The sequence below is a fragment of the Apium graveolens genome, unplaced genomic scaffold, assembly GCF_009905375.1.
Source record: "Apium graveolens cultivar Ventura unplaced genomic scaffold, ASM990537v1 ctg1927, whole genome shotgun sequence".
Classification (NCBI taxonomy): Eukaryota; Viridiplantae; Streptophyta; class Magnoliopsida; order Apiales; family Apiaceae; genus Apium; species Apium graveolens.
The window spans coordinates 83,485-155,573 of record NW_027417449.1 but is presented as its reverse complement, the minus strand read 5'-3'; the positions used below and the strand labels follow the sequence as shown (position 1 = coordinate 155,573).

Here is a 72,089-nt window from a genome sequence, read left to right as displayed (position 1 = left end):
TATGTGAGCAATAATTACTGCTTATTTATCGTGCCCACTAACTACTGCTTTGACTATTTACTGGATGACAAGTGTAAAGTGTCTGTTTTACTTCCAAAGAGCCTTTGACTGGAAAGAGTATATATATTAGAGATAAAGGATTACCCAAATATTTTACTTTCTCTCTTATTTTATCTCTTAATTCTTTTACTCTCTCTCTCTCTCTTTTACTCTCTATTTTCTGACGGACTTTCTTACAGGCATTTTCACAAACACCTTGTGAACACACACTTTTTCACTTATTTCTTTACAAAAATGGCACCCAAAGATCTAATCTATGATGAAGCCAAGTTTATTCCTAATAAGTACATGGCTATTCTTTCTAAGGATGAGGCTCCTTCAGAACTTCATTTTGTTCAAGACTTTCTTGCTCAAAGTGAAGTAGGCTATGCACTGACCCAACCCCAGGTTCTCTCAGGCAAGCAAATACTGGAATTTTAGAGGACTAGTATTTATGATGATGGTGGAAATGATGGGTCCCCAAGTATTTTCTTTACAATATAGGAGGATGAGCATGTGGTGACCTTGTCAACTGTTCGCCAAGCACTACATTTTCCAGAAGATTGCACCGTCAATTCATCAGTTGAGGAGCCAGCTCTTCAACAAATGATGGCAAATCTAGGCTATGAAAAGTATTTGGCGAAGCTGGGACAATTGAAGAGACCCCACATCAGGAGGGAGTGGAGTTTTTTCTTTGACTGTATTAGAAAAGCTTTGGCCAACAAGTGTTCAAACTTTGATGCTATACCAATCCTGAGCTAGCAAATTGGGTATGCTCTTATTAATCACACTCATTTTGATTATTCTAGTGTTGTGCTAGGTTTTATAGGTGATAGGATGAAAGAAGATAGCAACACAGTTTATTTTGCTAGATTCCGTCAACTTATATACCGTTTTTGTTGTTCTAATGCACCTCAGAACTTTAGTGAGACAATTGAACCATTTAAACTTCATAAAAGGGCTTTCACAGACTTATTATCTACTGATAATAAGAAGGCTTTACTAAGACCCCTCCAAATTCCTCTATATGTTAAACAATTCTTAGTAAATGTTGATTCTCACACATACAGTACCATATATCCTGATGTTTCCCCTACACAACCTACCACCTCTCAACCTCCATCAACACAATCTTCACAACCACAACCATCACAGCCTACCATCAGAACCTATTTCCAACCAGCACAATCCTCACAACCATCACAGCCTACCATCAAAACTTATTTCCAACTTCTCAACAACAACCATCAACACCTACAATCAGAACCTCATCCTCTAGGCCTAAAAGGAATATCTCTGTGCCTAGATCTCCACCAAGAAGAAAAAGAAGGATTATTCGAAGGGATGAATCTGATGAAGATGAACAGGTACACGTTCCCACATCAGAACCTGTAGAGTTAGAAGCTAAAAATGTAATTTTTCAGAAGGAAGTAGCAGGTGAAAAGATAACTCCTCAGAAGGAAATTGAAACTGAGGGTTCTGGTATTTCAAAGAGGAAAAGAACTTCAAGTTTGGATGCTGCATAAGCAACTCCTGCACTATCTAGAATATCAAAGAAGATGAGAGCAGGAAGGCATATGGCACAACCTGAATTTGAGGATGCTACAGATTCTGAGGAAGGGGATCAGGAATCTCTTATCTCAAAAGAACCTATAACCACTGAAGCCCTTCCAGCACCTGGAAACACTGTTCATGACACAGTGATTACACCTCCTGACTCTCCTATCAAAGAAAATGTTCCAGTTCAAGATTCAGGATTAAGTCCTGAAATTGATATTCACAGGCTGAACATTCCATCTGTCTTGTATATGGAAGCATCACAAGCAAAGGTGCAACTCCACCTGTTTCTCCAATAAATGCTGATATTCTAACTACTCAAATTCTGGATGTGGATGTTAGTGTAGGTGCCCTAGAGGCAATACATTATTCTTTTATAATCTTTATGTCAGTTGATCATTCAATAAATGTATTTATTAAGACCTTAATTACTGCGATATTTTGTTAGCATAATAAATGTCCTTAGAATCATGATACAAATTGTATAGTTTAAGTACATGACTTGAACTTGAGATTATATAAGATATCATATTCTTAAAGGTCCCTAGTCGAGTATTATTATATAGGACAATAATAATACATAGATAGACTAGTATGTTGTTTGACAAGATAACCACATCTCATTGGTTATAAGTATGGGGATACTAAAGTCAATACATAGGTACATGTGAGAGTACATGGTACTGGACAGACCCACAGTGAGATTCTTCATGTTTAATAAAGTCATAAGAAAGACTCACAGTGATAATGGTGTAACGATCCTTTGACTTGAAATCATTATATTTTTATACGAGGATTAATATACTTTGACTACATTAAAAGTTACTTTTGATCGGGTGATGATAAAAGTGGAATCAGGTATATCATGAGTCGTATGAGAAATATGAATGATAGATAAAGGATTTAACCCTCCTATAATTATGAGAGATATTATTGGCCTCTTGATTGAGTGAGATTATAAAAGCATGGCCATGCTCAAATAATGATTTGTCTCGATAATCTACTCATGGATCAAGTAAACCCGGATTAAATGTTGAAGAGGATGACAAAATACATGCCTCGAGTTTAATCTATAATATGTATGGTTAAAGGGATTATATTACATGAAAAACATTAATCATGAAAGGTTTTATCTAATCACGATTTATTTATTGTTTAATTGGGTAACAATAATGTATTACTAGATACCGCTCATTGTTTATAATTTTATTAAAGAATAAAATTATTGCCAATTAAATAATATCCTATAGGGTCGCACAAATAGAGCACTTAATGGAATAGTTAATTTAAATTATGGATTTAAATTAATTGATGATTATTTGAATTTTATTATAATTAAGTAAGACTTAATTGAGATAATATAAATTCAAATTAAAAGGAATGTTTTTGCCCATAATAATTAAGTATGACTTAGTTATTAATTAAATAATAGAAATTCATTTTTATTATTTAATCCAATACCTACTAGGGTTGGGCTTTGCTGTTATGGGCCTTTTTAATCAGCCATTATAAATACATAATGATAGGTTAAAGAGGCTTGTACGTTTTTGAGAAAACCCTAGCAGCAAAGAGAGGCAGAGGCAATTCAGATCGTCAAGAAGGAGGCTAGTACATCCATTCCGTAGTCAAGTTCGTGAGACATTCTTGAAGGTGCTCGTGTGGATACCATAGAGGTGTTTCTCCGAGAGGTAGACACAAAGCATGATAGCTAGGATCTCCGTTGAGTTTGTGAAAGTTAAGCTCTTGAAAGGTATGATTCGTTATCTCCATAATCTGCCCTTAATTATACATGGATCCTGTTTTTGGGTTTTTAAATTTTTTTTTTGTTTTATTTACGTTTATCCGCTGTGTTTTATGCCTTCGAAACCCAACAATGGCATCAGAGCTACGTGTATAAGGGGCTGATTTGGTTACGTGTTTACTGTATTTTTACAAGTATGCATGTGTGATGAGTCTGCCATGATAGCAATTATGTTATATGAGTCTGCCATGATAACATTTATGTTATATGAATGATATAATGAATCTGTTAATGATCTATATGATGATACTAGTATGTTTAAGATCTGCCATAACTCATATGTATGCGATCTCTTAAAATATGTATACTGATACATGTTTTTGGTAACTGGGATATGGATCGTGTGTATACCGATACATGCTTCTGGAATAGTATTCTGATACATGTTTTGCTAGTATTCTGATACTTGATTTTGGAAAAATTTCCGCCATCGGGGGGCTCGCTGCTTAGGTCGATCCGCGTGCTTAGGGTTTCATTTTTAATTTGTGCTTATAACATATGCTTTGCTTATTTATTATTCTTCAATGGATCATGATAAGTGATAAATAGTATGTCATCTTTATATGATCTATCATGTTCTTTAATGATTACTTGAGCATGGTGCATAGTTATGGCCTTAAGACCTTAGTTGTAATGGTTTATTCTTTTGGTTTGTAATAAATACGACTTGCATGTTGTTTTCTATTTGTAGTTGTTTTATCTCGAATGTAACTCGAGTTCTTTTGTAAGTTCATTAGTATAATTCTTAATGTAACATCCAAGAAGGACAAGGGAAAGAGGAGGCATCATATGGAGGCCAAGGAGACAATGGAAACAATAGAGAAGACATATGTAATAGTTATTTTTACACCATAGACTGACCTTGATCTTTTTATTAGCCTGAAAATATCACATAGGATTGGGCCATAACTATTGCACGTTTACTTTATGCACTTTTCATATGATGTATAAATAGTATGTGTAGAGTAGAAAATGCATATTTTAATTAGATTAATGATGCATGTATGTATTAGATACATCACCCATGCCATGCCTTTAAACAAGATAAAATCTGTAACAACTCAAGATTTAAAATTAACAAATGATCATGAGATTCTCGTGTTTATGAAACACGGAATAAAATATGAATTTTCTTTATTTCTGACATGGGGCGATTTTGTCAACAACGGGTTCATAGAACTTGTAAGGCTGTGGGTTTTAAGCGAGACCGATGTGACTCCTCCACTACCTGGAAATCAAACCATTGACGAGTATTGATTTGAAGTATTTTATTCAAGGAAAAATTGGGAATCTCTTTATGATGGGATCATGATCGTTCTAAATTAAAAATCCCTAAGTAAAAATATTAAGTTTTAATCAGATGCTTTCCAATGAATGAACACTCATTAAATCCTAGATCGATAAGGGGAAGGGCTGTCAGTGGCAGGGGACTCCTATCTATCATGGTGAAATGCGACGAATATAAACGGTTATATTCGGACGTTGTATCATTGGGTCTAACTTAACTGAGTCATCATAATAAGGTGAATATAAACGGTTATATTCAACTATTATGAACTTAGAAGCATAGAGTTTGGTTAAAAATCTATTAGATAGATAAGATCAATTGTTGTTCACCAAATTATCCAAGAATTATATATGATATAATTGACAACTATTGTCTATCTAAATAATTATGTTTTAAGGATACTAGTGGTTGACTTAGAACATGACGAAATATGGATCTTGGCTCACTAGAAAGATTTATGGGATATACTTTCCGAATTAATAGTTAGGGCTATTAATTTGAGAAAAAAATAGTGGGAGATATATTATGAATATATCATAATCATATGCACATAAAATTTTAACTCAGACAATCTAATGTTTATTTTGCACTTTTATTATTGTAGATACTGAGTAATGGCAAACAACACAAACACACTATCCGTACGTTCAGTCCTTGAGAAGGACAAGCTGACAGGAGGAAACAACTTCCTAGAATGGCAGAGGAATTTGAGGATTGTCCTCAGGCAGGAGCGCAAGCTTCATGTCATTGATATTCCTCCTCCAGGCCCCCTTTCTGAGGGTGCTACTGCTGATGAACGAGCAGCACGCACAAGGGATGAGAATGATGCAAATGATGTTGCATGTCTTATGTTGTCAACTATGAGTGCTGAGCTTCAAAGACAGCATGTGCATATGGATGCATATACTATCAATGAGCACTTGCAAAGCATGTTTGCAAGCCAAACTCGTCAAGAAAGGTTCAACACGAGTAAGTCACTTTTTAATTGCAAATAAGGGGCGAGTGAACAAGTTGGCCCACATGTTCTGAAGATGATTGGTTACATTGAGTACCTTGAAACTTTGGGTTTCCCGATTGGTCCGGAAACTGGTATTGACCTAATCATGAATTCTTTGAACAACAAATTCACTCAGTTTGTTGTGAACTACAATATGAATGAATTTGACAAAACACCTACTGAATTGGTGCATATGTTGAGAACATATGAGACCAACATGAAAACAACTGAACTTGCTCCCATACTGATGGTGGGAAATAAAGGTAAGGCCAAAGGGAAGGGCAAATGGAAGGGTAAGAAGAAGATTGGATCTAATTCTACACCCAAGCCAAAGTTAGGTCCCAAACAGGCTTTAAAGCCTAAAGGTGGTGTGGCCAAGGGTGTATGTCACTACTGTAAGAAAGATGGTCACTGGAAGAGAAACTATCCAATTTACTTGGAGGATCTTAAGAAAAAGAAAGCAGTTCAGATTTCTGGATCAGGTATTTATGTTATAGAAGTCAATTTGTCTATTTCTACATCTTGGGTATTTGATACTGGATGTGCTTCTCACATTTATATAAATGTGCAGGGCCTGCAGAGAAGTAGAACTTTGGCTAAGGGAGAAGTGGACCTAAGAGTAGGCAATTGAGCAAAAGTTGTTGCTTTAGCTGTAGGGACTTATTATTTATCTATGCCCTCTGGGCTTGTTTTAGAACTAGAAGACTGTTTTTACGTGCCTGCGATTCACAGAAACATTATTTATGTTTCTTGTTTGGACAAGAAAGGTTTTTCGTTTACAATAAAGAACAACAGTTGCTCTTTTGCTTTGAATGATTTAACCTATGATGTTGCACGTTTATTTAATGGTTTATATGTTCTTGATTTAGATAACCCTGTCTGTAATATAGAAAACAAATGACTTAAAATGAATGACTCAAATCAAACATACCTCTGGCATTATCGTCTAGGCCACATAAATGAGAAACGCATATCCAAATTACATAAGGATGGATACTTGGATAAGTTTAATTTTGAATCATACCAAGAATGCGAATCTTGTTTGCTTGGTAAGATGACTAAAGCCCCTTTCACTGGTAAGGGTCAAAGGGCCACTAAACGTCTGGAGCTAATACATAGTGATGTATGTGGCCCAATGCCTGTAATGGCAAGAGGAGGCTACTACTACTCAATAACATTTACTGATGATTTCAGTAGATATGGATATGTATATCTTATGAAGAAGAAATACGATTCTTTTGAAAAATTTAAAGAATACAAGGTTGAAGTAGAGAAGCAAATTGGCGGAGATGCAAGTATTAAAATCTTACGATCCGATCGTGGGGGTGAATACTTAAGCACCGAATTTAGAGAGTATTTGAAAGAGTGTGGTATTGTATCACAACTCACTCCGCCAGGAACACCTCAATAGAATGGAGTTTCAGAGAGGAGAAATCGCACCTTGTTGGACATGGTACGATCGATGATGAGTCATGCAGATCTTCCAATTAGTTTCTGGGGTTACGCTCTAGAAACAGCGGCTTTCACACTTAATCGTGTTCCTACTAAGAAGGTTCAAAAAACTCCATATGAGATATGGAAGGAGAAACGGTTAGGCATGAACTTTATGAAAGTTTGGGGATGTAAGGCGTTTGTGAAACATCAAGAATCTGACAAGCTTGGACCTAAATCCGAAGAGTGCATTTTTGTAGGATTCCCTAATGAAACAAAGGCGTATTTTTTTATAGTCCTTCTGAGAAGAAAGTGTTTATTACTCGAGATGCTTTCTTCATGGAAAGAGATTTTGTTTCCTAAAGAAACAGCGGGAGAACTATGGATCTCGATGAAGATCGAGAACCGCAAAATAGCATTGAACCTGAAGTGGAACAAGAGCAGAATAATAATAATGCTCAACAAACACAGGTTGTTCGTAGATCTGGTAGATTTCGCCATGAGCCAGAGAGATATGGATTTCTCATGACTCAGTGTGGTGATTTGATGCTCATAGATGAAGATGAGCCTCTCACATACCAAGATGCTATGAACAGTCCAGACTCTAAGAGATGGCTTGAAGCCATGAAATCTGAGATATATTCCATGTACGAAAACCAAGTATGGACTTTGGTTGATCCACCTGAAGGGGTAAAACCCATAGGGTGCAAATGGATTTTTAAGAAGAAAAAGGGCATGGATGGAAATGTTCAGACCTATAAAGCTAGGCTGGTTGCAAAAGGTTTCAAACAAATTCATGGTATTGACTATGATGAAACTTTCTCACCAGTGGCTATGGTCAAGTATATAAGGATTTTACTTGCCATTGCAGCATTCCATGATTATGAAATCTGGCAAATGGATGTCAAAACAGCCTTCCTTAATGGAAGCCTTGAAGAGGATGTGTACATGACACAACCTGAGGTTTTTGTCGATCCAAGGAATGCTGGCAAGGTATGTAAATTGCGTCGATCCATTTATGGATTGAAGAAATCCTCTAGGAGATGGAATATCCATTTTGATGAAATAGTCACACAGTATGGCTTTGTTCAAAATGAAGATGAACCGTGTATTTATAAGAAGGTTAGTGGGAGCTATGTGGCATTCATAGTACTATATGTTGATGATATACTACTAATGGGGAATGACATACCTTCTCTAAAGGCTGTTAAGACTTGGTTAGGGAGCAATTTCTCCATTAAAGACTTAGGAGAGGCATCCTACATTCTAGGAATAAGGATCTATAGAGAAAGATCTAGAAGGATGATCGGTCTAAGTCAGAGCACATACATTGATAAGGTTTTGCATCGTTTTGGAATGCGAAATGCAAAAAGGGGATATGTCCCCGTGTCTCAAGGGATAACGATCTCTAAGGACCAGTGTCCGAAATCATTGGATGAGAAGGACCACATGAATAAAGTTCCATATGCTTCAGCAATTGGATCAATCATGTATTCAATGGTATGCACTCGCTCAGATGTCTCGTATGCTTTGAGCATGACGAGCAGATACCAGTCTAATCCGGGTGAAGGTCACTGGACGGCAATTAAGAATATTCTTAAGTACCTGAAAAGAACTAAAGATTCATTCTTGGTGTATGGAGGAGAAGAGAAACTCGTTATGAAAGGTTACAGCGATGCAAGTTTCCAAACAGACAGAGATGATACTGTATCACAGTCTGGTTTTGTGTTTTGTCTAAACGGAGGTGCTGTAAGCTGGAAGAGTTCAAAGCAAGAAATAGTAGCTGATTCTACAATGGAGGCTGAGTACATTGCAGCTTGTGAAGCAGCTAAGGAGGCCGTTTGGATTCGAAAGTTCATTTCTGATTTGGGAGTGGTTCCATCGATCGCAGATCCCATTGATCTATACTGTGATAATAATGGAGCCATTGCACAGGCTAAAGAACCTAGATCACACTCCCGGGTTAAACATATACTCAGGAGATTTCACCTTATTCGAGAGATTAATGAAAGGGGTGATATACACATATATAAAGTGCACACAAATGATAACATTGCAGACCCACTGACCAAAGGCTTGTCGCAGCAGAAGCACGATGGTCACACTAGTTCCATGGGTATTAGATATATGGGTGATTGGCTCTAGTGCAAGTGGGAGATTGTTAGTGTAGGTGCCCTAGAGGCAATACATTATTCTTTTATAATCTTTATGTCAGTTGATCATTCAATAAATGTATTTATTATGACCTTAATTACTGCGATATTTTGTTAGCATAATAAATGTCCTTAGAATCATGATACAAATTGTATAGTTTAAGTACATGACTTGAACTTGAGATTATATAATATATCATATTCTTAAAGGTCCCTAGTCGAGTATTATTATATAGGACAATAATAATACATAGATAGACTAGTATATTGTTTGACAAGATAACCAGATCTCATTGGTTATAAGTATGGGGATACTAAAGTCAATACATAGGTACATGTGAGAGTACATAGTACTGGACAGACCCACAGTGAGATTCTTCATGTTTAATAAAGTCATAAGAAAGTCTCACAGTGATAATGGTGTAACGATCCTTTGACTTGAAATCATTATATTTCTATACGAGGATTAATATACTTTGACTACATTAAAAGTTACTTTTGATCGGGTGATGATAAAAGTGGACATCAGGTATATCATGAGTCGTATGAGAAATATGAATGATAGATAAAGGATTTAACCCTCCTATAATTAGGAGAGATATTATTGGCCTCTTGATTGAGTGAGATTATAAAAGCATGGCCATGCTCAAATAATGATTTGTCTCGATAATCTACTCATGGATCAAGTAAACGCGAATTAAATGTTGAAGAGGATGACAAAATACATGCCTCGAGTTTAATCTATAATATGTATGGTTAAAGGGATTATATTACACGAAAAACATTAATCACGAAAGGTTTTATCTAATCACGATTTATTTATTGTTTAATTGGGTAACAATGATGTATTACTGGATACCGCTCAATGTTTATAATTTTATTAAAGAATAAAATTATTGCCAATTAAATAATAGCCTATAGGGTCGCACAAATAGAGCACTTAATGGAATAGTTAATTTAAATTATGGATTTAAATTAATTGATGATTATTTGAATTTTATTATAATTAAGTAAGACTTAATTGAGATAATATAAATTCGAATTAAAAAGAATGTTTTTGCCCATAATAATTAAGTATGACTTAGTTATTAATTAAATAATTGAAATTCGTTTTTATTATTTAATCCAATACCTACTAGGGTTGGGCTTTGCTGTTATGGGCCATTTTAATCAGCCATTATAAATACATAATGATAGGTTAAAGTGGCTTGTACGTTTTTGAGAAAACCCTAGCAGCAAAGAGAGGCAGAGGCAATTCAGATCATCAAGAAGGAGGCTAGTACATCCATTCCGTAGTCAAGTTCGTGAGACGTTCTTGAAGGTGCTCGTGTGGATACCATAGAGGTGTTTCTCCGAGAGGTAGACACAAAGCGTGATAGCTAGGATCTCCGTTGAGTTCGTGAAAGTTAAGCTCTTGAAAGATATGATTCGTTATCTCCATAATCTGCCCATAATTATACATGGATCCTGTTTTTGAGTTTCGAATTTTTTTTTTATTTACGTTTATCCGCTGCGTTTTATGCCTTCGAAACCCAACAGTGGAAACAGATGAAGGTGTACCAGAATCTCCCATTGCCACCCATAAACTTGTGTTGTCAGCTCCAGTAAACACACCAGCTTAAACCCTTCGAAAGGAGGCACTGATTAAAAAGTTTGTTGAACAAGATGCTCCTGTTCCTTGGGAAGACACTCATAGAGGAGTTGAGTGGACCAAAAAGTGGAATGAATCTGATTTCTTTCCAAGCTCCAAAGTTCAGTCAGATCATATTGCTAAAGTTGATGAGTTGATGACAAATTCTAATTTTAAAGCTCAACTTAAAGTCACAGTTCTCAGTACTAAAAGTCTTCAAGGTCCACACTCCACAACTCATGCTAAGGTTGATAGACTACATGAAAATGCTCATAAGCTGGACCTGATGCTCAAGCTAGATAAAAACAGGTTTATTAGACCTATTCATGAGAAAGTAGAGGCTATTGAGAATGTTCAAGAAAAGCAACAGGCCCAACTAACTGAGGTCTTGTAAAATCAAGCTTCTCAACAAGCTCAACCTAATGAAATTCAATCTTCAGTAGAACTTCTTCTAACTTTACTCCTACCAGATGATGCCAAAAAGGGGGAGAAGGTAGTTAAATAAAAATGCCCAACTAGTCAAGTACTGAAGAAGAAGGATGATGAAGCAGATGACGAGGGAAATCCTAGCAAGGGTAGAGGTCAAGTTAAGGGTCATGGGTAAAGCAGCAAAGTTTCATCACAGAAACTGATTTCTGATTCAAGCAAATCTTCTACAAAGAAGATTTCAAAGTCTGATATCATGTTCTGATCTTCTTATTCAAGCTGAAAGTCAAGACTCTCAGAAGTTTTTGTAAACTCTGAAGCTCAAAGAAAGGGAGAATACAGTCTATTATAAAGATCCCAAGATTCAGACACTTGATGAAGAAATTGCTAGAAGATTATTTCTCAAGCATAATCATGGAATGGATTTAGAGACTATAAAGGTGGAAGAAGCTAGATTTGTAGCTGAGAAGACAAATCTTAAATCTAAAGCTTCTGATGCAAAGAAACCTCCAAGGCCTAAGGCAAAAGGCATTGTGATCAAGGAGAAGTCAATTTTCGAGGCTTCAAATCCCAAGGCAAGATCACAAATTGAGATTGATTTAAAGGATAAAGGGAAAGTAAAGATTGATGAACCAATAAAGACACAAGAGATGAAGATTCCTCAAATCCTGATGAAACCAGTGTGCAAAATGGTTCAAGTTTTTGATGATACAGCTGCTAAAGATAAAATTGTTGAAACTCTGAAAAAAGGAAGATAACAGAAGAATCTAAAACAACCTCTGACATAGCTCAAGTTGTTCAGAGTGAAGAACAACAAACTATAGAAGAAACAGGAAATTCTGATCAAATCATCAAGACATCAACCTCTGATAGTGCTCAAGTTGATTTGTACAAAATGACAGTTACTGATAAGAGAAAACTCCTATGGAAGAATGTTAATCCATCATATCCTAAGAAAAGTCAATTGTTATCTGATTTCATGACTGTTGGATTAAAAGCCAGAGAAGCAAGAGAAAGAGCTGGATTAGGTTCTGAAGAAGCCAAGATCAAGACAGGAGTTGAAGTACTTACAAGAGATCCATTTTTGTTAACTGACAAACCTCTTGAAGAAGTTACACAAAAACACCTTGATAAGGTTATATCTGTTCAAGTGGTTCTGGATGCTCATGATAAAAGTAATGTCAAAGAAAATCTGATTTTGTTTCTTGATGATGGAAGAACATACAGAATCTCAGAATCAGAAGTGTTGAACAAATCTCTGAAAGAACTTCAATTCTTTCATTATCCTTTAGAGATAAAGTTTGAGATTACCAGGAGATGGTCGAATTTCATCATGAAGACCATAAGGGATAAAGCAAGAATTTCTGGATTAAGAGTTACATAATTCAATCCAAATATAGTTGAAGATGATAGAAATGAAATTCCAATGAAGAAGAATTCTGCTAAACTTGAAGTTATTCTGAAAGAGAAATGCATGTGCTATAATGAAGACTCATCTCATCCAAGAGTAATCAGACTTGGTGTTGGATTAGAAAGAACTCATATTACAACACTTAGTACTGCAATCTATCAGATTGGAAGTTAAGTTGAAGAGATGAAGCAAGTCAAAGCTATAATAGCTCAAGTCCTGAGGAATGCAGAAGAGAAGCTGATATCAAACTTTGTCAAGAATCATTTTGGATTCAGATTGACTCAGTAAATTTGGTAAAAGCTACAAGGACTGTAAGTTGTAGTTAGTTGTCTAATTAAACTCTCATTGCATTTGTACTTAAATGTTTTTGAGATTATCAAATCTATTAACTTGTATATTTTTCAAAATTTACAAGTTGGGGGAGATTGTTAGATATATTTGAGATGTCATGTCTAATCTATTGTGTTTAGTTTCAGAACATAATATCAGGACTTACTGGAAATCAGAATTTACTGAAGTTATAATTTATATCATTACTTAAGGTCGTCAGGATTTATATCAGGACTTAAGTGCGGATACTTCAGATAAGGAAATCAGCTTGTTTACAGGAAATGATTGTGACTAAAACAATAAAAGATATGCATGAAGAGTTAGAGGACTAAAAGACTTGTAGAAGATAATATCTGATTGATATATTTTAGGAGACAAAATTATATTTCATATCAATTAGAGGATATCTTGTAACTGTGTACTATATAAACACAGCTTAGGGTTTACACTATATGTGTTATCATTCACGAGAGAATATTATTCATTGTAACCCTAGCAGCTCTTAGTGATATTGTTCATCACTGAGAGAGAACAACTGTTATATTGTAACAAAGTTTCTTATATTGAATATACTTGATTATTGTTACATACTTGTGTTGATAAATCGATTTGATTGTATAAACACTATATTCAACCCCCTTCTATAGTGTTGTGCGACCTAACAAGTGGTATCAGATCTACTCTGTTGATATACAAACAGTAAGATCCAATTTAGAATCATGTCTGAAGAAACACAAACTCCAACCAAGCCCACCAAAACTCAAGACACTCAAAACAATCAAACCTACAGTTGATATGAAACTATTAGGGTTCCCAGACTGAGAGCATCTGAGTATCCTATATAGAAGGTAAAGATGGTTATGTATCTGGAAGCCATAGATCCAGAATATCTTGATAGAATTAATGATGGACCACATATGCCTACCAAGCTCTCATTTGTATTTGATGATCAACCAACAAAGGTTATACCAAAGGAGAAATGTGATTACACAGCTGAAGACATCTCATCTATTGCCAAGGATGTCAGGGTAAGGCATTTGCTGCATAGTGCAATTGACAATGTCATGTCAAACAGGGTAACTGGATGCAAGACTGCAAAGGAGATATGGGATGCTTTGGAGACAAGATGCTAGGGAACTGAAGCCATCAAAAAGAACACGAAGATAATACTCACACATGAGTATGAGCACTTTGACTCAAAATTAATGTTTGTTCATATATTTAGGGTTTTGTGATGATATTGAATGGTTTTTAATCTTTAATTAATCTTTTCAGATTAATTTTGAGTTTGAGAAATTATAGCAGCAAGTTGTTTCATGGAATATGTAAGGTTTTTTTTGTTTTATACTCTATCTTAAGGTGCTATACTATAATCTAATTTTACATTTGAATCTTTCTATAGACTATAGTGCTGCTCATAGCTCCTCTAGTAAATTTTTTAAAAATATTGATATAATTTCGCATGCATATAATTTTTTTTCTTTTCCTGTATGTAGAGATATTAATTTTATAGTAAAATAAAAATATTTTTGCATTTTGTTAATAGAATCAAAAACATCTAGAATGGAAGCAACACAATCTTATTAAACTGGTATTTTTTGTATATTTTGATTTTATATAGAAGGTTGTTTCAGTGAGGTGATTCCCATCCTAACAGACAAGAAAAATTTTTAATTTGATAGAAACTATAAAATCTCAAAATTTACCCTACAACGTTGCTTAGACTATTACAATCTCCAAATTTGATAAAATTTAAGTTATGACCCATTATTACGCAAAATATCATAGGACAGTGATCGGAGTGGAATGTTTTTTATGAAAATTAAGTTTAGGCATATTAATGCGATATTCGTTTAATCATGAATATATTAATAGTCAATGTGTAACTTTTTATTATGAATGAACGTAACTAAAATTTACTTATGGTGATGGTAAAAAAGTTGTTGTCTAGAGTGGTTCTAGAGTTTTAATATTTTTACCATGACCTCGTCTACTTGAAATATAATCTTACTAATTTAAAAATCGTACATTACGGTGGTGGTGATGTTAATAGTGGTCAAGCCGAGTCAAGTACATACTTACCATAAATGACATAATTGCTCAAATCTGAATAATAAGTTTTTGCTTAGAAGTAAGTTTTTAGTGTTAAGTTGTTTGTGACGAACAACCTGTAAATTAATTTGGACTTGTAATTTATAATTAATGTACAAGTAAGTGAGAAGAGAAGATCCTAAATTAGCATATCTTCACTATTATATCTCAAAACTCTTACTAAAGTGCATATATATGCAAGAGCAGCTAGTAGTTATGTTATGGACCTGATTGAGCTACGCCGAGTTCATTGTTTCTCAGGTCAGAATAAAAGAGCGGATATAATTATATTAAATTCTAGTTCTAGTGATTCTACAAGCTTCAGAGCAGTAGAAGATTTACTTTCTAAGAGAAAGGTATATTCAACATTCTATATAATTTATAAATTTGTTGAGCCATTTATAATTGATCTAAGTGTGTGATTTTTTTTTATTTAGGACATACTAATGTGAATATCAATTTTGACTATTCTTTATTTAGTTTAGGATGCATATTAATGTGAAGTGTAGGTGCAATTTGTCTCAGATTTTTGTTCATTCGTCTTTCCTATGGTCAAATATCCTTTTGTTGAGATTTTCTAGTTGCATTGCTCCTGAAAAGAAAACAGAAAAATAAAGGACAACCGACAGGTAAAACATATTCCAATCATATTATGAATTTGCAAAGCAAAAGATATCTTAATTTCTTAGAGTTGAATAATTGACTATAACATTAACTAAGAATTATTTCAGATGTTCATATGAGTTGTTGGGGAGATATTTTCTAGGGAATTATTAAATTCTTGATTTTGGACTTAGAAAATATTGATTGGTTTTGGAAGCATTAGGAATCCTAAATTTGAGAATGTTATTGGAAATAAATTATAAATAGGCATTCTCTTTTTGAGCAGCAGTATATAGGTGGTACCAGTACAATTAAGGAAAATATTGTTGATGAAATAATCATGGAATCATTTAGAAATATGTTTCATACCCCAACTTGTTGGACTCATCCGTATTGTTTAGCTATTGTATAAGCAAAATTTTATTTGACAGTATTGGAGAAATAGAGAAGGGGACAGGATAAGGTCCATGGGTTTTGACCTGTAAAATAAAGAAAGTTAGATCATTCTGGAGAATGCGTAAAGAAAGTTAGAAAAATTAGTAATACCACAAATTTACTAGTCCAGCTTCCCCTTGGTATCTTGTGAAATACAACACTTCAAGTAATATTTTCAAGGGGTTTTGAAATAGAAAAAAGTTTTTGTTGCATATCATCAAATACATTTGATCCATTCTCTGTGGACGTGTGGGATTCATTCAAGAGCTTTCTGTGACAAGTACTACTTTTTGCAGTTCGTTAATGAATTACGTTTGGCGAGGCTTCTTTGCAAATATTTACTATTTGAAACTAGTTTTATATTTCCACCTTACATGATTTTGGTAGGGCATGCGATTGTAATTTCATATTGATAGTGTTTAATTGATGACTTTTTCTCCACTATTTAAGGTTTAGTTGTATTTAGTTTAAAATTTAATATACCTAGGGATGATTTAGTTTGAGACGAATCTATGGGTAAGATAATTTAGGTTATTCATAAGTTTGAAGACATTTTTCTTTGTGTATATCATAATGTATGTATAATCTACTAATGTGTAGATTGTAAAAATATAATATGTGTATTGCTTTATGAGATTATTTGGAGTACTTTTTAGCATAATTTGGACTATAGAATTTTTGCGCATGCATGATTGTATTTGCTGAAATGTTTGAAGAATTTTTTAATAGTTTTTGGTCTGCAAAATCTGCAGGCTTTTGCTTCAGTTCTGTATAAAATTTTAGTAATTTTTTGATTGCTCAATCTGCAGATTATTGCATCAGTTTTTCTGCCGAATTTAACAGTTTTTAATTTACAGAATCTGGAAATTATTTCAGGTTGATCAGTAGATTTTTTCTGGTTATGAAATATGGGCGATGAGAGTTTACATTTTGAATATCTGTTGTGGAAGACATGCTTGTACATAACAAGACTAAGTCATCTTGACAACCATAAGAATAAGTTGTATGATAACTCAATTGTATTATGTAATTGTAATTTTTAAGTCTGTAAAAATGCTAAATAGTTTAGACTGGAGGTTTTTCACTAAACAGCCTTCAAGCTAAAGAATAAATTATGGAAGAAGATAAATCCTGATCATGTCTCAGAGAGAGGTATAGATGCTTGAAGATGAATAATATTGTTCTAGAAAAAATATTCTAGGTTAGATATCAACGAGTCACAGATCAAGGAATGTAGAGAAGTATGTCGAGATGTATGAAATGACTTGTAGAGAAGTCCCAAGAAATATCGACAAGTCAATTTGCATCTAGAGAACTGAAGATATCGAAAAGTCAATCTGCATGTAGAGAAATGAAGATATTGACAAGTCAAAAAGTCCATGTAGAGAAGTAGAGATATCGACAAGTCGATTCATCATGTAGAGAACTGAAGATATCGACAAGTCAAAAAGCTCATGTAGAGAACTAGAGATATCGACAAGTCAAAAAGCTTATATAGAAAATTGTAGATATCGCCCAATCATTCTACTTGTAGTGAGATGGGGACCTCGACAAGTTAAAAGGCTATTGTTAAGTGGCATTTATGTCCACTTAGAATGCTATAAGTATTAGTAGAGGAAGAAGTTCTTGCTAAGGAGGAGAAAGAGAACGCTGGATAAAGAGGAGGAAAAAGTTTTAGTAGAGGAAGAAGTTCTTGCTAAGGAGGAGAAATTTGAAGAATAAGCTCTTGTTGCAATGGGTGAACCAGAAGCAAATACAAAGGCTTAGATGGACTACTCTCAGCCGAAAATCATTGATATTCAGTTTAGCATTGTTAGACCATCCATCATGGCTAACACTTTTGAAATCAAGGCTAGCATGATTCGGATGGTGCAGAACTCAGTTCAGTTTGGGGGTTCTCCAACGGAAGATCGCAACATGCATATCAGAGATTTCATCGAGATCTCCGACACTTTTAAAATCAATGTCTCTGAAGATACTATTAAGTTAAGGCTATTCCCATTCTCTATGAGAGATAAAGCTAAGTGTTGGATATATTCTCTACCACCAGGCTCAATCACCAAGTGGGAAGATCTTGCTCAGAAGTTTCTCACTAAATTCTTCCCTATGGCGAAGACAACTGCAATCAGGAATGCTTTTACTCAATTTGCGCAGCAATCGGGAGAATCTTTGTGTGAAGCTTGGGATCATTATAAGGAGATGCTTAGGAAGTGTCCTCATCATGGGATGCCTGACTGGATAATTATTCACTGCATTTATAATGGATTGGGTGCAACTTATGGACCCATGCTTGATGTAGCATCAGGTAGAGCCTTGTGCGCTAAGAGCTAAGATGAAGATTATGATTTGATTAAACTGATGGCTACTAATGAATATCAGAATCCTTCTCAGAGACTAACTCAAGGCAAAATAGCGGGAATTCTCGAGGTAGATGCTGCTACTTCTATAGCTGCTCAGCTTATAGCTTTGACGATGAAGGTGGATTCTTTGGCTAATTATGGAGTTAATCAGATCACTAGTGTCTTTGAGCTTTATACTGGTGCGCATGAGACAGTGCAGTGTGCTATTTCTAGCGAATCAGCTCACTTCGCGAGCAACTTTTAGAGGTCACAACAACCAGTCCTAGCCACCTATCATCCCAACAACTGCAATCATCATAACTTCAGCTGGAACAACACTAAGAATGCGGTGCAACATCCTTATCAGCTGTATGCCGCAAAGCAATACTACCCTCTTGGTTATCAACAACCGCAATACGCACCAAGACAACAACTCCAACTGCAATAATCTAATGAAAAATCTGAATTAGAGGAGTTTAGGCTCATGTGCAAGAGCCAAGCGGTTTCTATCAAGACTTTTGAAAATCAAATTGGGCAGATTGCCAATGCCTTGCTGAATCGATAACCTGGTGCACTCCCTAGTGACACGAAAGTGATAGGAAAGAAAGAAGCAAAAGAGCAGGTTAAGGCAATTATATTGAAGTCTGGGAAGGTTGTAAGCCAAGAAAAAGCTCAAGTTCAAGAATCTGAAGATGTGGCTGAAGAAGAAGTGCAGAAGGAAGCAGAAGTTGAACCAAGGAAGCAAAATATGGAACACACTCCTCCCGAGGGTAATACATGGGAGAAACAGATCTATCCTCCACCACCTTTTCCTAAGAATCTGCAGAAGCAAAAGTTGGATAAGCAGTTTACAAAGTTTCTTGAGGTGTTCAAGAAACTTTATATCAATATACCTTTCCCTGAAGCTCTTGAATAGATGCCTAGCTATGTCAAGTTTATGAAAGATATTCTCTTTCGAAAAGTGAAGCTCAATGAAATAGAGACCGTTGCTCTCACGGAGGAATGCATTGCTGTGATGGAACAAAAGTTACCTCCGAAGCTTAAAGATCCTAGAAGCCTCACTATTTCTTGCACCATTGGAAAAGGGTCATTCGACAACTGCTTATGTGACTTGGGAGCTAGCATCAATTTGATGCCTTTGTCTATCTTCAAGAAGTTGGACTTACCTGATCCAAAGCCTACGTATATGACCTTACAGTTGGTCGAACGTTCTACGAGGCATTGTGGAGGATGTCTTGGTCAAGATGGACGAACTCATCTTTCCTGTATATTTTGTAATTCTTGATTTCGAGGAGGATAAGAAGATTCCCATAATCTTGGGAAGACCATTCTTGGCTACGGGCCGAACCTTGATTGATGTGCAGAAGGGTGAGCTCACTATGTGAGTACTGGATCATGATGTGACTTTTAATGTGTTTAATGTCATGAAATTCCCCACTGATAATAAGGAGTGCATAAAAGTGGAGTTGGTCGATTATGTGGTTACTTCAGAACTTGATCAAATGTTAAGGTCTAATGCCTTAGAGAAAGCCTTGTTGGGAAATTCAGATAATGAAGATGACAAAGGTGATGAGCAGATGCAATATTTGAATGCTTCTCATTGGAAGCGAATGATGGATATGCCATTTGAATCTCTTAGATTGGAAGAGCTGAAAAATTCTCCAAAGTGCCTCAAGTCATCTATTGATTAATCTCCTACACTCGGGTTTAAACCATTGCCTGAACACTTGAGGTATGCATTTTTAGGTGATGCATCTACTTTACATGTTATTATTGCATCTGACCTTTCAGGTAGTGATGAGGATAAGTTCTTGAGGATTCTGAGAGAGTTCAAATCGGTAATTTGATGTACTATATCAGATATCAAGGGAATCATCCCTTCTTATTGCATGCATAAAGTTCTGCTAGAGGAAGGTAGCAAGCCAACTGTTGAGCAACAAAGAAAGCTTAATCCGATCATGAAAGAAGTTATGAAGAAGGAAATTCTCAAGTGGCTAGATGTAGGGATCATCTATCATATTTCTGACAATTCTTGGGTGAGTCCAGTTAAATGTGTGTCGAAGAAAGGAGGCGTCAAAGTTGTTGTTAATGAGAAGAATGAGCTCATTCCTACTCGAACAGTCATAGGGTGGAGAGTTTACATGGATTACAGGAAGCTGAATAAAGCTACGAGGAAGGATCACTTCCCTATTTCGTTTATTCATCAGATGTTTGACAAGTTGGCTAGGCATAAGTACTATTGTCTTCTGGATGGCTATTCGGGTTATAATCAAATTTGTATCGCTCAAGAGGATCAAGAAAAGACTACCTTTACTTGTCCATGTGGTACTTTTGCTTTAAGAAGAGTTTCTTTGGGTTGTGTGGTGCACCTGCCACATTTCAGAGATGCATAATGGCTATCTTCTATGACATGATTGGTGAGAATGTGGAGGTATTTAAGAACGATTCCTCTAGGTTCTGTGATTCTTTTGACGAGTGCTTGCAAAATCTTGGCACCATTCTTAAAAGGTGTGTTGAGACCAATCTGGTTCTCAACCGGGAGAAATGTCACTTTATGGTGTAACAGGGCATCATTCTTAGGCACAAGGTCTCTAGTATAGGTCTTGTGGTGGATAAAGTCAAGGTGAGGGTCATTGAAAACCTTCCTCTACCAATTTCAGTTAAGGGAGTCCGCAACTTTCTTGGCCGTGCGAGTTTTTATCGGCGTTTCATCAAGGACTTCTCTAAAATCTCTAAACCCTTGTACAATCTTTTAGAGAAAGATGTCCCTTTTAAGTTTGATGACGAGTGCCTAGCTGCTTTTGAGAGCTTAAAAAAAGTTTGATCACGACACTTGTCATTGTACCTCTAAAACAAGATTTGTGTTGATGCATAATTGATCACGAGCGTGCTCTTTAATACTCGAGTTATTAAGTTCATAGGGGACTTTTTGCCTAGTGACCTAAGGCTTTTATAGTCTTGGATCCACTAACCTAACGCTCGCTACATGGGTATTATTGCATAAGTCTTTTGTGGACCTCATTCATTATACAATCAAATAAGCATATTTGTGATTGTTTAGGTGTTGTGAATAAAAGCATGAATCCATGTAATAACTCTGATATAAGAATTGAAGTATTGTGAGTCATTTTGAATTTAGCGTTTATTCTATTTATAACCATGTGATTGCCTTGATGAGTAGTGAGTCATGATTATTGATCTAGTTACGATAGTATATCTTTTAAGCATCTGCAAACACGCACGTTTCTGGCTTGTAAGTTGATTTGTGGGATTTGAATTGATCTTTGTGTGAATAACTGCATTTGTTGAGATGTTGCTCATTGGTTGGTTTAGTTAATCTGAGGGGATCATTGCATTCATGTAGTTGCATTCATGCATTTTTATTTCTTGTTATTTGAGTCTGTTTATGCTTGAGGATAAGCATCGGTTCAAGTTTGGGGGTGTGTTAAGTGGCATTTATGTCCACTTAGAATGCTCTATAAAGGCTTGAATTGGTGTTTTGTACTCAAGTTGTTTATGTTTTTGATGCGTTTTTGTAGTGTTTTGTATTTAAGGCATAAATAAGGGATCATGGAGATTTAACATTTCTTTGGTGCTAAATTGGTGTTAGGAAGGTGTCCTGGGAGTTTGCTCCTATAATGTCATCAAGGATCAGCAAATAAAAGAAAGCAAATTAGTTTTTCTAGAATGCCAACGTGCTCTCGCTGTGCTAGCGTACGACCGTGCCAGAGAAGCAGAAGGACAGCGCGCCCGTGCTGATGAAGCGCGCGCCCGCGCCGAGTCGAAAGCTCATAATCCTGTTTAAGTACAAGAGTGATTTTCTGGACTTCTCTTCTGATTGGGCTGCTATATATAGACAACTTAAAGACGTTTTTCGTAACAAAGCTTAAGGAGAAGAAAACTAGAAGACCTCGGAGCATAAATACCACCAAGGCGAAGAGGATCTAGTTTATTCTTGTGATTTTTTATTTTAAGTTCTAATCTTGGATGCTAGTTTTCTTATTTTGTTGAACCTATACTCTTGTTTAACGTACTTGATTATTATTCAGTTTATTAAAGACTTAGTTTATTATACCATTCTTTTATTGGAACCCACGGTGATGATGAGTTCAGGTTATGGGCTAATCGTTATTATGGGGTTCTCGCGGATTTACTATAGATTTCAATAGTTAATATATTTTGATACCTTAGTGTACGAAAAATATATGATATCCTAGTATTGGTTGTGCTTATTCGTCTTATGAGCGTCACGATAGATAGCGTGTTAATCTCTATTTAAGTGAAAGTGAATATAGGGGTTTAGAATATACCATGCTAGCATAGGTTCATGTATTTGATAAGCATGATTCATAGGTAATTTTAACAATCTTACTTGCCTATGTAATCACGATTGATAACTTGTTCATTAAACCGTTATGTTGTCAAATTCTATAAACATGTTAATTGGTGTCTATTCAGCTTCTATCTCTTTTATGAATGTCTGGTAGTAGGGTATTTGTACAAGGAAAGTTGGTGCTTACTAGTTTTGTGTTTTCTGATTAGAATCATCACCATTGCATGCTAAGGATAAGAACAAAAAGGCTACTGAATGAAGTAGTAATGAAGTTAGAATCCCATATTTGTGTTATATAAGTAAATCACCCTTTTAATCTCTTAGTTAATTGCATGTTAGTTAATAATCTTAGTTATAAACAATCTCAACTTGTTATCACCTTAGTATTGAATAATAACCATGCTATCGTTGCATAAGTACATTAATTGAAATTAACCTAAACCAGTCTCTATGAGAACGAACTAGAATTAATTCAATATTACTTGCGATCGTGTATACTTGCGTGAATATTAGCGCCTATTTTCATCCTTACAGCTGTGTAGAGAATTTGAGATATGAATAAGTCATTTTACTGAATATTAAATTATTTTATGTTCAATTATACTGAATACTTATTGTTGATTTATTGATTATAAATTTAAGTCAGAAATAGAGATTAACCGGCTAATGAAAGTAGATTGTGAATGGCATGTGCTTCTGGACAAAGGCAAGTTTACTCTATCCCCTTATTCATGCTTATTAAATTTTAAAAATCATTTGATTTTATGTTTATTTATCTTGAGAATATATTTTCCTTCTAAATCCTGAAAAATATGGACGTGCTATCCCCTTTGTACATAGAATATTCATTTGGGTAATTTATCTCTTTGAATAATGATGACTTTAAATCTAGGTGTGTTTATTTTTTTGAACCACCAAATTTTATTGTCATTAGTTGGATCCGTGTTTGAGATTAACCTTATGAATCATTTGATACCATTGACCTAATTGCGCATATGAAATTTCCAAAATCTTAGTATTATTTAACGTTGGAGCCATCTTTAAATATTTTATTTTATTATAATTTAGCAAGCAAAGGTTGTTTATCATTCAAGTAACCCAAACCTTATTTAATATCGATTATTCTCAATATTTTGAGAAGATCAATATTTTAAATCGTAGTTCATTATCTTATTCGTAACGAACTGTATTCTTAAAAGTACAATTGGTTTATCGTTCTAGCCAGTACTATATTTCATTATTTTATTGATTTTGATGCTTGAATTTTATTATTCAAATTTTGAAAATGTTCATTCAACGGTGAATATCTTACTCAGAGAATAGTCAACATGGGAGGTGCCCATGGTTTGAAATTGTTTATCCGAAGTGCGGATATTATAAATTTTATTGTTTGGCTCAAGTGAAGCCATGGGTTCAGGTGGGACCCATTATATATGCTAGTATTGAAATGTTTGATGAATCTACAATGAGCCATGAACAGGCGAGCGCAGTATTCACGCGGAGAATGGTACTCTTCCGTGTTAATTGATCGCATCACAAAGGTACCTAGGATGGAAACGAACAGATTCACATCTTGTGATTATTTTGATCATGTGCCCTTGATGAGTTTGCTTCCTTTATTCGAAAAGCAACTCGAATTTGAAATTTTTTCATGGAAATGTTATATTTCATAATATTCATTGTCATATTTTTGCACTTTTATCCTTATTTTGTGATGTACAACTTTCACTATTTATTATTCTATTATTATTGGATATCTTGCTGAGCATGTAGATTGTCATTCTTGTTATTTTTTAAAATCATATACAGTAGAATATGAAATGAAAGATTATGACGAGTAACAGAGGTAGAGGAAAGGGAAAAGTCAGACAAGATTATCCTTAGTTGAACGGTTCGACACAGAAGATGCAGTTTCGAGCTTATCTAGTATTTTAATAATTTCAAATATGCACACTTATGAGTTTGTATTAAGACATTTATGGATATGTAACAAGTGATAATTAGACTCCATCTCGAGACAATGGAGTGGTGTTCCCCTACTGAGATATTTTATCTCATTATATATTGCAATAATGCAGGTTTCACCATATGGTACTCTCATGACACACATTCTCAAGGTGGAGGATTTTGGGTCGTCATAAATTAAAAATTTAATATTCTAATAAAATAATATATGTGTGAGTTATTTATTTTTATATTTATAATACATGAGAGTAATGTTTGTTAATTTTATTTTTTTCATTTTTTAAAAAATTTTATTATATCTATAATCGTAATAATTTTCCTTAATTTTATATTATTTACTTTAAATATATACGTAAATATAAAAATATAAAATCTTTATCATGAAAATATATTTTTAATAAAATACATGTTTATTTTTAATTGTGTTAAATAAAACTAACTTAAATTTATTTTAATTGTATATTTGAAATTAATAATAAAATAATATTTTGAATATTACTAATGAATATAGCTAACATCACTAAAAGAATTTCTTTGCCCATTCAATAAAATTATAGATAATGTTGTTTTATCTAACAAGTTTACATAATAGCCTTCAAGATTCTCTTATGTAGGTTAATTACAAAATTTTTGATAACCCCTTTTAATTGATTCCTTGCATTTTTACAGGAATAGGTGATTTTAAATCTTGTTATCTCATATCCACTTGAATATATGAGGACTATATTTTTTAATATGTTAAAAAGACTTTATAACTATTGTAGTGTATTTGAAATTTTTATTTAATAATAAAGAATTGTACCATACAGTAGAACAAGAATTACATAAGCAAATATTTATGTAAATTTTAGTGTCAAGGATATGTTCTAGTAATATAGCTAAATTATAAAATGTTTCCAAATTTTTTTTGTATTATTTTAGATTTGTTTTTTATTGTGTTAAAAAATTTACATCTTTACATGAAATAAATAATTAAAATATTGGGTATCTCCCATTTTAAAAATTTTTATTTTTCTTAACATATATATAGAACAAGTAAAAACATAAAATTTTATGTTTTAGTATCACATTAAAAATTGATATCATAGTCAATATGTACTCCTTACAAAAGTAAACAAAAAAATTATTATCTAATCAAAAAGTTAGAGACTTTTAAATGTATATGCATTAAGTTAAAAAAATAATTTTTACTTCAAAAATTATAATATTTTGTTTATTTTTAAGTTGTGCACTCAAGTATTATTTTAAGTAAGGTGTAAAATATTACTTTTATTTCCTAGAAAATCAATTGTGTTTATTATTTGATCAAAATAAAAAATCACAAGCACATATTCCGCCATTTAGATATGAAATTAACCTTATAAAAAATGCTATATTTTTTTAATCAAATTTTTACATTTTTAAATTGAAAGTATCTCAATGTTATTAATGTAATAGCAAGATTATTTTTAATTCATGGGCGCTTATTTTTCCCTAGCTATAGGGAAAAATGGTACATGAAAGAATTAAAGTTGTTAATTTATATGAGCAGTTTGATTTTAACCATCCAATTCATTCACATTGCAATAGAATACATATCATACTTCATCACAATCGTTGATTTGTGTTAGGGTTTTATCTTGACCGTCCAATTATTTGTTAGGACTCTATATAAGACTAACATTGAGCCTCATCTTTGCATCACAAAAACCTTCTGCCTCCTCTCTGCATTATGCATCTTCCTCTCTTCCCCTCTTCGTGAAATCATAACCACAAATTCATATCAAATTCAATGCCCCTTCTTCTTTTTTTATGCGATTAAGCATATATCTTCTCATATATGTTTATTAGAAAAGTCTTCTTAACCATTTTTGATATTCATTACTCTAATTTCAATTTTTACAATCCCCTGATTTGTAAATGTTGAGGGGGTAATTTTATGTGTGAAGTCTTGTTAACTCGGATCCACTCCAACAGTGTAAGAATTTAGTTCTGTTACTTTGTTGAAAACAACTTTATGTGTAGGCATCTAGTTTTGTTATACAAACTTATCTTCAATTTTGTGGTAAATAATTTTACGAAATACTAATCATATTTCTTATATTTTCTTATAATTTTGGAGTAAACAATGAAGAAAATGCTCCAAAATTAACATATGCAGCCTTTCATGCCTTTCTTCCTGGAATGAGAACAAAGATTACAAGAAAGATTAGTGACAGGAGCTTTTACAGGTTCTGGCACTGTATTACATTTGGTATTTACAATTGCTTTGTATTTAGAATTGATAAAATATTTATTAATTTAAAGAAATTATTTGTTTATCAATTATTGTACATGATTTATTTATTGATAAATAAATATTCATTATTTTATGAATAAATAGCAATTTTCAACTCTAAACCCAATATTTTACATCATATGATATCCACTTTACAATTTTCGAGGTGATATTGAAAAGGAAAATTAGGGTACTAAAATAAATCTATAATTTTATTATTGTAACAATTGAAAGCTAACTAAAAATTTAACACTTTTATATTTAACAAAACATGTTTGGTTAATTTATAACATCTCGACATTTCAAAATATTAATTCAAAATCAAACTAATAAATAGAAATTAAGATAATTCAAATTCTAAGGCCTAATCATGAAGTTTCCAAACCCAAGATATTAAAAAGTCACGGTAGAAATAAAAGTAAAGATATTGAGGCGGAGCTTGCACACTAGTACACTAGTTCAATAACAAAAGTTCAAAAAGAAATAAATAAAGATCCATCACCCTATATAGTGACCGGATTCTATAAACTCATATACTACTAAAACTGGGAGTTTCTAAAAGTCTTTTATATTTTTAATATCACAATGTCAATTATCTAAATCAATAAAATATTTTTGATACAACAACATGATCCAATAAAATGAACAAATTTTTAAAAAAAATGATCAACGAAAATCACGTACTTTGATTTCGGTGTTGTAACGAGAAACTTAAAATATAATACTCCCTTCGTCCCTTTTTAGTTGTCACTTTTTGTTGTCACATTTAACTTTGACCTGGTCAAATTGACTAAAGTTTGACCGCAGTTTATTAATAATTTAAAATTGAACAAAATAAAAAAATTATATCACCGGAAAGTAGATTCAATCTATGTTAATATATAATTTTTAGTTTTATCAAGTAATATAAGGGTAATGTTTAATTTACGGTAAAAAATTGGTCAATTTGACTTTTATAAAAGAAAATGTGCAACTAAAAAGGGACAGAGGGACTAACATCTTAAATATTAGCTTAGGAATATTAAACACTAAAAATACCAAATCTTATCCATACACCTGCATACTGTCACTATTATAGTAAATAAGCATTAAAATATTATAAGTAAATAATGGTTGTCAATATAGAAGATTCGCGTAAGAGCAAGTTCTAGCGTTCATACAAACTTAAAAGCAGTAGAAGATTAGCTTTGTAAGAAAAAAGTATATTCAACGTTCTATATAATTTATAAATTTATTGAGCCATTTTTAACTGATGTAAGTTTATGATTTTTCTTTATTTATTTAGAACATACTAATGTGAATCTAAATTTCTGACTATTCTTTATTTAATTTAGGATGCAAATTAATGTGAATTGTAGGTGTAATTTGTCTCATATTTTCATTCAGTCATCTTTCCTATTGGCAAACATCCTTCTGTTGAGATTTTTAGTTGCTGATCTCCTGAAATGATAATAGAAAATCAATCGTATTATGAATTCACAAAGCAAAAGATATCTTAATTTCTTTGAGCTGAATAAATTGATTATAAATGATAAAGAGTATAAGATCGTGTTCGGGCCTTCCTCTACTACCTTATGGTTTTAGAGCAACTGGTTATTTATTATGATATCAAGAGTTATGATTCGATCCAGGATAGGTTGATGATGAGTTATATCGGGTTAGGTTCCACATATTGGGTTTAAAATATGTGTTATTATTATTATTTTTTCTTTTCTTCTTCTTATTCAAATCAGTTATTTTTTTTTCTTGGATATTTTAAATTTTAATCATAATTATTGTTTTTCTTCAATTTGGTTGGATTTCTCGACGGTACTTGATTTCGGTTGAAATTGTTTTTTTCCTACTGATTTTTGTTGGGACTCTAATATACACCGTCGATCTCGCTTTGATGATATTGGCTCCTTGATAATATTAGTTTTTCTCTTTTTCCCCCTCATCTTCATTTCCTTTTCTCGTGTTGATGATGGGAGTAACCCTAGGCACATTTGTATACTTCTCCGCCTTCTATTTTATTTTACCGGGTGTTGTAGGCACATTGGTTCTTCACGGGAATTGTATAGGTTATTTGGTGGTCTAGGCACATTGGTTTATTATATATGGTGCTCTAGGCACATTGGCCCTACGAGAGATTATTTATTTTATTTGGTGCTCAAGGCACATTGGGCCTTTGAGGGGATTGATTTAGTTTATTTGGTGTTCTAGGCACATTGGTTTAGTTTATCTAGTGCTCTAGGCACACTAGCCCTTCACGGGATTTGATTCAATTTGGATATAATTTAAATTGAGATACAATTTTTATTTGGTTGAGGATTAGATACAATTTGGTGACTTGGATTCAATTATCTGGAGTTTGTATTTGGTTGATTATAGAGTTTGGTTTTGGATTTGGATTCAATTTCACATGCAGTTTTAATATTGTTTTCGATGGTTGCAGATTTGTTGCTTTGGTGATTTGATTGCTTTGTCTTATTTTGGATGAAGTTTTAGTATTGTTTTCAGTGGTTGCAGATTTATTGCTTTGGTGATTTGATCATTTTAATTTCTCTTGGGTTGTTGCGCCTTTGGACGATTTCTCTTTTGTTGCTGCGTTCTTTTTTGTTTTTGCGTGTTTGGATTCATTTGGAAGTTTTTTGTTTGTTTGGATTCGTAACTCTTTTTTTGGATTTGTTTGAATGCTCTTGAATCTGGTGTTGCAGCTTTGGATTTGTTTGGTTACGTGGCTCCGTCACTTGGTTTGGAAACTCCCGATTCAATATCGTGAGTTTGGGTATGGGGTGTTAACATATATAATGATATTGTATTATTGGATAGTTTCATTATTATAACAATTTCCTTATTAGAATATTTTCCTTCATTATGTTTGGTTGTTGGGTATATAAGCCTCTCTTCTATTATAATTGAGAACAAGTCTTATTATAATAAAATCATTATTATGTATAGTTTAACATTGTATCAAAGCTCAGTTTAGGGAGGAACTCGTGTCCGTGTCCTCCCATCCCCATTTATTTAATTTTTTTTTGTTATTTATATTGGTATTAGTTGTATATGTTGTTGTCAATCATATCGAAAAGTATCGTACGATTTGGGGGGAGTGTTAAAGAGTATAAGATCATGCTCGAGCCTTCCTCTACTACCTTTAGGTTTTAAAGCGACTGGTTACTTAACAATAACATTAATTACGAAGTATTTCTGATGTTCATAGAAGTTGTTAGGGGAGATGCAATATTTTCCGGGGAATCAGTAAATTCTTGATTTTGGAAGCATTAGGAATCATAAATTTGAGAATATTATTGGAAATAAATTATAAGTATGCATTCTATAGGTAATATCACTATAATTAAGAAAACTATTGTTGATGAAATAAATATGGAATCATTTAGCAATATGTTTCATACGCCAACTTGTCAGACTAGTCTTTATTGTTTAACTATCGTATAGGCAAAATTTTATTTAACAGAAGTGGAGAATCAGAAAAGAGGACAGAATCAGGGCCACGAGTTTTGACCTGTAAAATTAAACTCGTGTCACGGGAAAAATCTAGATCGTGGAGAGTGAGTGAAGAAAGTCAGAAAAATTAGTAACACCACAAATCTACTAGTCCAGCTTCGTTTTCAAATTACTACTATGTTGGAGACTGAAGTATTTACCATTTGAAACTATTTTTATGTCGCCACTGTACATGTTATTGGCAGGGCATGCGATTGTAACTTCATTTAATATAGTGTTTTAGTTGATGACTTTTTCTCAAATATTTGAGGTTTAGATTTATTAAGTTTAAAATTCATTATACCCCGGGGATGATTTACTGAACTTGAGATGAATCTATGGTAAGATAATTTAGGTCATTCATAAGTTTGTAGACATTTTGCTTTGTGTTTGTCATAATGTGTTTAAAATCTATTAATCTGTAGATTTTAAGAATATAATATGTGTATTGCTTTATCATATTATTTGGAGCAGTTTTTAGTAGAATACAGAATTTGGACTGTAAAATTTTTGCACATGCATTATTATATTTGTTGAAATATATGCAGAGGTTTTTAACAGTTTTTGGTATGTAGAATTTGCAGACTTTTGCTTCAGTCCTGAATAGAAATTTATCAGATTTTTGATTGCTCAATTTGCAAATTATTGCATCAGTTATTTCTACCAAATTTAACAGTTTTTTTTATTTGCAGAATCTAGAATTTTTTTTCAGGTTGATCTGTAGGTTTTTTCTGGTTATGAAATATGGGCATTTAAAGTTTACTTTTTGAATATCTATTGTGCAAGACATGCATGTACATAATAAGACTAAGTCATTTTGATAACCCTAAGGATAAATTGTATGATAATTCAATTGTATTCTAAAAAAACTTCAATAGACATCGGCCAGAAACCAATGTTAAACATTTCCCGACCGATGTCTATGCGGGTGTAGAGAAAGATACCCCCACATGACATTGGTTGTGAACTAATGTCTGGGAACATCTTTAACATAGGTTCCAGATTACAGTCTGATTTGTATTGTCTGTTTTTAAACAAAAATTGCATTACAATCTTTTCCAAATAGCTTTTATATGATCTAGGTATGAACTTTAACAATTAATTTACAAAGTATAAATCAGCATTTACATAATTTTAGAAAGAAAACTAATATCAAAGTTGACTTCTGACATCGGATTTGTATAAAAGAAAACCGATGTTAGAGGCTTGATTAGACATTGGTTCATTAAATAAATCTGATATGTTTAGCATCTTCAACATTAGTTATAAACAAGTTGTATATATCAACTGATCTTTATGCCTTATACGTTTACATACACATTTAATTTATAAACACCCAAAAATTCCAAAATTTGGACAAACAAACAGAAAGACAAGACCAAAAAATCAAAATCACATAATTTGATAATCATTAATAACCCGGTCTACCCCATACAACAATGAAACCAACAAACCAACAAAAAAATATAAAGTCAATCAAAATACCATCATGTATAAAAGAAACATTAAAATTCTAAAGTCTACTGCAATCAAAATACCGATCCTACAGAACATCCGTGAACATCTCTTAAGGCACTATGCCATAAGTGCACAAAGGCAACGGTTTTAGCTAGCGTTGCACGAAAAGCGTTGCATTATCTATAAAATTTTCAGTTTATTACAACACAGTGGAGAAAGCGTTGCACTACATTGAAGCTACCATAGCTAATAATTGTTAGTGTTGCGCAGCATGCAACAGTAGAGGTCATAGCATTGCATTAGATATTTTACTTATTTAATAATGTTAACATGGCATGCTGACGTTAGCATGCTGATGTGCCATGTTGATGTGGAATCAGTATGGGACCCAAAATGCTGACGTGGCGTGCTGACATGGCACAAGTGGGGCCCACATACTGAGGTGACACTTTAATCGTTGCATTTGCTTTCTGGTGTTGCAGTAGGTTATTTAGTGTTGCCTTAGCTATTGTACTATTTTTAAAAATTATTTGTTATATTCATGTTCTAATTTTTTTAGCAAGGCGCGCCCCGTAAAGAAAAAAGAGCCTCTAAGATCCTGTTGTCCCGTACAATATATTGAAGGTATCATTCTGTAGTCTTTCGAGTTATCCTCGTAGGGAAATGATCGAAAAGATCCAGTGTATGCTTTAGAAGCCCTGTCTCCGTATTCGGAGGGTTATCCTCGACGGGAGACTCTAGGGTTATCTCATACTTTGCACTTCTACCGTTGGGATCATTTGTCCTGTAATCTGGTGGGTTATCCTCATGGGGGGGAAAGGATGTGCTTTGGTATTTGCGATAAGTCATGGCTATACATACGATTACAATCGACGAAAGTAGAAGTAGTGGATGGGGGATATCAATTGGATGGGGAGTTTCTTTGTCCGTGAATTCTCGACATTATAACTGAGCCATGGGCCTTTGTGACTAGGCCGCATAATCAGGCACTCCTGAAGAAAATTAATATTGGAGTTACAGTAGGATGTTAGTTCGACAATTCCAATTGGGTTGCGGAATGAGAAACCAAGTCCATCTAGGTTTCTTGTATCTTAAGAACTATATTCGACTTAATCTTCTATAAAAGGAGGAACGTAGGAATGTTGTGAGTCCACATGTTTGAGAGCTCTGAGAAGGAAAACATAAACCCTATCAATCTTAACCACTTCTTAAGCACAAATGAATGCAATTTGGTGATTTCTCCAACTACCGACCACCGCTGCATATCTTGATTCTTGTCGTGAACCTTAAATCTTTGCTTACCAAATTCCTCCATTAATAGATGCTCTAAGAGTGAATATCATGCAAACATAATATTTCTTGTTGGGCTCGTTAGCCGGACGATCAGAAGTAGTATGAAATCCAGGAAGTACATCTCCAATACATAATAAAAGACAGAATAATAGTGAAACTGGTGAACTTTTGCTTAACCAAAAGAAATACAAATCCAGTAGTAAACGCCAATTGAGTAGTTGTTATAAGTGGAGTGATCGATATAGGAAGACGAGATATGCTATAGGAATATAAATAATTAGTAGCCCCGATGAGAATGCCAATAACATCACATGGAACGACAACAACAGGTCTAATCGACATGAGTTTAGTCCTAAGAATGTCCTTACTTCGACGATACAGATAAGAGATTATGATTGAGATGAAGAGAAAAGGCCAGTAAGCTATTTCTAGAGAGCTTGACACCCAAACTCGCATCCCCCTAGAGGCCAAACACAATTTAATCCAAACACAAACTAAGTTTTCTACATAACAGTAACGAATAACTTGCCTGTTAAATCTTCAAGATTAGTTTCACCTTCACATATAAATAAAGCTGCCGCGTTTTTCTTATAAAAATTTAAAATTTCTGAGGCCGTTTGCATACTTATTTAAACAAAATTTTTTTATAGTAATTTTATACTCTTTATAGAATCATATATACTAATAAGAGTAATACTTGACATTATCTTAAAGTTTTTTTTCTTTTTTTGCGTAAATCATTATCTTAAAGTTACCGTATTAGATTCTATTACTATATTTATTACATTATTTATCTTCATTTTTATATAAAATAAGTATTAAAAGGAATTTATGTTAATTTTTGGTAATCATGGATGTTGGCACCACCCCTTAATGACCTTTCAACCCTTAAGTATGGGTTGTTATACCTATTATTCCCAAATATATCCCAAATTTATGAAGTCATACTTTTTTACACCTGTGGTATTATTTTTCCTACCTTTTTACCCTTTTCAACATTAAAAATACATATCGACAAATATCGGAGGGTAAAATCGTCTTTTACTAAAAAATTTCCCTCCAAAATTGAGAAAATGTTCCCGCCAAACCCCACAGCCCCTGTGGTTATATAATTAGACACACACACACATAAATATATATATATATATATATATATATATCGATATATATTTTATTGAAGAATTCTTGAGCATGAATCTTAATTGTTAGTGTGGAACCATATTAGTGCTACGAACATCATTAACGGATGCGAATGCAGGAAGATGTATCTATGGTTTCTTCTGATTCCGGGTAAGTAAATTTGTACATGACATGAAGTTATATTTGTTTAATGGTTATTTAACCTTTTCCCCATTTTTTTGCAGGATGATATGGGGAATTTATGTAATTTCAATCTATGGTTCGACCCCCCTTTGTGCCCAAGGTGAAGAACCATATTTCCCGAACTTTAAGAAAAATAGAGAAGTTAGAGGATAATTTTATGAAATTAGAAGTTATTGCTGAAATGAAGGCGAAGACGAAAAACCCTGTTTTGATGTATATAGTCATTATTTTAGTCATTTTGTTGTTTGTACTGATGAATAATGAAGTAGAATCAAAGACTAAGAAATATGATCTACCTAAATTAAACCTTTGTAGTAGTAACGTAGCTTTTGACGTATGACTAGGTAGTCCAAATTTTCCAACACTGTAATCTACATTTATAATTAAATTATTAATGAAGTGGAATAATACTAAGAAATATAATCTACCTAAATAAAAACTTTATAGTAGTAATGTAGCTTTTGACGTATGACTATGTAGTCCAAATTTTCCAACATTGTAATCAAAATTTATAATGAAATTATCACAATTGAAGAAAGTTGGAATTGGTACAAGAGACTCTCTCATTTAAATTTCAACAACATAAATGAGCTAAAAAAGAAAGATCTAGTAAGAGGACAACCAAAATCAGTATTTGCTCCCGATGGCCTTTGTCATTCATGTCAAAAGGCAAAACAAAGAAAATCTTCATTCAAGAGCAAAACTGAATCCTCAATTCTTGAGCCTTATCACTTACTGCATGTTGATCTATTTGGTCCAGTCAATGTCATGTCTATTCCAAGGAAGAAATATGATATGGTTATAGTGGATGAGTTCACAAGATACACATGGGTGTATTTCTTGCACAAGAAGAATGAAACTACATCTACTCTAACAGATCATGTCAGACAGCTGGATAAGTTGGTCAAAGATTTTTTTTAAATAATAAGTAGTGATAATGACACTGAGTTCAAGAATTTAATCATGGAAAAGTTCTGCAAAGAGCATGGAATAAAGCAGAATTTTTTTGCACCTAACACTCCACAGCTGAATGGAGTTATAAAAGAAAGAACAAGACTCTTATTGAAGCTGCACAAACAATGCTTGATGAAGAAAAGCTACCAACCTACTCTTGGGCTAACGCTGTGCAGACTGCTTGTTTTACACAGAATGCTACACTCATAAACAAGCATGGAAAAACATCATATGAGATTGTGAAGAAAAAGAAGCCAAATCTGAAATATTTTCATGTATTTAGATGCAAATGTTTTGTTCTTAAGACTCATCCTGAACAGCTGTCAAAATTTGATCTAAAAGAAGATAAAGAAATTTTGTTGGATATCCACTTTCCACAAAAGTTTTCGGAGTCATGAATTTAAGAACAAGGGTTGTCATGGAATCTATCAATGTATCTTTTGATGATAAGAAGATTACTGGACTTGAAGATTTCAATGATCATGATCAGCTGAGATTTGAAAATGAAGTTTTAAATCCTGATTCTGTAAATTCTGATGACCTAAATTCGGATCCTGTAAGTTCTGACGGGTTAAATTCTGATGTCATTGAAACTATGGTAACTACTTCAAAGGAAAGTGCACCTGTTCAGGGGGAGCAAGCTGATGAAAATACCACATCTCAAGACTCTCAAGAAGTATCAGAAGCTGTCACTGGCTCTTCAAGTTCTGATTCATCAAGTGTTGATGAGCCAAATTATGATAATTCTGGAAACTCTGATTCTTCAATTCCTAAAGGATCCAACTCAAATTCTGAAGTCTCAGAGAGCATAACTACGGGGGAGCATCAGAAAATGCTGATGGAGACAACATGGATCATGGGGGAGGATCCAGTTCTAGAGATCAACTTTCATCTGGAAGGAAGTGGACTAAAGTACACACAACTGACTTAATAATTGAGATCTTGAAGCAGGTGTCAGAACTAGAACAACAACATCAAATGAATGTCTCTATCATTCCTTTTTATCTCAGACTGAACCAAAGAAAGTGGAAGAAGCTCTTCAAGATGCTGATTGGGTGCAAGCAATGCAGGAAGAGTTAAATGAATTTAAAAGAAATAAAGTCTTTACCCTAGTGCCAAGACCAAAGAACAGATCAATTGTTGGTACAAAATGGGTGTTGAGAAACAAAACTGACAGTGATGGCATAATTATAAGAAACAAAGCAAGGTTGGTTGCTAAAGGTTACTCTCAACAGGAGGGTATTGACTATGATGAAACATTTGCACCAGTTACTAGATTGGAAGCCATAAGAATCTTTTTGGCTTATGCTGCTCACAAGAAGTTTAAACTCTTTCAAATGGATGTGAAAAGTGCTTTTCATAATGGAGAATTGGAAGAAGAGGTATATGTTGAACAACCTCCAGGATTTGTAGATCCAAAATTTCCTAATCATGTCTACAGACTTGATAAAGCTCTTTATGGCCTTAAGCAAGCTCCAAGAGCATGGTATGAGACTTTAACTCAATTTCTTCTGGAAACTGGATTTAACAGAGGCACAATTGACAAGACTTTATTCTACCTCATGCATGGAAAGGACTTACTTTTGGTACAGATATATGTTGATGATATCATCTTTGGCTCAACAAATACAAAATTTCGTGAAAAATTCAGCAGTCAAGATATCAAATGAGTATGATGGGAGAATTGAGCTATTTTCTGGGAGTTAAAGTCAAGCAAACTAAAGAAGGTAATTTTTTCAGTCAATCCAAGTACACCAGAAATTTACTAAAGAAATTTGGAATGCAAGACGGTTCTACTGCATCAACTCCCATGGCCACTACAACCAAGTTAGATAAAGATAATGGAGCATCAGTAGATATTATTAACTATAGAGGTATGATTGGCTCTTTACTCCATTTAACTGTAAGTAGACCTGATATTAAGTATGCTACCTGTCTTTGTGCAAGATTTCAGGATGATCCAAGAGAACCTCATCTAATAGCTGTGAAAAGAATTTTCAAGTGCCTTAAGGGTATCCTAGGGAATCAGATTTTAAGCTAATAGGTTACTGGACTATGGGTTAGAATTTTCTAAAATACCCATTTACTGTGATAATCAAAGTGCTATTGCTATGACAGGTAATCCAGTTCAACACTCAATGACAAAGCGCATCAGCATTAGGTACCATTTTATAAGGGAGCATGTGATGGAAGATACAGTGGAATTGCATTTTGTCCCAAGAGATCAACAACTAGTAGATACCTTCACAAAACCACTATCTGAAGCTACTTTTACAAGACTGGTAAATGAACTTGGAATGGTTTCAGGTTCTTTCTCAAAATCTGCTAAGTTTTTGTTCTCATGCATCAGACATTATGATCAGTGTTACAGATTGTCTTATCTCTATGTAATCTGTGCTTAAAAGAGAGAAACATGTTAAATACTGATTATTATCTGATCTGATTCTATAAACTCTGAAAGTGTTTTGAATGTTCTGTGACTATTCAATCCAATGAGGAATAATTGTTAGATGCTGACCTAGTAGTCTTTAACATACTATATATCCAATGTTTGAATTAGTTGTTTATGTGGAAATCTCAAACACAAGCAAATTCTGATTTTGAGCTTAGTCAAATTTACTTTGTGTATCTTATTACTAAGTCACAAACTAGATTCTTGCTTCTCATCTGTCAAATTCTGATGTCAGTAAATCTTAAGGATGAACTACATGTTTGATATGCCTCACTTATCTGAAGAAAAGAAAAGAAAAATTTGAAATCAGGTACTCCTTTGAGATCTATAGTAATATATGTGAAAGGGAAGATCCAAGTGCATTGCTGGTATTAAGTTATATGCATTAGAAAAGCAAATTTTTCATGGTGACTTTTCACATTCTCTGATTACTGGAGAAATATTCTGATAACAGTATAAATTCTGATAGCAGTTGTAACTCATTCACACTGAGAAAGAAGCCACTGTAAAAAGAATGTCAAAAGATGCATAAAATGCGCACAAACAGTTGAGGTAGACTCTTGCATAAATTTATTCTATAGTAGACTTCAAAATTACAGACATATTTTAAGCACTTTTCTTAGTTATGTCTTATTTCTAAGATATACCGAAGTTTATCTGACTTTAATCATTTTCTGATCATTTGCAAATGCACACACACTCTCACTCCATATGAATGATGAAAATTACTGTGGTGATTAAGTTGTTTTTGACAAACAGTTATGTATTATTTGCTTAAATTCTGAGGACAAGTTCTGATAAAAGTTCTGATGATTAAACTCTGAAGAAACCAGTCAGCATTTGTGTGAAGAATCACAGAAATAGACATTCACTTTTTGAGTACAGAAGCCATGTTCTGATGACCGTTAAATTATTATAATAGTCAAGTTCTGATACAAATACTGATGGAAACTCATGATGCTTACATGGAATTATTTAATTACTTGGCTTATTTTTAGAGTTTACTGTAACGGTTATATGTTGTCAGAAAATAATTAAGTGAGATAAAAACAGTGATAATCATTTGGTTTATGGGTTGCGTGTTTGTTTAGGTAACAACATGTGACCAATAATTACTATTTACTTCCCTTGGCCACTAACTACTGCTTTGACTATTTACTGGATGACAAGTGTAAAGTGTATATTTTACTTCCAATGAGCCATTTAGTGGAAAGAGTATAAATATTAGAGACAAAGGATTACCCAAATCTTTTACTTTCTCTCTTACTTTATCTCTTAATTCTATTACTCTCTCTCTCTCTTTTATTCTCTATTTTCTGACGGGCTTTCTTACAGGCATTTTAACAAACACCTTATGAACACACACTTTCTCACTTATTTCATTACAGAAATGGCACCCAAATATCTAATCTATGATGGAGCCAAGTTTGTTCCTAATAACTATATGGCTATTCTTTCTAATGACGAGGCTCCATCAGAACTTCGTTTCGTCCAAGACTTTATTTCTCAAAGTGAAGTAGGCTATGCACTGACCCAACCCCAGGTTCTCTTAGGCAAGCAAATACTGGAATTTTGGAGGACTGGTGTTTATGATGATGCTGGAAATGCTGGGTCCCCAAGTATTATCTTTACAACATGGGAGGATGAGCATGTGGTGACCTTGTCAACTGTTCAACAAGCACTATATTTTCCAGAAGATTGCACCTTCAATTCATCAGTTGAGGAGCCAGCTCTTCAACAAATGATGGAAAATATGGGCTATGAAATGTCTTTGGCAAAGCTAGGACAATTGAAGAGACCCCACATCAGGAGGGAGTGGAGTTTTTTCTTTGACTGTATTACAAAAGCTTTCGCCAACAATTGTTCAAACTTTGATGCTATACCAATCCTGAGCCAGCAAATTGGGTGTGCTCTTATTAATCAAACTCATTTTGATTATTCTAGTGTTGTGCTAGGTTTTATAGGTGATAGGATGAAAGAAGATAGCAACACAGTTTATTTTGCTAGATTCTGTCAACTTATATACATATCTGTTGTTCTAATGCACGTCAGAACTTTAGTGAGACAATTGAACCCTTTAAACTTCATAAAAGGGCTTTCACAGACTTATTATCTACTGATAATAAGAAAGCATTACTAAGACCCCTCCAAATTCCTCTCTCTGTTAAACAATTCTTAGTAAATGCCGATTCTCACATATACAGTACCATATATCCTGATGTTGCCCCTACACAACCTACCACCTCTCAACCTCCATCAACACAATCTTCACAACCACAACCACAACAGCCTACCATCAGAACCTATTTCTAACCAGCACAATCCTCACAACCATCACAGCCTACCATTAGAACTTATATCCAACCTGCACAATCTTCTCAACAACAACCATCAACACCTATAATCAGAACCTCATCATCTAGGCCTAAAAGGAATATCTTTGTGCCTAGATCTCCACCAAGAAGAAAAAGAAGGATTATTCGAAGGGATGAATCTGATGAAGATGAACGACGTACAGGTTCCCACATCAGAACCTGTAGAGTTAGAAGCTGAAAATATAATTTTTCAGAAGGAAGTAGCAGCTGTAAAGATAACTTCTCAGAAGGAAACTGAAGCTAAGGGTTCTGGTATTTCAAAGAGGAAAAGAACTTCAAGTTCTGATACTGCACAAGCAACTCCTCCACCATCCAGAAGATCAAAGAAGATGAGAGCAGGAAGGCATATGGCATAACCTGAATCTGAGGATGCTACATAAACTAAGGAAGGGATCAGGAATCTCTGATCTCAAAAGAACCTACAATCACTGAAGCCCTTCCAGCACCTGGAAACACTTTTCTTAACACAGTGATTACACCTCATGCCTCTCCTATGAAAGAAAATGTTCCAGTTCATGATTCAGGATTAAGTCCTGAAATTGATATTCCCAGGCTGAGCATTCCATCTGTCTTGTATGTGGAAGCATCACAAGCAAAGGTCACAACTCCACCTGTTTCTCTAATAAATGCTGATATTCTAACTACTCAAATTCTGGATGTGGAAACAGATGAAGTTGTACCAAAATCTCCCACATCCACCCACATACTTGTGTTATCAGAAGATGAGGAGATGTTAGCAAGTTATGGAGAGTCAACTCCAGTAAACACACCAACTCAAATTCTTTGAAAGGAGGTACTGATTAAAAAGTTTGTTGAACAAGATGCTCCAGTTACTTGGAAAGAAACTCATAGAAGAGTTGAGTGGACCAAGAAATGGAATGAATCTGATTTCTTTCCAAGCTCTAAAGTTCTGTCAGATCATATTGCTAAAGCTGATGAGTTGATGAGATCACGCTAAGGTTGATAGACTACAGGAAAATGTTGATAAGCTGGACCTGATGCTCAAGCTAGACAAAAAGAGGGTTATCAGACCTATTCATGAGAAAGTAGAGGCTATTGAGAAAGTTCAAGAAAAGCAACATGCCCAACTAACTGAGTTCCTGCAAAATCAAGCTTCTCAACAAGCTCAACTGAATGAAATTCAATCTTTAGTAGTTAAATAAAAATTAAATAAAAAGGGGGAGAAGGTAGTTAAATAAAAATTCTCAACTAGTCAAGTACTGAAGAAGAAGGATGATGAAGAAGATGACCAGGGAAACCCTAGAAAGGGCAGAGGTCAAGTTAAAGGTCATGGGCAAAGCAGCAAAGTTTCTTCACAGAAACTGATTTCTGATTCAAGCAAATCTTCTACACATAACATTTCAAGTTTTGATGTTGTGAATACTCAAGTTCTGAAAGCAAGTTTTGATGATCAAAGTCTGATATCAAGTTCTAATCTTCTTATTCAAGCTGAAAGTCAAAACTCTCAGAAGTTTTTGCAAACTCTGAAACTCAAAGAAAGGGAGACTATAGTCTATTATTAAGATCCCAAGATTCAGACACTTGATGAAGAAATTGCTAGAAGATTATTTCTCAAGCATAATCCTGGAATGGATTTAGATATTCTCAAGGAGGAAGAAGCTAGATTTGTAGATGAGAAGATAAATCTTAAATATAAAGCTTCTGATTCAAATAAACCTCCAAGGCCTAAGGCAAAAGGCATTGTGATCAAGGAGAAGTCAATTTCTGAAGCTTGAAAGCCCAAGGCAAGATCACAAATTGAGATTGATTCAAAGGATAAAGGAAAAGGAGAGATTGATGAACCAACAAAGACACATGAGATGAAGATTCCTCAAATCCTGATGAAACCAGTGTGCAAGATGGTTCAATTTTTTGATGATACAGCTGCTGAAGATGAAACTGTTGAAACTCTGAAAAGAAGGAAGATAACAGAAGAATCTAAAACAACCTCTGATATAGCTCAAGTTGTTCAAAGTGAAGAACAACAAACTATAGAAGAAACAGGAAATTCTGATCAAATCATCAAGACATCAACCTCTGATAGTGCTCAAGTTGATTTGAACAAAATGACAGTTACTGATAAGAGAAAACTCCTATGGAAGAATGTTAATCCATCAGATCCTAAGAAAAGTCAATTATTATCTGATTTCATGACTATTGGATTAAAAGCCAGAGAAGCAAGAGACAGAGCTGGATTAGGTTATGAAGAAGCCAAGATCAAGACAGGAGTTGAAGTACTTACAAGAGATCCATTTTTTTTAACTGACAAACCTCTTGAAGAAGTTACACAGAAAAACCTTGATAAGGTTATATCTATTCAAGTGGTTCTGGATCCTCATGATAAAAGTAATGTCAAAGAAAATCTGATTCTGTTTCTTGAAGATGGAAGAACATACAGAATCTCAGAATTAGATGTGTTGAAAAAATCTCTGAAAGAACTTCAATTCTTTCATTATCTTTTGGAGATAAAGTCTGAGATTACCTGGAAATGGTCGAATTTCATCATGAAGACCATAAGGGATAAAGCAAGAATTTATGGATCAAGGGTTACAGAATTCATTCCAAATATAGTTGAAGATGATGGAAGTGAAATTTCAATGAAGAAGGATTCTGCTAAACTTGAAGTTATTCTAAAAGAGAAATGTTTGTGCCATAATGAAGACTCATCTCATCCAAGAGTAATCAGACTTGGTGATGGATTAGAAAGAACTCATATCTCAGCACTTAGGACTGCAATCTTTAGATTAGAAGTCAAGATGAAGAGATGAAGCAAGTCAAAGCTACAATAGCTCAAGTCCGGAGGAATGCAGAAGAGAAGCTGATATCAAACTTTGTTAAGAATCATTTTGGATTCAGATTGACTCAGGAAATTTGGTAAAAGCTACAAGGACTATAAGTTGTAGTTAGTTGTCTGACTAAACTCTCATTACATTTGTACTTAAATGTTTTTGAGATCATCAAATCTATTAACTTGTATATTTTTCAAAATTTACATGTTGGGGAGATTGTTAGATATATTTGAGATGTCATGTCTAATCTGTTATGTTTAGTTTCAGAACATAATATCAGGACTTATTGGAAATAAGAACTTACTGAAGTCGGAATTTATATCAGAACTTAAGGCCTTCGGGATTTATATCAGGACTTAAGTGATGATACTTCAGATAAGGAAAGCAGCTAGTTTACAGGAAATTATTGTGAATTAAAAAATAAAAGATATGCATGAAGAGTTAGAGGACTAAAAGACTTATAGAAGATAATATTTGATTGATATATTTTAGGAGACATAATTATATTCCATATCAATTAGAAGATATCCTGTAACTTTGTACTATATAAACACAGCTTAGGGTTTACACTATATATGTTATCATTCACGAGAGAATACTATTCATTGTAACCCTAACAGCTCTTAGTGATATTGTTCATCACTGAGAGAGAACAACTGTTCTATTGTAACAAAGTTTATTATATTGAATATACTTGATTACTATTACATACTTGTGTTGATAAATCGATTTGATTGTATAAACACTATATTCAACCCCCTTCTATAGTGTTGTATGACCTAACAAGTGGTATCAGAGCTACTCTGTTGATATACAAACAGTAAGATCTGGATTATAATCATGTCTGAAGAAACATAAACTCCAACCAAGCCCACCAAAACTCAAGACAATCAAAATAATCAAACCCACAATTGATAGAAACTATTAGGGTTTCCATACTGAGAGCATCTGAGTATCCTATATGGAAGGTAAAGATGGCTATGTTTCTGGAAGCCATAGATCCAGAATTTCTTGATAGAATTAATGATGGACCACATATGCCTACCAAGCTTTCAGTTGTAGTTGCTGATCAACCAGCAAAGGTTATACCAAAGGAGAAAGGGGATTACACAGCTAAAGACATCTCATCTATTGCCAAGGATGCAAGCGTAAGGCATTTGTTGCATAGTGCAATTGACAATGTCATGTCAAACAGGGTAACTGGATGCAAGACTGCAGAGGAGATATGGGATGCTTTGGAGACAAGATGCCATGGAACTGAAGCCATAAAAAAGAACAGGAAGACAATACTCACACATGAGTATGAGCACTTTGACTCAAAATTAATGTTTATTCATATATTTAGGGTTTTGTGATGATTTTGGATGGTTTTTAATCTTCAATTAATATTTTCAGATTAATTTTGAGTTTGAGCAATTATAGCAGCAAGTTGTTTCATTGATTATGTAAGGTTTTTTTTGTTTTATACTCTATCTTATGGTGCTATACTAGAATCTAATTTTACACTTGAATCTTGATATAGACTATAGTGCTGCTCATAGCTCCTCTAGTAAATTTTTTAAAACTATTGATATAAATTCGCATGCATATAGTTTTTTACTTTTTCTGTATGTAGAGATATTAATTTTACAGTAAAATAGAAATATTTTTGCATTTTTTATTTTAATTCTATAGTAGAACTGTGTTTATAGTGTTTGACTTACTAGTATTTGATTTATTGTAAAAAATATTTGAATTTTTGTAGTTTTATATATCTTGTATAGTAGAATCAGATGAGTATTTTATATTTGTGCACTAGATTTCATTTTTAATCATGTGTATTTGTTGTTAGTAGATATTGATTCTATAATAGAATCAAAAAAATCTAGAGTAGAAGCAACACTATCTCATTAAACTTGTATTTTTTGTATATTTTGATTTTACATAGAAGGTTGTTTCAGTGAGGTGATTTCCATCCTAATAGACAAGAAAAATATTTAATTTGATAGAAACTATAAAATCTCCAAATGTACCCTACAAGGTTGCCTATACTATTACAATCTCCAAATTTGATAAAATGCAAGTTATGACCCATTATGACGCAAAATATCCCAGGACAGTGATCGGAGTGGAATGCTTTTTATGAAAATTATGTTTAGGCATATTAATGCGATATTCGTTTAATCATGAATATATTAATAGTAAATGTGTAACTTTTTATTATGAATGAACATAAATAAAATTTACGTATGGTGATGGTAAAAACGTTATAGTCTAGAGTGGTTCAAGAGTGGGTCAAGTGTGTAAAAATTGCTAGCTCTTGGTGCTAAACGAGATCTAGAGTTTTAATATTTTTACCATGACCTCGTCTACTTGAAATATAATCTTACTAATTTAAAAACCGTACATTTACGATGGTGGTGATGTTAATAGTGGTCAAGCCGAGTTAGGTATATACTTACCATAAATGACATAATTGCTCAAATATGAATAATAAGTTTTCGCTTAGAAGTAAGTTTTTAGTGTTAAGTTGTTATGTGACGAACAACCTGTAAATTAATTGGTACTTGTAATTTACAATTAATGTACAAGTAAGTGAGAAGAGAAGATCCTAAATTAGCATATCTTCACTATTATATCTCAAATCTCTTACTAAAGTGCATGTATATGCAAGAGCAGCTAGTAGTTATGTTATGGACCATACATGCACTGAGCAGCTAGTAGTTATGTTATGGACCTGATTGAGCTATGTCGAGTTCATTGTTTCTCAGGTCTGAATAAAAGAGCTGATATAATTATATTAAATTCTAGTTCTAGTGATTCTACAAGCTTCAAAGTAGTAGAAGATTCGCTTTCTAAGAGAAAGGTATATTCAACATTCTATATAATTTATAAATTTGTTTAGCCATTTATAATTTATCTAAGTGTATGATTTTTTCTATTTAGGACATACTAATGTGAATCTAAATATTGACTATTCTTTATTTAGTTTAGGATGCATATTAATGTGAACTGTAGGTGCAATTTGTCTTAGATTTTTGTTCATTTGTCTTTCCTATGGTCAAATATCATTTTGTTGAGATTTTCTAGTTGCATTGCTCTTGAAAAGCAAACAGAAAAATAAAGGACAACCGACAGGTAAAACATATTCCAATCATATTATGAATTTGCAAAGCAAAAGATATCTTAATTTCTTAGAGTTGAATAATTGACTATAACATTAACTAAGAATTATTTCAATTATTTCAGATGTTCATATGAGTTGTTAGGGGAGATATTTTCCGGGGAATTATTAAATTCTTGATTTTGGACTTAGAAAATGTTGACTGGTTTTGGAAGCATTAGGAATCCTAAATTTGAGAATATTACTGGAAATAAATTATAAATATACATTCTCTTTTTGAGCAGCAGTATATAGGTGGTATTAGTACAATTAAGGAAAAGATTGTTGATGAAATAATCATGGAATAATTTAAAAATATGTTTCATACCCCAACTTATTGGACTCATCCGTATTGTTTAGCTATTGTATAGGAAAAAATTTATTTGACAATATTGGAGAATCAGAGAAGGGGACAGGATAAGGTCCATGAGTTTTTACTTGTAAAATAAAACTCGCGTCAGGAGAAAAATCTAGACCATTCTGGAGAATGCGTAAAGAAAGTTAAAAAATTAGTAATACCACAAATTTACTAGTCCAGCTTCCCCTTGATATCTTGTAAAATACAGCAATTCAAGTAATATTTTCAAGGGGTTTTGAAATAGAAAACAGTGTTTGTTACATATCATCAAATGCATTTGATCCATTCTCTGTGGACGTGTGGGATTCATTCAAGAGCTTTTTGTGATAATTACTACTTTTAGGAGCTCGTTAATGAATTACATTTGGTGAGGCTTCTTTGCAAATATTTACTATTTGAAACTAGTTTTATGTTTCCACCTTACATGTTGTTGGTAGGGCATGCGATTGTAATTTCATATTGATAGTATTTAATTGATGACTTTTTCTCTACTATTTAAGGTTTAGTTGTATTTAGTTTGAAATTTAATATACCTAGGGATGATTTAGTTTGAGACAAAAGTATGGGTATGATAATTTAGGTTACTCATAAGATTGAATACATTTTTCTTTGTGTATATCATAATATATGTATAATCTACTAATGTGTAGATTGTAAGAATATAATATGTGTATTGCTTTATGAGATTATTTGGAGTAGTTTTTAGCAGAATTTGGACTATAGAAATTTTGAGCTTGCAGTATTGTATTTGCTGAATTTTTTGGAGAAATTTTTAACAGTTTTTGTTCTGCAAAATCTGTTGGCTTTTGCTTCAGTTCTGTATAAAATTTTAGCATTTTTTTGATTGCTCAATCTGCAGATTATTGCATCAGTTTTTTCTACCGAATTTAACAGTTTTTTTATTTGCAGAATCTGGAAATTATTTCAGGTTGATCAGCAGATTTTTTCTGGTTATGAAATATGGGCGATGAGAGTTTACATTTTGAATATCTATTGTGCAAGACATGCTTGTACATAACAAGACTAATTCATCTTGAGAAGCATAAGAATAAGTTGTATGATAACTCAATTGTATTCTGTAATTGTATTTTTTAAGTTTGTAAAAATGCTAAATAGTTTAGACTGAAGGTTTTTCACTAAAGAGCCTTCAAGCTAAAGAATAAATTATGGAAGAAGATAAATCCTGATCATGTCTTAGAGAGAAGTATAGAAGCTTTAAGCTGAATAATATTGTTCTAGAAAAAATATTCTAGGTTAGATATCAACGAGTCACAGATCAAGGAATGTAGAGAAGTATGTCGAGATGTATGAAATGACTTGTAGAGATGTACCAAGAAATATTGACAAGTCAATTTGCATCTAGAGAACTGAAGATATCGACAAGTCAATCTGTATGTAGAGAAATGAAGATATCGATAAGTCAAAAAGTCCATGTAGAGAAGTGGAGATATTGACTAAGTCAATTCATCATGTAGAGAACTGAAGATATCGACAAGTCAAAAAGCTCATGTAGAGAACTAGAGATATTGACAAGTCAAAAAGCTTATGTAGAAAATTGGAGATATCGATAAATCATTCTACTTATAGTGAGATGGGGACCTCGACAAGTCAAAAGGCTATTTTTAAGTGGCATTTATGTCCACTTAGAATGCTCTAATAAAGGCTTGAATTGGTGTTTGGTACTCAAGTTGTTTGTACTTTTGATGCTTTTTTGTAGTGTTTTACACTTCAGGCATAAATAAGGGATCAAGGAGATTTACCATTGCTTTGGTGCTAAATTGGTGTTAGGAAGGTGTCCTGGGAGTTTGCTCATGCAATGCCATCAAGAACTAGCAAATAAAAGAAAGCAAGTCAATTTTCCAGAATGTCAGCGCGCCCGCGCTGTGCTAGTGCGCGGACGTGCCAGAGAAGCAGAAGGACGCATGCCCACGCTAATAAAGCGCGGTCCCGGCTGGTTGAAAGCTGGGAATTTTATTTCAAGTACAACAGTGATTTTCTTGACTTCTCTTCTTATTGGGATGCTATATAAAGACATCTTAAAGATGTTTTTCATAACTAGAGCTTAAGGAGAAGACATCAAGAAGACCTCGGAGCACAAATACAACCTAGGCATAGAGGATCTAGTTTATTCTTGTGATTCTTTGTTTTAAGTTCTAATCTTGGATGCTAGTTTTCTTGTTTTGTTGAACCTATACTCTTGTTTAACGTACTTGATTATTATTCAGTTTATTAAAGACTTAGTTTATTATACCATTCTTTCATCGGAACCCACGGTGATGATGAGTTCGGTTATGGGCTAATCGTTATCGTGGGGTTCTAGCGGATTTACTATAGATTTCAATAGTTAATATGTTTTGATATCTTAGTGTATGACAAATGTATAATATCCTAGTATTGGTTGTGCTTATTCGTCTTATGAGCGTCGCGAACTTATAAGATAGCGTGTTAATCTCTATTGAAGTGAAAGTGAATATAGGGGTTTAGAATATGCCATGCTAGCATAGGTTCATGTATTTGATAAGCATAATTCGTAGGTAATTTTAAACATGTTACTTGCCCTATGCAATCACAATAGTTAACTTGTTCATTAAACCATTATGTTATCAAATTCTATAGACATATAGGGTCTCAATATAATTGGTGTCTATTCAGCTTCTATCTCTTTTATGGATGTCTGGTAGTTGGTTATTTGTACAATGAAAGTTGGCGCTTACTAGTTTCGTGTTATCTGATTAGTGTCATCACCATTGCATGCTAAGGATAAGAACAAAAAGGCTATTGAATGAAGTAGTAATGAAGTTAGAATCCCATGTTTATGTTATATAAGTAAATCACCCTTTTAATCTTTTAGTTAATTGCATGTTAGGTTAATAATCTTAGTTATAAACAATCTCAACTTGTTATCATCTTATCATTCAATAATTACCATACCATCATTGCATAAGTACATTAGTTTATGTGCTTGACATCAGCGATCGTTAAAGTTCATTGACTCGGATATTTTACTTACTTGTTTACTTGTTGCTTTTCAGGTACTTTAGAGAACGTTTATGCTAACACATTCTCGATCTCAAAATAGAACGCTGGATAAAGAGGAGGAAGAAGTTTTATTAGAGGAAGACGTTCTTGCTAAGGAGGAGAAAGTTGAAGGAGAAGCTCTTGTTGCAATGGGTGAACCAGAAGCAAATACAAAGGCTTTGATGGACTACTCTCAGCTGAAAATCAATGATATTCAGTTTAGCATTGTCAGACCATCCATCATGGCTAACACTTTTGAAATCAAGGCTAGCATGATTCGGATGGTGCAGAACTCGGTTCAGTTTGGGGGTTCTCCAACGGAAGATCCCAACATGCAAATCAGAGATTTCATCGAGATCTGCGACACTTTCAAAATCAATGTCTCAGAAGATACTATTAAGTTGAGGCTATTCCCATTCTCTATGAGGGATAAAGCTAAGTGTTGGTTATATTCTCTACCACCAGGCTCAATCACCAAGTGGGAAGATCTTGCTTAGAAGTTTCTCACTAAATTCTTCCCTATGGTGAAGACAGCTGCAATCAGGAATGCTTTTACTCAATTTGCGCAACAATCGGGAGAATCTTTATGTGAAGCTTGGGATCATCATAAGGAGATTCTTAGGAAGTGTCCTCATCATGGGATGCCTGAATGGATAATTATTCACTGCTTTTATAATGGATTGGGTGCAACTTCTGGACCCATGCTTGATGTAGCATCAGGTAGAGCCTTGTGCGCTAAGAGCTACGATGAAGATTATGATTTGATTAAACTGATGGCTGCTAATGAATATCAGAATCCTTCTCAGAGACTAACTCAAGGCAAAGTAGCGGGAATTCTCGAGGTAGATGCTGTTACTTCTATAGCTTGCTCAGCTTATAGCTTTGACGATGAAGGTGGATTCTTTGGCTAATTATGGAGTTAATCAGATCACTAGTGTCTTTGAGCTTTATACTGGTGCGCATGAGACAGTGCAGTGTGCTATTTCTAGCGAATCAGCTTACTTCGCGAGCAACTTTTAGAGGTCACAGCAACCAGTCCTAGCCACCTATCATCCCAACAACCGCAATCATCATCACTTCAGCTGGAAAAACACTAAGAATGTGGTGCAGCATCCTTATCAGCTGTATGCCGCAAAGCAATACTACTGTCTTGGTTTTCACCAACCACAATACGCACCAAGACAATAACTCCAACTATAACAATCTAATGAAAACTCTGAATTGGAGGAGTTTAGGCTCATGTGCAAGAGCCAAACGGTTTCTATCAAGACCTTGGGAAATCAAATTGGGCAGATTGCCAATGCCTTGCTGAATCGACAACCTGGTACCCTCCCTAGTGACACTAAAGTGCTAGAAAAGAAGGAAGCAAAAGAGCAGGTTAGGGCAATTATATTGAAGTCTGGGAAGGTTGCAAGCCAAGAAAAAGCTCAAGTTCAAGAATCTGAAGATGTGGCTGAAGAAGAAGTGCAGAAGGAAGCAGAAGTGGAACCAAGGAAAGAAAAATATGGAACACACTCCTCCCGAGAATATTACATGGGAGAAACTGATCTATCCTCCACTACCTTTTCCAAAGAGGCTGCAGAAGTAAAAGTTGGATAAGCAGTTAACGAAGTTTCTTGAGGTGTTCAAGAAACTTCATATCAACATACCTTTCCCTGAAGCTCTTGAATAGATGCCTAGCTATGTCAAGTTTATGAAATATATTCTCTCTCGGAAAGTGAAGCTCAATAAAATATAGATCGTTGCTCTCACGGAGGAATGCATTGTTGTGGTGGAACAGAAGTTGCCTCCGAAGCTTAAAGATCCTGGAAGCCTCACTATTTCTTGCACCATTGGAAAAGTGTCATTCGACAACTGCTTATGTGACATGGGAGCTAGCATCAATTTGATGCCTTTATCTATCTTCAAGAAGTTGGACTTACCTGATCCAAAGCCTACGTATATGACCTTGCAGTTGGCCGAACGTTCTACGAGGCATTGTGGAGGATGTCTTGGTCAAGGTGGACGAACTCATCTTTCATGTATATTTTGTAATTCTTGATTTCAAGGAGGATAAGAAGATTCCTATAATCTTGGGAAGACCGTTCTTGGTTACGTGCCGAACCTTGATTGATGTGCAGAAGGGTGAGCTCACTATGTGAGTACTAGTTCAGAATGTGACTTTTAATGTGTTTAATGTCGTGAAATTCCTCACTGATAATAAGGAGTGCATAAAAGTGGAGTTGGTCGATTATGTGGTTACTTCAGAACTTGATCAAATGCTAAGGTCTAATGCGTTAGAGAAAGCCTTGTTGGTAAATTCAGATAGTGAAGATGACAATGGTGATGAGCAGTTGCAATATTTGAATGCTTCTCATTGGAAGGGAATGATGGATATGCCATTTGAATCTCTTAGATTGGAAGAGCTGAAAAATTCTCCAAAATGCCTCAAGTCATCTATTGAGTAATCTCCTACACTCGGGTTTAAACCATTACATGAACACTTGAGGTATGCATTTTTAGGTGATGCATCTACTTTGCATGTTATTATTGCATCTGACCTTCCAGGTAGTGATGAGGATAAGTTCTTGATGTTTCTGAGAGATTTCAAATCGGTAATACAATAGACTATAGCAGATATCAAGGGAATCAGCCCTTCTTATTGCATGCATAAAGTTCTGCTAGAGGAAGGTAGCAAGACAACTATTAAGCAACAAAGAAAGCTTAATCCAATCATGAATGAAGTTATGACGAAGGAAATTATTAAGTGGCTAGATGTAGGGGTCATCTATCATATTTCTGACAGTTCTTGGGTGAGTCCAGTAAAATGTGTGTTGAAGAAAGGAGGCGTCAAAGTTGTTGCTAATGAGAAGAATGAGCTCATTCCTACTCGAACAGTCATATCGTGGAGAGTTTGCATGGATTACAGGAAGCTGAATAAATCTACGAGGAAGGATCACTTCCCGGTTTCCTTTATTCATCAGATGCTTGACAGGTTGGCTAGGTATGAGTGCTATTGTCTTCTAATGGCTATTTGGGTTATAATCAAATTTGTATCGCTCAAGAGGATCAAGAAAAGACTACTTTTACTTGTCCATATGGTAATTTTGCCTTAAGAAGAGTTTCTTTGGGTTATATGGTGCACCTGCCACATTTCAGAGATGCATAATGGCTATCTTCTATGACATGATTGGTGAGAATATGGAGGTATTTAAGGATGATTCCTCTGTATTCGATGTTTCTTTTGATGAGTGCTTGCAAATCTTGGCACCATTCTTAAAAGGTGTGTTGAGACCAATCTGGTTCTCAACCGGGAGAAATGTCACTTTATGGTGCAACAGGGCATCATTCTTAGGCACAAGGTCTATAGTTAGATCTTGAGGTGGATAAAGCCAAGGTGAGGGTCATTGAAAACCTTCCTCTACCAATTTCAGTTAAGGGAGTCCGCAGCTTTCTTGGCCATGCGAGTTTCTATCAGCGTTTCATCAAGGACTTCTCTAAAATCTCTAAACCCTTGTACAATCTTTTAGAGAAAGATGTCCCTTTTAAGTTTGATGATGAGTGCCTAGCTGCTTTTCAGAGCTTAAAAAAAAGTTTGATCATGGCACTTGTCATAACTGCACCTCTAAAAAAAGATATGTGTTGATGCATAATTGACCACGAGCGTGCTCTTTAATACTCGAGTTATTAAGTTCATAGGGGACTTTATGCCTAGTGACCTAAGGCTTTTATAGTCTTGGATCCACTAACCTAACGCTCACTACATGGGTATTATTGCATAAGTCTTTTGTGGACCTCACTCATTGCACGATCAAATAAGCATATTTGTGATTGTTTAGGTGTTGTGAATAAAAGCATGAATCCATGTAATAACTCCGATATAAGAATTGAAGTATTGTGAGTCATTTTGAGTTTAGCGTTTATTATATTTATAACCATGTGATTGCCTTGATGAGTAGTGAGTCATGATTATTGATCTAGTTGTGATAGTATATATTTTAAGCATCTGCAAACACTCACATTTCTGGCTTGTAAGTTGATTTGTGGGATTTGAATTGATCTTTGTGTGAATAACTGCATTTGTTGAGATGTTGCTCATTGGTTGGTTTAGTTAATCTGAGGGGATCGTTGCATTCATGTAGTTGCATTCATGCATTTTTATTTCTTATTATTTGAGTCTGTTTATGCTTGAGGACAAGCATCGGTTCAAGTTTGGGGGTGTGTTAAGTGGCCTTTATGTCCACTTAGAATGCTCTATAAAGGCCTGAATTGGTGTTTTGTACTCAAGTTGTTTGTGTTTTTGATGCTTTTTGTAGTGTTTTGCATTTAAGGCATAAATAAGGGATCAAGGAGATTTAACATTTCTTTGGTGCTAAATTGGTGTTAGGAAGGTGTCCTGGGAGTTTGCTCCTGGAATGTCATCAAGGATCAGCAAATAAAAGAAAGCAAATCAGTTTTTCCAGAATGCCAACGTGCCCTCGCTGTGCTAGCGTGCGACCGCGCCAGAGAAGCAGAAGGACAGCGCGCCCGCACTAATGAAGCGCGTGCCCGCGCCGAGTCAAAAGCTCAGTATCCTGTTTAAGTACAAGAGTGATTTTCTTGACTTCTCTTCTTATTGGGATGTTATATAAAGACATCTTAAAGATGTTTTTCATAACAGAACTTAAGGAGAAGACATCAAGAAGACCTCAGAGCCCAAATACAACCTAGGCATAGAGGATCTAGTTTATTCTTGTGATTCTTTATTTTAAGTTCTAATCTTGGATGCTAGTTTTCTTGTTTTGTTGAACCTATACTCTTGTTTAACGTACTTGATTATTATTCAGTTTATTAAAGACTTAGTTTATTATACCATGCTTTCATCGGAACCCACGGTGATGATGAGTTCGGTTATGGGCTAATCGTTATCGTGGGTTTCTAGCAGATTTACTATAGATTTCAATAGTTAATATGTTTTTATATCTTAGTGTACGACAAATATATAATATCCTAGTATTGGTTGTGCTTATTCAGTCTTATGAGCGTCACGAACTTATAAGATAGCGTGTTAATCTCTATTGAAGTGAAAGTGAATATAGGGGTTTAGAATATGCCATGCTAGCATAGGTTCATATATTTGATAAGCATGATTCATTGGTAATTTTAAACATATTACTTGCCCTATGCAATCACGATAGTTAACTTGTTCATTAAACCGTTATGTTATCAAATTCTATAGACATATAGGGTCTCAATATAATTGGTGTCTATTCAGCTTCTATCTCTTTTGTAGATGTCTGGTAGTAGGTTATCTGTACAATGAAAGTTGGCGCTTACTAGTTTCGTGTTGTCTGATTAGTGTCATCACCATTGCATGCTAAGGATAAGAACAAAAAGGCTATTGAATGAAGTAGTAATGAAGTTAGAATCCCATGTTTGTGTTATATAAGTAAATCACCCTTTTAATCTTTTAGTTAATTGCATGTTAGTTAATAATCTTAGTTGTAAACAATCTCAACTTGTTATCATCTTATCATTCAATAATTACCATACCATCATTGCATAAGTACATTAATTAAATTTACCTAAACCAGTCTCTGTGGGAATGATCCAGAATTAATTCTATATTACTTGCGATCGTGTATATTTACGTGAATATTAGCGTGTGTTTTCGTCCTAACATGTTTTCGGCGCCACTGCCGGGGACTCGGTGTTAATTTTTAGTTTATGTGCTTGACATTAGCGATCGTTAAAGTTCACTGACTCGGATATTTTACTTGTTTACTTGTTGCTTTTCAGGTACTTTAGAGAACGTTTATGCTAACACATTCTCGATCTCGAAAGAGAACGCTGGATAAAGAGGAGGAAGAAGTTTTAGTAGAGGAAGAAGTTCTTTCTAAGGAGGAGAAAGTTGAAGGAGAAGCTCTTGTTGCAATGGGTGAACCAGAAGCAAATACAAAGGCTTTGATGGACTACTCTCAGTCGAAAATCAATGATATTCAGTTTAGCATTGTCAGACCATCCATCATGGCTAAAAATTTTGAAAACAAGGCTAGCATGATTCGGATGGTGCAGAACTCGGTTCAGTTTGGGGGTTCTCCAACGGAAGATCCCAATATGTATATCAGAGATTTCATCGAGATCTGCGACACTATCAAAATCAATGTCTCTGAAGATACTATTAAGTTGAGGCTATTCCCATTCTCTATGAGGTATAAAGCTAAGTGTTGGTTATATTCTCTACCACCAGGCTCAATCACCAAGTGGGAAGATCTTGCTCAGAAGTTTCTCACTAAATTCTTCCCTATGGCGAAGATAGCTGCAATCAGGAATGCTTTTACTCAATTTGCGCAGCAATCGAGAGAATCTTTGTGTGAAGCTTGGGATCATCATAAGGAGATGCTTAGGAAGTGTCCTCATCATGGGATGCCTGACTGGATAATTATTCACTGCTTTTATAATGGATTGGGTGCAACTTCTGGACCCATGCTTGATGTAGCATCAGGCAGAACCTTGTGCGCTAAAAGCTACGATGGAGATTATGATTTGATTAAACTGATGGCTGCTAATGAATATCAGAATCCTTCTCAGAGACTAACTCAAGGCAAAGTAGCGGGAATTCTCAAGGTAGATGCTGCTACTTCTATAGCTGCTCAGCTTATAGCTTTGACGATGAAGGTGGATTCTTTGGCTAATTATGGAGTTAATCAGATCACTAGTGTCTTTGAGCTTTATACTGGTGCACATGAGACAGTGCAGTGTGCTATTTCTAGCGAATCAGCTCACTTCGCGAGCAACTTTTAGAGGTCATAGCAACCAGTCCTAGCCACCTATCATCCCAACAACCGCAATCATCATAACTTCAGCTGGAACAACACTAAGAATGCGGTGCAGCATCCTTATCAGCTGTATGCCGCAAAGCAATACTACCATCTTGGTTTTCAACAACCGCAATACGCACCAAGACAACAACTCTAACTGTAACAATCTAATGAAAACTCTAAATTGGAGGAGTTTAGGCTCATGTGCAAGAGCCAAACGGTTTCTATCAAGACATTGGAAAATCAAATTGGGCAGATTGCCAATGCCTTGCTGAATCGACAACCTGGTACCCTCCCTAGTGACACTAAGGTGCTAGGAAAGAAGGAAGCAAAAGAGCAGGTTAAGGCAATTATATTGAAGTCTGGGAAGGTTGCAAGCCAAGAAAAAGCTCAAGTTCAAGAATCTGAAGATGTGGCTGAAGAAGAAGTGCAGAAGGAAGCAGAAGTGGAACTAAGGAAGCAAAATGTGGAACACACTCCTCCCGAGGGTAATACATGGGAGAAACTGATCTATCCTCCATGACCTTTTCCTAAGAGGCTGCAGAAGGAAAAGTTGGATAAGCAGTTAACGAAGTTTCTTGAGGTGTTCAAGAAACTTCATATCAACATACCTTTCCCTGAAGCTCTTGAATAGATGCCTAGCTATGTCAAGTTTATGAAATATATTCTCTCTCGGAAAGTGAAGCTCAATGAAATATAGATCATTGCTCTCACAGAGGAATGCATTGCTGTGGTGGAACAGAAGTTGCCTCCGAAGCTTAAAGATCCTGGAAGCCTCACTATTTCTTGCACCATTGGAAAAGTGTCATTCGACAACTGCTTATGTGACATGGGAGCTAGCATCAATTTGATGCCTTTGTCTATCTTCAAGAAGTTGGACTTACCTGATCCAAAGCCTACGTATATGACCTTGCAGTTGGCCGAACGTTCTACAAGGCATTGTGGAGGATGTCTTGGTCAAGGTGGACGAACTCATCTTTCATGTATATTTTGTAATTCTTGATTTCGAGGAGAATAAGAAGATTCCTATAATCTTGGGAAGACCGTTCTTGGTTACGGGCCGAACCTTGATTGATGTGCAGAAGGGTGAGCTCACTATGTGAGTACTGGTTCAGAATGTGACTTTTAATGTGTTTAATGTCGTGAAATTCCTCACTGATAATAAGGAGTGCATAAAAGTGGAGTTGGTCGGTTATGGGGTTACTTCAGAACTTGATCAAATGCTAAGGTCTAATGCGTTAGAGAAAGCCTTATTGGGAAATTCAGATAGTGAAGATGACAAAGGTGATGAGCAGTTGTAATATTTGAATGATTCTCATTGGAAGGGAATGATGGATATGCCATTTGAATCTCTTAGATTGGAAGAGCTGAAAAATTCTCCAAAATGCCTCAAGTCATCTATTGAGTAATCTCCTACACTCGGGTTTAAACCATTACATGAACACTTGAGGTATGCATTTTTAGGTGATGCATCTACTTTGCATGTTATTATTGCATCTGACCTTTCAGGTAGTGATGAGGATAAGTTCTTGAAGATTCTGAGAGATTTCAAATCGGTAATACGATAGACTATAGCAGATATCAAGGGAATCAGCCCTTCTTATTGCATGCATAAAGTTCTGCTAGAGGAAGGTAGCAAGCCAACTATTAAGCAACAAAGAAAGCTTAATCCAATCATGAATGAAGTTATAATGAAGGAAATTCTTAAGTGGCTAGATGTAGGGGTCATCTATCATATTTCTGACAGTTCTTGGGTGAGTCCAGTAAAATGTGTGTCGAAGAACGGAGGCGTCAAAGTTGTTGCTAATGAGAAGAATGAGCTCATTCCTACTCGAACAGTCATAGGTTGGAGAGGTTACATGGATCATAGGAAGCTGAATAAAGCTACGAGGAAGGATCACTTCCCTGTTTCATTTATTCATCAGATGCTTGACAGGTTGGCTAGGCATGAGTGCTATTGTCTTCTGGATGGCTATTCAGGTTATAATCAAATTTGTATCTCTCAAGAGGATCAAGAAAAGACTACCTTTACTTGTCCATATGGTACTTTTGCCTTAAGAAGAGTTTCTTTCGGTTGTGTGGTGCACCTGCCACATTTCAGAGATGCATAATGGCTATCTTCTATGACATGATTGGTGAGAATGTGGAAGTATTTAAGGATGATTCCTCTGGGTTCTGTGATTCTTTTGACGAGTGCTTGCAAAATCTTGGCACCATTTTTAAAAGGTGTGTTGAGATCAATCTGGTTCTCAACCGGGAGAAATGTCACTTTATGGTGCAACAGGGCATCATTCTTAGGCACAAGGTCTCTAGTATAGGTCTTGAGGTGGATAAAGCCAAGGTGAGGGTCATTGAAAACCTTCCTCTACCAATTTCAGTTAAAGGAGTCCGCATCTTTCTTGGTCGTGCGAGTTTCTATCGGCGTTTCATCAAGGACTTCTCTAAAATCTCTAAACCCTTGTACAATCTTTTAGAGAAAGATGTCCCTTTTAAGTTTGATGACGAGTGCCTAGCTGCTTTTGAGAGCTTAAAACAAGTTTGATCACGGCACTTGTCATTGCACCTATAAAAAAAGATATGTGTTGATGCATAATTGACCACGAGCGTGCTCTTTAATACTCGAGTTATTAAGTTCATAGGGGACTTTGTGCCTAGTGACCTAAGGCTTTTATAGTCTTGGATCCACTAACCTAACGCTCACTACATGAGTATTATTGCATAAGTCTTTTGTGGACCTCACTCATTGCACAATCAAATAAGCATATTTGTGATTATTTAGGTGTTGTGAATAAAAGCATGAATCCATGTAATAACTCCGATATAAGAATTGAAGTATTGTGAGTCATTTTGAGTTTAGCGTTTATTCTATTTATAACCATGTGATTGCCTTGATGAGTAGTGAGTCATGATTATTGATCTAGTTATGATAGTATATATTTTAAGCATCTGCAAACACGCACATTTCTGGCTTGTAAGTTGATTTATGGGATTTGAATTGATCTTTGTGTGAATAACTGCATTTATTGAGATGTTGCTCATTGGTTGGTTTAGTTAATCTGGGGGGATCGTTGCATTCATGTAGTTGCATTCATGCATTTTTATTTCTTGTTATTTGAGTTTGTTTATGCTTGAGGACAAGCATCGGTTCAAGTTTGGGGGTGTGTTAAGTGGCATTTATGTCCACTTAGAATGCTCTATAAAGGCTTGAATTAGTGTTTTGTACTCAAGTTGTTTGTGTTTTTGATGCGTTTTTGTAATGTTTTGCATTTAAGGAATAAATAAGGGATCAAGGAGATTTAACATTTCTTTGATGCTAAATTAGTGTTAGGAAGGTGTCCTGGGAGTTTGCTCCTATAATGTCATCAAGGATCAGCAAATAAAAGAAAGAAAATCAGTTTTTCCAGAATGCCAACGCGCCCTCGCTGTGCTAGCGTACGACCGCGCCAGAGAAGCAGAAGGACAGCGCGCCCGCGCTGATGAAGCGCGTGCCCGCGCCGAGTCGAAAGCTCAGAATCCTGTTTAAGTACAAGAGTGATTTTCTTGACTTCTCCTCTGATTGGGCTGCTATATATAGACAACTTAAAGACGTTTTTCATAACAGAGCTTAAGGAGAAGATAACTAGGAGACCTCGGAGCATAAATACAACCAAGGCGAAGAGGATCTAGTTTATTCTTGTGATTTTTTGTTTTAAGTTCTAATCTTGGATGCTAGTTTTCTTATTTTGTTGAACCTATACTCTTGTTTAACGTACTTGATTATTATTCAGTTTATTAAAGACTTAGTTTATTATACCATTCTTTTATTGGAACCCACGGTGATGATGAGTTCGGTTATGGGCTAATCGTTATTATGGGGTTTTAGCGGATTTACTATATATTTCAATAGTTAATATGTTTTGATACCTTAGTGTACGAAAAATGTATGATATCCTAGTATTGGTGTTGCTTATTCGTCTTATGAGCATCACGGTAGATAACATGTTAATCTCTATTTAAGTGAAAGGGAATATAGGGGTTTAGAATATACCATGCTAGCATAGGTTCATGTATTTGATAAGCATGATTCATAGGTAATTTTAACAATCTTACTTGCCTATGTAATCACGATAGATAACTTGTTCATTAAACCGTTATATTATCAAATTCTATAGACATATAGGGTCTCAATATAATTGGTGTCTATTCAGCTTCTATCTCTTTTATGGATGTCTGGTAGTAGGGTATTTGTACAAGGAAAGTTGGCGCTTACTAGTTTCGTGTTTTCTGATTAGAATCATCACCATTGCATGCTAAGGATAAGAACAAAAAGGCTACTGAATGAAGTAGTAATGAAGTTAGAATCCCATATTTGTGTTATATAAGTAAATCACCCTTTTAATCTCTTAGTTAATTGCATGTTATCATCTTAGTATTGAATAATAACCATGCCATTGTTGTATAAGTATATTAATTGAAATTAACCTAAACCAGTCTCTATGGGAACGAACTAGAATTAATTCAATATTACTTGCGATCGCGTATACTTGCGTGAATATTAGCGCCTATTTTCATCCTTACAGCTGTGTAGAGAATTTGAGATATGAATAAGTCATTTTACTGAATATTAAAATTATTTTATGTTCAATTATACTGAATATTTATTGTTGGTTTATTGATTACAAATTTAAGTCAAAAATAGAGATGAATCGGCTAATGAAAGTAGATTGTGAATGGCATGTGCTTCTGGACAAAGGCAAGTTTACTCTATCCCCTTATTCATGCTTATTAAATTTTAAAAATCATTTCATTTTATGTTTATTTATCTTGAGAATATATTTTCCTTCTAAATCCTGAAAAATATGGACGTGCTATCCCCTTTGTACATAGAATATTCATTTGGGTAATTTATCTCTTTGAATAATGATGACTTTAAATCTAGGTGTGTTTATTTTTTTTGAACCACCCAATTTTATTGTCATTAGTTGGATCCGTGTTTCAGATTAACCTTATGAATCATTTGATACCATTGACCTAATTGTTCATAGGAAATTTCCAAAATCTTATTATTATTTAACGTTGGAGCCATCTTTAATTATTTTATTTTGTTATAATTTAGCAAGCAAGGGTTGTTTATCATTCAAGTAACCCAAACCTTATTTAATATTGATTATTCTCAATATTTTGAGAAGATCAATATTTTAAATCGTAGTTCATTATCTTATTCGTAACGAACTGTATTCTTAAAAGTACAATTGGTTTATCGTTCTAGCGAGTACTATATTTCATTATTTTATTGATTTTGATGCTTGAATTTTATTATTCAAATTTTGAAAATGTTCATTCAACAGTGAATATCTTACTCAGAGAATAGTCAACGTGGGAGGTGCCCATGGTTTGAAATTGTTTATCCCAAGTGCGGATATTATAAATTTTATTGTTTGGCTCAAGTGAAGCCATGGGTTTAGGTGGGACCCATTATATATGCTAGCATCGAAATGTTTGATGAATCTACGATGAGCCATGAACAGGCGAGCGCAGTATTCACGCGGAGAATGGTACTCTTCCGTGTTAGTTGATCGCATCACAAAGGTACCTAGGATGGAAACGAACAAATTCACAACTTGTGATTATTTTGATCATGTGCCCTTGATGAGTTTGCTTCCTTTATTCGAAAAGCAACTCGAATTTGAAATTTTTTCATGGAAATGTTATATTTCATAATATTCATTGTCATATTTTGCACTTTTATCCTTATTTTGTGATGTACAACTTTCACTATTTATTATTCTATTATTATTGGATATCTTGCTGAGCATGTAGATTGTCATTCTTGTTATTTCTTAAAATCATATACAGTAGAATATGAAATGAAAGATTATGACGAGTAACAGAGGTAGAGGAAAGGGAAAAGTCAGACAAGATTATCCTTAGTTGAACGGTTCGACACAGAAGATGTAGTTTCGAGCTTATCTAGTATTTTAATAATTTCAAATATGCACACTTCTGAGTTTGTATTAAGACATTTATGGATATGTAACAAGTGATAATTAGACTCATCTCGAGACAATGGAGTGGTGTTCCCCTACTGAGATATTTTATCTCATTATATATTGAAATAATGCAGGTTTCACCATATGGTACTCTCATGACACACATTCTCAAGGTGGAGGATTTTGGGTCGTCATAAATTAAAATTTTAATATTCTAATAAAATAATATATGTGTTAGTTATTTATTTTTATGTTTATAATACATGAAGGTAATGTTTGTTAATTTTATTTTTTTCATTTTTAAAAATGTTATTATATCTATAATCGTAATAATTTTTCCTTAACTTTATATTATTTACTTTAAATATATACGTAAATATAAAAATATAAAATCTTAATCATGAAAATATATTTTTAATAAAATACATGTTTATTTTTAATTGTGTTAAATAAAACTAACTTAAATTTATATTAATTGTATATTTGAAATTAATAATAAAATAATATATTGAATATTACTAATGAATATAGCTAACATCACTAAAAGAATTTATTTGCCCATTCAATAAAATTATAGATAATGTTGTTTTATCTAACAAGTTTACGTAATAGCCTTCAAGATTTTCTTATGTAGGTTAATTAGAAAATTCTTGATAACCCCTTTTAATTGATTACTCGCATTTTTACAGGAATAGGTGATTTAAAATCTTGTTATCTCATATTCACTTGAATATATCAGCACTATATTTTTTAATATGTTAAAAATACTTTATAACTATTGTAGTGTATTTGAAATTTTTATTTAATAATAAAGAATTGTACCATACAGTACAACAAGAATTACATAAGCAAATATTTATGTAAATTTTAGTGTCAAGGATATGTTCTAGTAATATGCTAAATTGTAAAATGTTTCCAATTTTTTTTTGTATTATTTTAGATTTGTTTTTTATTGTGTTAAAAAATTTACATCTTTACATGAAATAAATAATTAAAATATTGGGTATCTCCCATTTTAAAAATTGTTATTTTTCTTAACATATATATAGAACAAGTAAAAACATAAAATTTTATGTTTTAGCATCACATTAAAAATTGATATCATAGTCAATATCTACTCCTTACAAAAGTAAACAAAAAATTATTATGTAATCAAAAATTATTATATAGAACAAGTAAAAACATAAAATTTTATTTTTAAGTTGTGCACTCAAGTATTATTTTAAGTAAGGTGTAAAATATTACTTTTATTGCCTAGAAAATCAATTATGTTTATTATTTGATCAAAATAAAAAATCACAAGTACATATTCCGCCATTTAGATATGAAATTAACCTTATAAAAAATGCTATATTTTTTATCAAATTTTTATATTTTTAAATTGAAAGTATCCCAATGTTATTAATGTAATAGCAAGATTATTTTGAATTCATGGGCGCTTATTTTTCCCTAGCTATAGGGAAAAATGGTACATGAAAGAATTAAAGTTGTTAATTTATATGAGCCGTTTGATTTTAACCATCCAATTCATTGACATTACAATAGAATACATATCATACTTCATCACAATCGTTGATTTGTGTTAGGGTTTTATCTTGACCGTCCAATTATTTGTGAGGACTCTATATAAGACTAACATTGAGCCTCATCTTTGCATCACAAAAACCTTCCGCCTCCTCTGTGCATTATGCATCTGCCTCTCTTCCCCTCTTTCTGAAATCCTAACCACAAATTCATATCAAATTCAATGCCCCTTCTTCTTTTTTATGCGATTAAGCATATATCTTCTCATATATGTTTATTAGAAAAGTCTTCTTAACCATTTTTGATATTCATTACTCTAATTTCAATTTTTTCAATCCCCTAATTTGTAAATGTTGAGTGGGTAATTTTATGTGTGAAGTCTTGTTAACTTGGATCCACTCCAATAGTGTAAGAATTCAGTTCTGTTACTTTGTTGAAAACAACTTTATTTGTAGGCATCTAGTTTTGTTATACAAACTTATCTTCAATTTTGTTGTAAATAATTTTTCGAAATACTCATCATATTTCTTATATTTTCTTATAATTTTGCAGTAAACAATGAAGAAAATGCTCCAAAATTAATATATGCAGCCTTTCATGCCTTTCTTCCTGGAGTGAGAAGGCAAATTACAAGAAATATTAGTGACAGGAGCTTTTACAGCGTACTGGCACTGTATTACATTTTGTATTTACAATTGCTTTGTATTTAGAATTGATAAAATATTTATTAATTTAAAGAAATTATTTGTTTATCAATTATTGTACATGATTTATTTATTGATAAATAAATATTCATTAATTTATGAATAAATAGCAATTTTCAACTCTAAACCCAATATTTTACATCATATGATACCCACTTTACAATTTTCGAGGTAATATTGAAAATGAAAATTAAGGTACTAAAATAAATCTATAATTTTATTATTATGACAATTGAAAGCTAACTAAAAATTTAACACTTTTATATTTAACAAAACATGTTTGGTTAATTTATAACATCTCGACATTTCAAAATATTAATTCAAAATTAAACTAATAAATATAAATTAAGATAATTCAAATTCTAAGGCCTAATGATGAAGTTTCCAAACCCAAGATATCAAAAAGTCACTCCAGAAATAAAAGTAAAGATATTGAGGCCGAGCTTGCACACTAGTACACTAGTGCAATAACAAAAGTCCAAAAAGAAATAAATAAAGATCCATCACCCTATATAGTGAGCGGATTCTATAAACTCATATACTACTAAAACTGGGAGTTTCTAAAAGTCTTTTATATTTTTAATATCACAATGTCAATAATCTAAATTAATAAAATATTTTTGATACAACAACATGATCCAATAAAATGAACAATTTTTTTAAAAAAATGAGCAACGAAAATCACGTACTTTGATTTCGGTGTTATAACGAGAAACTCAAAATATAATACTCCCTTCATCCCTTTTTAGTTGTCACTTTTTGTTGTCACATTTAACTTTGACCTGGTCAAATTGACTAAAGTTTGACCGAAGTTTATTAATAATTTAAAATTGAACAAAATAAAAAAATTATATCACCGGAAAGTAGATTCAATCTATGTTAATATATAATTTTTAGTTTTTTCAAGTAATATAAGGGTAATGTCTAATTTACAGTAAAAAATTGGTCAATTTGACTTTTATAAAAGAAAATATGACAACTAAAAAGGGACGGAGGGACTAACATCTTAAATATTAGCCCAGGAAATTAAACACTAAAAACACTGAATCTTATCCATACACCTGCATACTGTCACTATTATAGTAAATAAGCATTAAAATATTATAAGTAAATAATGGTCGTCAATATAGAAGATTTGCGTAAGAGCAAGTTCTAGCGTTCATACAAACTTAAAAGCAGTAGAAGATTAGCTTTGTAAGAAAAAAGTATATTCAACGCTCTATATAATTTATAAATTTATTGAGCCATTTTTAACTGATGTAAGTTTATGATTTTTCTTTATTTATTTAGAACATACTAATATGAATCTAAATTTTTGACTATTCTTTATTTAATTTAGGATGCAAATTAATGTGAATTGTAGGTGCAATTTGTCTCATATTTTCATTCAGTCATCTTTCCCATGGTCAAATATCCTTTTGTTGAGATTTTTAGTCGCTGATCTCCTGAAAAGATAATAGAAAATCAATCGTATTATGAATTCGCAAAGCAAAAGATATCTTAATTTATTTGAGCTGAAAAAATTAATTATAAATGATAAAGAGTATAAGATCGTGTTCGGGCCTTCCTCTACTACCTTATGGTTTTAGAGCGACTGGTTATTGATTATGATATCAAGAGTTATGATTCGATCCAAGATAGGTTGATGATGAGTTATATTGGGTTAGGTTCCACATATTGGGTTTAAAATATGTGTTATTATTATTATTTTTTCTTGTCTTCTTCATATTCAAATCAGTTATTTTTTTTTCTTGGATATTTTAAATTTTAATCATAATTATTGTTTTTTCTTCGATTTAGTTGGATTTCTCGACGGTAATTGATTTTGGTATAAATTGTTTTTTTCCTACTGATTTTTGTTGGGACTCTAATATACACCGTCGATCTCGCTTTGATGATATTGGCTCTTTGATAATATTATTTTTTCTCTTTTTCCCCTCATCTTCATTTCCTTTTCTCGTGTTGATGATGGGGGTAACCCTAGGCACATTTGTATACTTCTCCACCTTTTATTTTATTTTACCGGGTGTTGTAGGCACATTGGTTCTTCACGGGAATTGTATAGGTTATTTGGTGGTCGAGGCACACTGGTTTATTATATATGGTGCTCTAGGCACATTGGCCCTACGAGAGATTATTTAGTTTATTTGGTGCTCAAGGCACATTGGGCCTTTGAGGGGATTGATTTAGTTTATTTGGTGTTCTAGGCACATTGGTTTAGTTTATCTGGTGCTCTAGGCACACTAGCCCTTCACCGGATTTGATTCAATTTGGATATAATTTAAATTGAGATACAATTTTTATTTGGTTGAGGATTAGATACAATTTGTTGACTTGGATTCAATTATCTGGGGTTTGTATTTGGTTGATTATGGAGTTTGGTTTTGGATTTGGATTCAATTTTGCATGCAATTTTAATATTGTTTTCGATGGTTGCAGATTTATTGCTTTGGTGATTTGATTGCTTTGTCTTATTTTGGATGAAGTTTTAGTATTGTTTTCAGTGGTTGCAGATTTATTGCTTTGGTGACTTGATCATTTTAATTTCTCTTGGGTTGTTGCGCCTTTGGACGATTTCTCTTTTGTTGCTGCATTCTTTTTTGTTTTTGCGTGTTTGGATTCATTTGGAAGTTTTTTGTTTGTTTGGATTCATAACTCTTTTTTTGGATTTGTTTGAATGCTCTTGAATCTGGTGTTGCAGCATTGGATTTGTTTGGTTACGTGGCTCCGTCACTTGGTTTGGAAACTCCCGATTCAATATCGTGAGTTTGGGTAAGGGGTGTTAACATATATAATGATATTATATTATTGGATAGTTTCATTATTATAACAATTTCTTTATTAGAATATTTTCCTTCATTATGTTTGGTTGTTGGGTATATAAGCCTCTCTTTTATTATAATTGAGAACAAGTCTTATTATAATAAAATCATTATTATGTATAGTTTAACATTGTATCAAAGCTCAGTTTAGGGAGGAACTCGTGTCCGTGTCCTCCCACCCCCATTTATTTAATTTTTTTTTTGATATTTATATTGGTATTAGTTGTATATGTTGTTGTCAATCATATCGAAAAGTATCGTACGATTTGGGGGGAGTGTTAAAGAGTATAAGATCATGCTCGAGCCTTCCTCTACTACCTTAAGGTTTTAAAGCGACTGGTTACTTAACAATAACATTAATTACGAAGTATTTCTGATGTTCATAGAAGTTGTTAGGGGAGATGCAATCTTTTCCGGGGAATCAGTAAATTCTTGATTTTGGACTTAGAAAAGGTTGATCCTTTTGGAAGCATTAGGAATCATAAATTTGAGAATATTATTGGAAATAAATTATAAGTATGCATTATATAGGTAATATTACTACAATTAAGAAAACTATTGTTGATGAAATAAATATGGAATCATTTAGCAATATGTTTCATACGCCAACTTGTCAGACTAGTCTTTATTGTATAACTATTGTATAGGCAAAATTTTATTTAACATAAGCGGAGAATCAGAAAAGAGGACAGAATCAGGGCCACGAGTTTTGACCTGTAAAATTAAACTCGCGTCACGGGAAAAATCTAGATCGTGGAGAGTGAGTGAAGAAAGTCAGAAAAATTAGTAACACCACAAATCTACTAGTCCAGCTTCGTTTTCAAATTACTACTATATTGGAGACTGAAGTATTTACCATTTGAAACTATTTTTATGTTGCCACTGTACATGTTATTGGCAGGGCATGCGATTGTAACTTCATTTAATATAGTGTTTTAGTTGATGACTTTTTCTCAAATATTTGAGGTTTAGATTTATTAAGTTTAAAATTCATTATACCCAGGGGATGATTTACTGAACTTGAGACGAATCTATGGTAAGATAATTTAGGTCATTCATAAGTTTGAAGACATTTTGCTTTGTGTTTGTCATAATGTGTTTGAAATCTATTAATCTGTAGATTTTAAGAATATAATATGTGTATTGCTTTATCATATTATTTGGAGTAGTTTTTTTGTAAATTATTGCATCAGTTATTTCTACCAAATTTAACAGTTTTTTTGATTTGCAGAATCTAGAATTTTTTTCAGGTTGATCTGTAGGTTTTTTCTGGTTATGAAATATGGGCATTTAAAGTTTACTTTCTAAATATCTATTGTTCAAGACATGCATGTACATAACAAGACTAAGTTATTTTGATAACCCTAAGGATAAGTTGTATGATAATTCAATTGTATTCTACACACTATTAAAAAAAACTTCAATAGACATCGGCCGGAAACCAATGTTAAACATTTCCCGACCGATGTCTATGCGGGTGTAGAGAAAGATACCCCCACATGACATCGGTTGTGAACTAATGTCTGGGAACATCTTTAACATAGGTTCCAGATTACAGTTTGATTTATATTGTTTGTTTTTAAACAAAAATTGCATTACAATCTTTTCCAAATAGCTTTTATATGATCTAGGTATGAACTTTAACAATTAATTTACAAAGTATAAATCAATATTTACATCGTTTTAGAAAGAAAACTAATATCAAAGTTGACTTCAGACATCGGTTTTGGATATGAAATAGATGTCAAAGTTACCTTTTTACATCACATATAAAAGAAAACCGATGTTAGAGGCTTGATTAAACATTGGTTCATTGAATAAATCTGATATGTTTAGCATCTTCAACATTAGTTATAAACAAGTTGTATATATCAACTGATCGTTATGCCTTATACATTTACATACACATTTAATTTATAAACACCCAAAAATTCCAAAATTTGGACAAACAGACAGAAAGACAAGACCAAAAAATCAAAATCACATAATTTGATAATCATTAATAACCCGATCTACCCCCTACAATAATGAAACAAACAAACCAGCAAAAAATTAAAAAGTCAATAAAAATACCATCATGTACAAAAGAACATCAAAATTCTAAAGTCTACTGTAATCCAAATACCGATCCTATAGAACATCCCTGAACATCTCTTAAGGCACTATGCCATAAGTGCACAAAGGTAACGGTTTTAGCTAGCGTTGCACGAAAAGCGTTGCATTATCTATAAAATTTTCAGTTTATTACAACACAGTGGAGAAAGCGTTGCAGTACATTGAAGCTACCGTAGCTAATAACTGTTCGTGTTGCGCAACATGCAACAGTAGAGGTCATAGCATTGCATTAGACATTTTAGTTATTTAATAAATGTTAACATGGCATGCTGACGTCAGCATGCTGACTTGAAATGTTGACGTGTAATCAGTGGATGGGACCCAAAATGCTGACGTGGCGTGCTGACATGGCACAAGTGTGGCCCACATGCTGAGGTGACACTTTAATCGTTGCATTTGCTTTCTGGTGTTGCAGTAGGTTATTTAGTGTTGCCTTAGCTATTGTACTATTTTTAAAAATTATTTGTTATATCCATGTTCTAATTTTTTTAACAAGGCCTGCCCCGTAAGGAAAAAAGAGCCTCTAGGATCCTGTTGTCCCGTACAATATGTTGAAGGTATCATTCTGTAGTCTTTCGAGTTATCCTCGTAGGGAAATGATGGAAAAGATCCAGTGTATGCTATAGAAGCCCTGTCTCCGTATTCGGAGGGTTGTCCTCGACGGGAGACTCTAGGGTTATCTCATACTTTGCACTTCTACCCTTGGGATCATTTATCCTGTAATCTGGTGGGTTATCCTTATGGGGGGGAAAGGATGTGCTTTGGTATTTACGATAAGTCATGGCTATACATATGATTACAATCGACGAAAGTAGAAGTAGTGGATGGGGGATATCAATTGGATGGGGAGTTTCTTTGTCCGTGAATTCTCGACATTATAACCGAGCCATGGGCCTTTGTGACTAGGCCGCATAATCAGGCACTCCTGAAGAAAATTAATATTGGAGTTACAATAGGATGTTAGTTCGACAATTCCTATTGGGTTGCGGAATGAGAAACCAAGTCCATCTAGGTTTCTTGTACCCTAAGAACTATATTTGACTTAATCTTCTATAAAAGGAGGTACGTAGGTATGTTGTGAGTCCACATGTTTGAGAGCTCTGAGAAGGAAAACATAAACCCTATCAATCTTAACCATTTCTTAAGCACAAATGAACGCAATTTGGTGATTTCTCCAACTACCGACCACCGCTGCATATCTTGATTCTGGTCGTGAACCTCAAATCTTTGCTTACTAAATTCCTCCATTAATAGATGCTCTAAGAGTGAATATCATGCAAAAATAATATTTCTTATTGGGCTCGTTAGCTGGACGATCAGAAGTAGTATGAAATCCAGGAAGTACATCTCCAATACATAATAAAAGACAGAATAATAGTGAAACTGGTGAACTTTTGCTTAACCAAAAGAAATGCAAATCCAGTAGTAAACGCCAATTGAGTAGTTGTTATAAGTGGAGTGATCGATATAGGAAGACGAGATATGCCATAGGAATATAAATAATTATTAGCCCCGGTTAGAATGCTAATAACATCAATCGACATGAGTTTAGTCCTAAGAATGTCCTTACTTCGATGATACAGATAAGAGATTATGATTGAGATGAAGAGAAAAGGCCAGTAAGCTATTTCTAGAGAGCTTGACACCCAAACTCGCATCCCCCTAGAGGCCAAACACAATTTAATCCAAACACAAACTAAGTTTTCTACACAACAGTAACGAATAGCTTGCCTGTTAAATCTTCAAGATTAGTTTCACCTTCACCTATAAATAAAGCTGCCGCGTTTTTCTTATAAAAATTTCAAATTTCTGAAGTCGTTTGCATACTTATTTAAACAAAAAAAATTTATAGTAATTTTATACTCTTTATAGAATCATATATACTAATAAGAGAAATACTTGACATTATCTTAAAGTTTTTTTTCTTTTTTTTGCGTAAATCATTTTCTTAAAGTTACCGTATTACATTCTATTACTATATTTATTACATTATTTATCTTCATTTTTATATAAAATAAGTATTAAAAGGAATTTATGTTAATTTTTGGTAATCATGGATGTTGGCACCACCAAAATAGCAATAGACGTTAGAATGAAGCCTTAATGACCTTTCGACCCTTAAGTATGGGCTGTTATACCTATTATTCCCAAATATATCCCAAATTTATGAAGTCATACTTTTTTACACCTGGGTATTAGTTTTCCTACCTTTTTACCCTTTTCAACATTAAAAATACATATCGACAAATATCGGAGGGTAAAATCGTCTTTTACTAAAATTGTTCCCTCAAAAATTGAGAAAATGTTCCCGCCAAACCCCACAGCCCCTGTGGTTATATAATTAGACACACACACACACAAATATATATATATATATATATCGATATATATTTTATTGAAGAATTCTTGAGCATGAATCTTAATTGTTAGTGTGGAACCATA

General features: G+C 33.8%; 3 non-coding genes across 3 annotated transcripts; all 3 read right to left on the bottom strand.

The window, feature by feature from the left end:
- Positions 1-18,313: 18,313 nt before the first annotated feature.
- Positions 18,314-18,420, bottom strand: LOC141700212 (small nucleolar RNA R71). The gene has a single exon (XR_012566244.1). It is a non-coding gene; the product is annotated as a small nucleolar RNA R71 (small nucleolar RNA).
- A 31,850-nt stretch (positions 18,421-50,270) lies between these two features.
- On the bottom strand, positions 50,271-50,377 carry LOC141700214 (small nucleolar RNA R71). Its single transcript, XR_012566246.1, has one exon. It is a non-coding gene; the product is annotated as a small nucleolar RNA R71 (small nucleolar RNA).
- Positions 50,378-56,013: 5,636 nt separating this feature from the next.
- On the bottom strand, positions 56,014-56,120 carry LOC141700213 (small nucleolar RNA R71). Its single transcript, XR_012566245.1, has one exon. It is a non-coding gene; the product is annotated as a small nucleolar RNA R71 (small nucleolar RNA).
- Positions 56,121-72,089: the final 15,969 nt, after the last annotated feature.